Here is a 72,089-nt window from a genome sequence, read left to right on the forward strand (position 1 = left end):
CATGGAAGAGTCTTCAGAGTATAATTGACCCATTATGTGTGGCTGGTGACGAGAAAGAAGGAACCGGCGCTAATTCAGGACTGTCAAGTTTTAGTGATTAGAGGGAAAGTAATGTATTGATGTAGACAAGAAACATTAAAGGAAGAGCACATTTCTGGAGGAGAATAGTGAGTTCAATTTGAGAAGTGTTCAAATAGGGTTTAGGAAGCATTCAAATAGTATCAAGCTCCTTTGGCTCTCATATTGAAAAGAATAATCATTCCTCAGATTCAGTCGGCTCCCATCCACTGATCACAATCGCTTCCTTGAAAACACTAAGAATTTCAAGAATTGCTAAAAACTGTTCATTCTTGTGAGATTTCAGCACAAAATCAATTATCGGCAAGAATTAGTAACCATAGAATTGTAAACAGGATTCTTTTAAAAGAATTTGCTCATTGTTACTTTCCTGTACGTTTTTATTCTAGTCTCTCGCATATAGGTTCTACCATCACGGGCGGCAAATCTATTGGAGGGAAATGGTGCTTGCTATGGACAATTTTGTTTAAAAAAATCAACTTGGAAACCTTGGTTTTAGTTCAGCATTACTTTTCCTAATAGGTACACAATCAAGTTTCTGGGAATTTGTGTTATTTAATGATCAATAATGTACATTTAGCCCATCAATGCTACTTAGCTCAATCTATTCTGCAAAAACCCTGGAATGATATGAACTAAAACATGTATTAGGGTCAGTGGAAAATAAGTAGGTAATATCTTAGAATGAATATATATAGATATAGATATTGATACATATGTAGAAAGATAATATACTTTTATTTATTTGGTAAACATTTATATTTATCCCACATGAAAGACATAGTATTTGCTAGTGCTGAGAAACTCAAAGGGAAAAGAGTTTTTGGCTAGAAGCAATCACAGTCTGATGACAGATATATCGCTATTTATAATATGAAGCAAAAAAAAAAATGCCAAAAGAGAAGGACTCCCAAAATTCTAAAGTTGATGAATGAGAAATGAAGGTCTTGCTAATAAAGTGTGGTTCTCCACTATCTTTCTGCTCTGCTAAGAATATTCCTTGATGCCTTGTGAACCTAAATCCACAAGATTTCTCTGAATCTCCAAACTTTAACGCAGTTAAAGAAAGAACTCTAGCTTCTGAGCAATAAAACTGAAAGAAGTTGTTCTAAAATTAATTTTGAAACAATATCAAGGACTATCCTATGGAACAGTATCACCATTCTCTAAGGTAAATATGTTGAAATGTTTATTTTTTCCAGATTTTTAATTTCAGGAGCAGTCTGCTAAAGCTTGTCCTAAAACCATGTGTCTCCTAATTGATGCAAGAGAGTTCTAACACTCACAGATGACAATAGGATGCCTTTCCTTCTTGTATTTTAAACTGCTCTATATATGGCCAAACTAAATTAATATTCAGCCAGGACTACTTCAGTCTTCTTTTATAGCCATATCATTTATAGAACTCAGTGTATATGAAGGCTCTCCAGGAGCTCATGTCCTTTGTGACTTTCTCTTCTTTTACTGAGACCCTATCTGGGAAGACATGAACTGAGAAGACAGTACAGCACTGGGATGACAGGAAGTGTCAGCAGTAGGGTGGGGTCCTGTAACTTGATCTTGCCTTTGGCTGCACGCAGGATGCTCACTCTGTAGAGCACATATTCAGGAGTTGACATTGGGCTAATAAAATGGGGAAATGGGATGTTTTGCTCCCATTAGGGTAATAAATATTTTTTATAGATAAGAACACAAGGGTCATTTAGGTGATTCTCCCAAGGTCACAGTTAATGAATAAAGGACTTCAATTCAGATGTCATGGATCTTGACTCAAAGTCTAGTGATCTTTTCTTAATCTTTTCTTTGAATATTTTATTAAATATATAAATATCAACCTATTTAAGCCTCACAAAAACTCTGTAATAGAATCAAATTCCATCGTGATTGCATGAGGATAGCTCCACTAACCTCTCCAGTGAAGCCGGTGAAAATTATTTTTAATTTTAATGATACTGTGGGGCGCCTGGGTGGCTCAGATGGTTAAGCGTCTGCCTTCGGCTCGGGTCATGATCCCAGGGTCCTGGGATCGAGTCCCGCGTCGGGCTCCCTGCTCCTTGGGAGCCTGCTTCTCCCTCTGCCTCTCTCTCTCTCTGTCTTTCATGAATAAATAAACAAAAATCTAAAAAAAAAAATTTAATGATACTGTGATGCCAGTATCATTATTATTATTATTATTCCTTTTTTTACAAATGAGGAACTGAGGCACAGAGAAGCTAAGTAACTCACCCAAGGTCATGTGTAAAAGCTTGGATTTGAAGCCAGTTAATTGGTTCCAGAGCACACCCTTGGGGTGGGAGGGGAATTGTGATGGAAAACATAGTTTAAATTATTTTATTCTAAAAAATGATATAAAGGAGATATCATTTATCTCAGACTTAGTAGTCACTTAGATGGGGGTGTCCTATCTTTGCTTTCCTACTCATTAGAAATATTACCCTGCTCAAATAACATACTCTGAGTCTTGGTTTACTCATTAGGGAAAAACAATGAGGGGGTGATAAAGACTCCTTCTCTGAGTGGTTGGAACAGCTGAAGAAGATATGTAAGAAATGGGAATGTACTTAACACCCGAGACATAGCAAGTGTTCAGTCAGTGCTAATTTCTCTATCCGTTTGATCTCTTCTCTCATTGCTCCTTCCAAAGGATAAAATGTATTTTTACAAAGTTGAGAAAGCTCACAAAATGGAGACTGTATGTATAGGATAAGGATGTGGAATTGAAGAGTTGGTGTCTCTGACAACTTAGCATGCCAACCTCAGTATGACAGATATTGGTCACCAAAATAAAATGCAAGAGCAAGACTCAGATGTTCAAAATATTCTCCTAATAACTTGCCTCAGATTTCTTGAGATCCTCACACCCAAGATGGATATAAAAGGGGAAGAGTTTGGACATGCAGAGGACTTGTGTAAGAGTTTTATTTGTTTATTTGTTTGTTTGTTTGTTTTTTGAGGAAAGAGAGATGCTGCTTTATTGAAAGTTTACTTGTCTTCCTGGAGGGGTTCTTCCTTCTTCTGCTCATCCTAGGGAGAGGGGAGTCTGACACATTCCTTGGAGAGTTGCAGATCTCTTAGAGTGGGAGTACAGTGGACAGTTGTCTGGCCCCCATCCTAGAAATCAAGGAGACAAAGAAGGCAGGCAAAGGGGAAGTGGCTGCAGGAAGCAGGGATGAACCTATACTCCAAGAGTTTGTCAAAGTAATGGATGCACGAGTACTGCCTTTGAACCAGATGTGGGAGAGAGAGCTTCACGGACCTGTTTTTATTTCTGCCCTAGAAGAATCTTCAGAGATTGAATCTTCTCCAACAGGGAGAGGTCCATATGGAATAGAGCTCTAGGAAACCACTGGCTAAATAAAGTGAGAAATCACAAATATCCATGAACTGAGTGTTGGAAGAACTTCACGAAACACAAACGAGTGTCGATTTTAACATCTTGCATAGGGCAAGGCACAGAAAGTCATAATAAGACCTCATTTGAAAGCAAAACATTCTTTTTCCCTTCTTACTCTCCTCTCGACTCCCTCTGAACCTGAGAGTATGGGAGAGAGTAATAGAAAAGCAGAGGCAGTGGCAACTGATGGCAGAAGGGAAGATGATTTCCTTTAAGATGAAAACTAAAGAAATTATTCATATCTACAATTGTACATTTTAAAGTACGTAACTTTTAGTTTGGTGGTTTTGTTTCATTTTGGTTTTGTTTTCGTATTTATGTTAAAGTAACCATGCAGCTATTTATTTCTAAGAGTGAATATCGGAAAAGTAATCTCATCTCCTGATTTTTGTTCTATGGATATCAATAAGTAAATTGTATTAAAATATGTATTTTTTAAGGATTTATGTATTATTTATTTATTTATTTAAGAGAGAGACAGAGGAGGGAGGGACAGACAGAGGGAGAGGGAGAGAATCCTCAAACAGACTCCCTGCTGAGCAGGGACCCCCCCCCCACCCCCCGCACGCCAGCTCAGGGCTCTGTCTCATGACCCTGAGATCATGACCTGAGCCGAAACCAAGAGTCAGATGCTTAACCGACTGAGCCACCCAGGGGTCCTAGTATTGAAATATATTTTAATGGCACAGAGTGAAACAAATATACAATTACATTTTGATCAAACCTCAAAAATCATGGTAGTTCAATATGTCAGGTTGATATGTCCGTATATGAATATACATGTTCTATTCCTTATAATTAATAACTTTGATAAGATAAATGACAGAAATATTCAATAATAAAAGATCAGTTTTCTTCTCTTTTGCTACCAAATATATAGTTTTAAATTAGCAGATAGAGTTTAATTTTCCTTTTATTTTATTTTTAAAAGTTTTTTTTTTTTTTAATCTATTTTTTGACAGAGAGAGAGAGACAGTGAGAGAGGGAACACAAGCAGGGGGAGTGGGAGAGGGAGAAGCAGGCTTCCCACCCAGCAGGGAGCCCCATGCGGGGCTGGATCCCAGGACCCTGGGATCATGACCTGAGCCAAAGGCAGAAGCTTAAGGACTGAGCCACCCAGGCGGCCTTACAGTTTAGTTTTCTGAGAACATTTTTTATTTGTCTCAATATCGATAATGCAAATACATCACTACAAATGTGGTGTAGTTCACAAACTAGTAGGTTATATTAGTTTCAGATTCATCCCACCGTGCCTGATTGCTTAGTGTTTAATATGTGGAGAACAATCTCAAACCAATTCATACCTTATATTGTAATAATTATTATCATATAGTAAGTATAAACATATAACAAATGAGAAACATGGTATCTTGGTAAGAGAATAGACTATAAGTAATAAGATTAAGTTCTCACTTCTGACCAGTCAGTATGTACTTTTGTGACCCTGGATCAATATAAACATTCCTATGTCTCGGTTTTCCCGTGTGTAAGTTAAAAGTGATAGCAATCTAACTTCCTCAAAGTTGTTTTTTTTTTTTTTAAGAAAATTAGCTTTATTGATGACCAAGAGATATACTCTGGAAAAACACAAAAATGTGTCAAATGGAAAATGAAGTTAGTCTCCTTTATATGTTTTTCATTTGGGTTAACATGAGGGACAGACCAGGTTTTTCTGGAAATGTGGATCAAGATATCATGTAAATATAATGGTCAATTTGGAAAAATGTTTTACATTTATTTAGTAGTATCCAGAGGTACCAGTTAAAAGACTCAATAACAGCAAAAATGCAGATAACCTCTTTTACATCTTGATGGCAAAATATTCAAAGTAATCAGAGTGAATTTTCTCAGTAAAAAGGCTTTTGTAGATAATGTTCCTCCTAGAACTATTATGTTGTATAAATAACATAACATAACATAATAATTATATTTATATATATCTATAATAGAAATATTTTATAACATAATAAGATTGTCTTAGGAAACTTATCCTATCCTGACATCCTGGATCTGGTTAAAATGTAGATTCTGACACAGGAGATCTGGGATGCAACTCACATTTATCCAAGTACCCAGGTGATAAGGATATTGTTGATCTGTGAACCATTCTCTGAGTAACCTTAAGTTACTGACAAGTGCACCGAGTAATCTTTTTTTTTTTTAGATTTTATTTATTTATTTGACAGAGAGAGACACAGCGAGAGAGGGAACACAAGCAGGGGGAGTGGCAGAGGGAGAAGCAGGCTTCCTGCGGAGCAGAGAGCCCGATGTGGGGCTCGATCCCAGGACCCCGGGATCATGACCTGAGCCAAAGGCAGACGCTTAATGACTGAGCCACCCAGGCGCCCCAAGCACTGAATAATCTTAGGATTCAGCATTTTCACAGTTAAGAACATACCTGAGTAAAACTCTTGCATGTGGACACCAGGAAACAGGTATGCAAATATTCCTAGCAACATGGTACAAATAAAATGTGGAAATAAAATAAATGTCAATCACCAAAATAATAGACTAATAAACTTTCTGGTATATTCACACACTAGAATAATATTCAGAGGTGAAAATTAATGTTATGGTGATAACAACATCAATGTACTTCAGAAACATCGCATAAAGCAAAATAAACAATACAGAAGTCTGCATGAAGAATAAAACTTTTATAAAGCATAAATACTAATAGAAATAGACAGATTATTATGTTCAAGGCATAAATAGATAATAAAACTGGTTTTACGTAACTAAGAAGTAAGAAATATGGAATTCAGTTCGTGGTATACAGTATATTTGGTGGATCCTAGGGAAGCATGAAATGAAAGCATGCTACAGGAGTAGCTTAAATGTTTTCTGTAAAGTTCTATCACTTGAATTGGGATGTGAGTTCGTCATTGTGTATTTAATTACTCTGCTTCATGTCTTACCTCTGCATTGCCTATGTTACTTTATATATATCGTGTAGTAGACGTAATTTAACAAAAGGTCAGGAAAGAAGCAATCTAAAGTGGGAAAGAACAGTAGAGAGGGGAACAGGTGAACAGGTGGAAAAAGAAGTGCTACTTTTCACTTCATGTATCTTTGAAGAATTAGATTACTTTCATCAAATATGTTTGTGATGTAGTCAAAAGTGGGAGCAAGGTAGGAACGCGCAGATGTGCACTCTAAGTGTGGTGGTCAGCTGCACTCCTTTTACATGAAAAGCTTCCAATTAGAATCCTATGGATCACATCATGCATGCAGATATCTTTGATTCCTCGCATCATGCTTATTTGTTTGTTGGTTTTTTTGTTTTCATTTTTAATTAGAAGAAACTTTTTCTTAAAGACATTATTTATCTGACAGAGAGAGAGAGACAGCTAGAGAAGGAACACAAGCAGGGGGAGTGGGAGAGGGAGAAGCAGGCTTCCCGCTGAGCAGGGAGCCCGATGCGGGGCTCCATCCCAGGACCCTGGGATCATGACCTGAGCCGAAGGCAGACGCTTAACGACTGAGCCACCCAGGTGCCCCTAGAAGCAACTTTTCTAATGGGAAAACTGACACACAAAATATTTGGGTTTCTCGCTGTCTTGAGGAATCAGAAACTCTGGCAAATACCAAGGCTCTCTCCACAAGCACATGTTGGCTCTCGGCTGGACCAGGAGGGCATCTGCACAGGTTTGATAGGTGTGCTTTCCACGCTGCCACATTCTCTCCCTATCTCTATCACATTACCTGGATGATCTCTGTCAGCCTTTAATTTCATGTCTTGCCCCGCATCATAGTGCTGCTTAAACAAATCACTCTTGGGGGGCTCTGAGGTCAGATTGGCTGGCTGGAATCCTAGGTCAGCCTCTTGCTCATCATGTGACCTTAGGCAATCTATACCCTAACTTGCACAATTTCACCTACAAAACTCACTTTTCTCATCTGTAAGATGAAGGGCTAATAGTACATGCCAGAGAATTCTGCCAGGTAAAATGCTTTGCAGAGGGACTGGCATATAGTAAGCTCTCAATAAATATTGGCAAGCCCTCAATAAATATTAGCTCTGCTGTTATTGTGCCTTTTATAATCTTTGTGATGCAAGGGGACATGTCTATGCAAATTCCTAAAAGCACATCATAATAAGACGGAGATGTACACAACTAAAATATTCTAAGTCCCAGAACTTATTGGATATGGAAAATTGTTCAGGGGCAATTTGAGAGAGAAGGCAGTAAAAAAAATTAGCTTCAGCAAGAGGAAGGGAATATTAAACAAGACTAATTTCAAGTTGTAGTAGTGAAAGAAGAAAGAAAAAGGAAAGCAGATGAAATATCTAGTGATGATGAAGAGGTACAGAAAGAAAGGGGAGTGTTTCCGTAGAGGGAAGGAGAATGCACACATTAAACACCTAAAAGTGTGAAAGTTTACTGAGAAAGGAAAGAAAGGGAATAAGAGAGAGAACAAACTTATGGCTAAATAAACAAAAGGAAGGATGACCAAAGACACCAAAAAAGTCCATAATAAGTGAAACCCAAGTCTGAAAAAAGAAAAAAAGGGGGAAATTATGGAGAAATGTTATGCTTCATGAATGTGAGGAGTCTGTTGTTTCTGAGGATTCATGGAAAGGGGAGAAGAGGTTTGGTATAAAATCCTGAAGGACAGGTAGGACACATGAGTTTATCAGCTAAAACGAAGACCACAAGAGCAGGTATTTGAAACAGGAGCCTGAATTAAACCTTTGGAGCCCAACGTAAATGAACTTGTTTTTCTGTTGACTCTAAGAATTAGGAAATAGATGCAACAATAAAGTAACAATAAAACAAAAGAGTAACAATATTTGGAGCCATGTCATTAGCTGGACAGGGCATGAAGACCTGTGAGAGGTACATGAACTCCATCTCAGATGATTGTGGATGTAAGTTGTGGTTTACGTAAGAGAGAGTCAACTTCATAGCATATGCAGCAGCTGCCTGCTTGCCCCTGCCGATGGTACCAAGGAATACAAATGGATAGATTACTTAAAGATACGTATCCTTTTCTTAAAGAAGGAAAAGGTTTTCACTTGGAGGGAATATAAGATTCATTTAGTAAAAAAAAAAAAAAAGATGAGAAATAACTAAAACTAAAGAAAGGATGAAAACATATCAAATTAGTCTGAAACGGATACAGAATTTAAAATGTTTGCATGTACTCACGTGCATAAAGCCTGGAAAAATACTTATAAAGCATGAGTCAGCGATGTTTAGGTTTATGTATAAGAAAAATAGAAAAGTTTGCCTTTTCAAATCATTACTCCAATAGCTTCCCTAAAAGCTGGATAAACTAGGGCACCTGGGTGGCTCAGTGGGTTGAGCGACTGCCTTCGGCTCAGGTCATGATCCTGGAGTCCTGGGATCGAGTCCCGCATCAGGCTCCCTGCTCAGCGGGGAGTCTGCGTCTCCCTCTGACCCTCCCCCCTCTCATGTTCTCTCTCTCTCTCAAAAAAATAAGTAAAATCTTAAAAAAAAATAAAATAAAAGCTGGATAAACTAGAAAAGGTACTTGAAAGATGAAGGCTTTCCTGTAGAACAGGAAGATGGTTCAAATACAAGAGGAAATATCACGGTGAGAAAAAATCCCATCCTTTGTCAGGACATCAGAGTCTAGTGGAGTGTTAAAGAATGGTCCGGAGGAAGTGCCCAAGAAGGAGTGAAACTCAAAAAGGACTGGTAGTAGCGAAGACATTTCCAGTTTCAAATCCATTTAATGAGAGCAGCAGGAAGAAAACAAAGATGAGATGAGAGCACAAATCCAAAAGCAAAATGAAGGTCATTTTGTCTTGATAGGTTCAAAGAGAAAGAAAGAAGGAAAGAAGGTCAAGTCAAAAATACAGACTTATTACACTTACACACACATCTTACCATGTTCATAAAGAGAGGGTGCTGGGTTCAGAGATTGAAGTGGAGGGCAAAAAAAGATGTAGAAAAAGAAATTGGATAATCAAGCTGCTTCCAATTTAAAGAAAGATGTTTACAGAAATGTATGTGGATTCCCACCGGGAAAGTCAAACATGACGAACTCATTGATTCAATGTGAGATCTCACAATCTGGAGACTGGGAACTCGGTGAGCTGGAAAAGAGAGGAGTCCCCAGGCTCAGTGGTCTGATCTTAACCGGGACCCCTTAGTTCAGTTAAAAAATGCTTTGAGTAAAAATGAAACAGCTAACACACAAAAAGAAGAGTCTTCTGATGATATTTTTAAAGGATGCTTGAGAAGATATCAGAAACTAGGATTGGCAACCATCGCTGTGCTGATTACAGTGGTTTTGCTGGAAAAGATACTAGTGTAACAAAAGGTGTCATGAAGCCCACACAGTCCTGGGTCATAAGGTATTTGGTGGGTTGTATTCTGGTATCATGACAAAGGCGAGCATCGCTGACGTGATTTTACACAATGTAGGTCAAGGAAAGCTTGCAGGAAGGTGATGTGTCAGTTAAATTGGGGATGCAGAGGAATACGTTCTTTATCAGGTCTCTATCATCATGGAAAAGTGGAATAGAAATTAAATGGATGAGGGACTGAAGTGAAGTTGTGTTTTATACACTTCTACGTGAAATCTTCAGAATTTTTCCAAAGAGAAAACATGTTAGATTTGAGAGAAAATAAATGTAAAGATGAAGAAAAGGCAATGCTAAGCTGGATTGGCCTCATCATATATGTTATGCAGCTGAGATCATTCTGAAAATAATGAAAGCAAAAGAATAAGAAAATTTAAAATATATGACAAGTTCACAACAAAACCTGGAGAAAGTACAGCACAATAAAAGGAGAGAAAAGAAAGTTTTATTAGGCCTGCATGGGGTGACAGATGATCTTTGTGCCTTCTACTATTCAAATTTCACAACTAAACTATAAAAAGTATCATCATCACCATATTATGCGTTAGAAACTCGAGAATTAGGTAGGTTAAATAACTCGTCCAAGGTCACACAGCAAGCAAAGGTAGAGCTGAAATTCAATTCACTGTCTATCTTACTCCTCGGCTTTTATCTACACACCATTGCCTTTCAAAACAAAGACATAAAAGTGAGAAATAAAGGGAAATACAATTACATCGAAGCTGTATAGTTGAAGGATGGGTGTATTGTCTGTAGAGCAGGAGACTGCAACAAATAAAAAAAAAGGAAAAGTAAAAAATGTTGTCATGATTTCCACGTATCACTTAAAAGAGAAATCCTGCACAATATCACACAGAGGTGTGTCTGAGCTGAGCTGGGTGACAGACACTTAAGCTAAAAGCACAGGGCTACAATTCAGAGCCAGAGTTCTTGTTCGGGAAATAATTATTTCTGAATAATACATAATTAAATTAGATTATTACCTGACTTCTCTTTTGCTACTATTCAAATATATCACGCCGATCTGTTGAATTAAAGAAGTTGTCCTTAAACTATGACATTGGGCAGCTCTCAGACCTACTCACTGTCCTGACACAGTCACTCTGAGAATGATATACCTGCAATGTTTTCATTCCTCGAGGGGTCCTGGAAGGTCACGTTAGAGGATTTACCTATGGCACCATCCTTTCCTTTCCCCCCTGAGAAAACTGTGCCTATACTTTGACTGTAAAGGCTTACTATTCTTTTAACTTTCATATGATGTAATTGAACAGTAATGATGACAAAATAAAACTAAGGTAGAATGAATTTTAAAATATATTTTAGTAGAAAGAAATTAACAAATAATATAGGCATGATGCTACTTTTGTACAGTGCCACTTTTGTAAAATTTTCATGCATACAATAAAATGAAATTTTTGCATGGAACATATTAAGGAGTTGCGTGATGATATTATAGGAAATATTTTTTTCTTTTTATAGTTTTTTTATTTTCTATGGTGAAAATGCATGAAATATATAAATATAAGTAAATATTTATTAATACATGTTAATAAATTTATATTAATTTAACAGCTTGGATTCAAAAATAAATACTAATTTCAAATCACTCTTACAGACAGAAATTAGACTAATTGAAGTTGACTTTAAGTGATTTTTATAATATAGAATGTTTTTGTATGTAATCAATCCAGAACTTATGGAAATTTAGACAACAGCTAATACCTCAAGAAAAAGACTATTGTAAAAAAATTAAGAATGTAGTTACATGAACAAAACTTTAAAAATTATATAAAGTATTAATCTTATTAATATATTATGATCATATTAATATTTATAATTATATTAATTATCAATAATAATCATCACTAATATTTACTGACTTTATTATATAAAGTGTATTATATCACTTAACTTTTTGAGTATTATGTGATGTAGATGCTATAATTGTCCAATTTTCTCCAAGAGGCTTAGGCAATGCTGTGTTTTGATAACATCCATGTAAATTAACAATAAGTTCCTAAAAGCAATGCCTTATGAGCACATTGAATAAATTAGACAAGATTAATGTTTCCTAAGCCTTATTGTTCATGAATAACTAATCCTGATGATGTTGAAAATAATTTTTCGGTTGTTGTGCATCTAAAGAAAATGATTATTTCTCCTCTCACTATTGAAATACAATAGAGAGCTCATTGCTCCCAGTCAGCATACTACAAAATATATTCACCTGATCAGAGTTCTCTGGAGTTGGAGAACCTAAATTCCAGAGGTGGAGTGAAAAGCGTGCATTGTTAAAATGTTTCTCAGGGATTTTGACAACTATGAAGATATGGCCCTTGTCTTAGATCAGGCTGCTATGACTACACACCATAAACAAGTGGCTTATCAGCAACAGAAATTTACTTCTCACAGTTCTGGAGGCTAGAAGTTCAAGATCAAGGGGCCAGCCTGGTAGAGACCTGGTGAAGACCCCCTTCTAGGTTGCAGGCCGGTAACTTCTTCGAGGCACACTCAGTGGCAAAGAGAGCTACCTCTCTGACCTTGTAGAAGGGCACCAATCCCATATGAGGACTCCACCCACAGGACCTAATTATCTCCCAAAGCCTCCATCTCCTCATATAAATCACATCGGGGGTTAGGATTTCAGCATAAGAATTTCAGGGGGACACAAACATTTAGTCCATAGTAACTCCTGAGTTTGTATGGCAAATCACAAATAAAAAGACAATGGATTCCAGATCTTCGTTTTCCAGTTTAAACCAGTTGCTTTCCTATGTGCCCGTGGAAGGGAGAGGTTTATGTCTGATTTTTGTTTTTTGACTCCACATATTCTCAGTATCTCCCCCGGAATTCCAATGCAATAACATTTCTTTTCCTACTTTTTCCTTAGTCTCTCCTCCTGCATCCTCGCAATTCCTGAGAGAATTGTGACCAAGGCAGGAAGTACTTTTGCCACCTTAGACCTCATACTGAAGTGTTTAGGTTTAATTTATATTGCCACGCCCAAGGTCCAGTGGCCATCTCTATGGCAGTGGAATCAAATATTCTCACACGAAGTGGATTAGTTTGTTCTTTCAAAGGATCAAAGAGTACAGAGGGGAAAAAAAAGAGACTACCTCCCATTTTCCATGGAGCCAACATTCTATTGATACAGGCAAAAATAAAGAAATAAACAAATGGGAAAATAAATGAATATAATAAAAGATCAGAGAGTGATAAGAACTATGTAGTAAAAATTTAGAAGGGTAAGATTACAAAATGCCAAAGTGGGGTAAGAATGCTAAATTAGAGAACAAAAGTCCTCCCCAGGGAATTGATATTTGAGCTGAAATATGAGGTAGGAAAGTACATCATCTGCAAATCTTGGGAAGAGTGTTTCAGACAGCAAAAACAGAAACTGGGAGGGAGGGGGGCATCCATGAGGATCGGGGTTTCTTGACAAGTGGCATGAGCCAGACTCTTGGGATGAGGAGCCTCTTGTACCTGGGACATTTAGTGTTTCACATCCCAAGACTCCCTGGCCAGTTCAGTAGAAGTTCTGAGATCCCAAGAGACCTGGCTTCCTTTGAGAAGAGTGGTCCAGACAGCAGAGGATATGGTCATTCTCTGAGCTTCTCCTAATGCCCCAGGCATCCCAGTCCATCTTCTTCCTTCCCCTCCAACTGGATCCGTACTTACTTCCCCCCACCCACCCAATGCCAAAATGCTGTGGCTTCCACCTGTGCCCTGTTGGACTTCCTGGGAAACCCTAAACTGCACCCAGCCAGCCCAAGGCAGCAATGGGGTTGATTTACTTTCAGAAAGCATGAAGGTCAGTGTGCATACAGCAATGTGATAAGATGGGGGAAGGAAGGAGTTGAGCAACAAGAAAAAGACAACGGTTTGCTCATGTAGGTATTGATGGCACACAGTGCTTAGATTTCATTTTGAGTGAGATGGAGACCATTGGCAAATTTTGAGTAAGAGAGTGAATTTATCTAATTTGTATTATCATATGTCACTTTCACTGGTATTTGGGGAACTAACTGGAGGTATGGAAATCTGTCAGTAGCATATTTCAGTCCAGGTTAGAGAAGTCTATGGCTTAGTCCCGGTGTTAGCAGAGTAGATGTTCTGACATGGTCAGATTCCTTGTGTACATGTTTCTACTGTGAAAATGGTGTCCATCGGAGTCATGAATAGATTAAATGAGGAATTAGGAAGAGATAAAAAGGAGTCAAAGATCCCTCCAAGATTTGGGAACTGAGTATTAAATGCTGTGTCTGTGGACTGAGATGGGAAAGACAGGATGCCAGTGGACTCAGGAGTATCACTTTGGACATGCTGAATTTGAGGTGCCAGTCAGACAGGCAAGGAGAAGAAGCAGGGGGCTCTGTGTGTGGGAGGCAGATCAGGGTGGAGAGCCACACGAGGAGTCATGTCCACACGACTCTGGATGAGATCATCGGGGAGGAGTGTACACATAAATACAAGTAGAAAACTCGCTCAAGCCTTTGTGCTATGACAAAAGATGTGATTCTTTACCTGAAAGTTACAGACAACTATGGTCTGACAACGGGGCCATGATTTGTAGAATGTAACATATATGTTACTGTAAAGAAATGAGAATATTAATGTTAGCTGTAGTTATCATACAACCTCCCTGAAAGGCAGTGATTTTTTTCTTTCCAATACAAATTTAAGTGTCGCTATCTTAATGCCCTACAGGACATGAGTCACTTTCAGCAGTGAACTTCAGTTAATCCTGAGAGGCTGGCAAATTCACTTATAAAAACTGGTGGCACAATTGGGAAGAAAAACTGCCCTTTTGAGTAAATGCTTTATAAAGGCAATTAAAGCAGAAAGATGTGTTTGTGGGCTTTCACCCTTCAAAATGGCTATAGATCAAGTTTATTAAAAATGTAATTTGGAAGAGAAGCTGGCAATACAGTAATAAAAATAAAAATGAAACTAATTTATCTTAAAAGTCTATGTTGCTTTTAGCCCTAACCGACCCAAAGAGTTTGTTGGTCAAACACAAGTTGGAATTGAAGACTGCCTTTTAATCCCAAAGCATTTTGAACAAGAATGTGGCTGTTGTGTATAGGGTCACAGGACAGATGAATTCAAGACAGAAAATATAGGTATAATTTACATATAGCTAAAACTTAATAAGGATAATGTTTAGGGGCTATTTTTTTTTTAAATCAACTTCAACAGGATTTGGGAAGAAAAACAAATGCTCTATTCACATTTATATGCATCCAAGTAGTTAAAAGAAGCAGTTTTTTTCCTATATGTTTAAAATCAACATTTTTACCTGTTTGCACTCTCTCTTTTTTTTAATTAATTGTTTTTGAAAAAAAATAAGGGAATACCTTTTAGGTTTAACAGGACATTTAAGATATCAAATACTGTGAGAAATCAAATACTATTCTTTCTCCTAAAAACATACTTTTTGTAAGATTCATCCTATTTCTTTTTAAATGTGTGACCTGTTTTCAGTTCAAGAATAATGTCCAAACGGATTGTTTCATATGCCAGAATATATCTCTTCTGAACGCATTCCAGCTATTTTGATATCCTATGATAAAATGAATTAAATGAGTCTGTCTATTGGACAGAATCCTTCACCAGTAAGGACCTGGCAGCTTGCAGACAAGCGTCAGTTTCACCATATTCAAATAAACATTGTTCTGAAGTGTTTGTGGGTACAGAAAGGAGAGACTTGGCCCCCAAATGGGATTAGCTGAACAGACAGTCTGGAGCGGGGGATGGTTCTAACTTAGGATGGCGGCCCACTTCCCAGTGCCTTCCTTCCTTTGCTTTGGCTTCTGTCTCCCTGGGATTGGGAACTGTTCTGAAATGTAAATCCCCCCATTTCCTTTTATGCCTCCCAACATTCCTGAAAGATTACACTTAACTTTCAGACCTAAAGAGTTGATCTTTATCTTCGATTCATTCAACACAGAAAAATGATTATTAATAGCACACAGAGCAAATAGTGATTTCAGAATCCTTATTATCATATAAGCCTACCTGCAAGGTGATCTCAGAATAAGAAATGAAAGGTATTTATTTTAGCAGAATTTAACATGCCTTTTAAAGTCTGTAACACTGTTGCATTTAAAATCATTTAAATCAATTTAATATCAGTCCATACCACACATAAATTAAATTAGGAAATATTTCTCTAATAGATTATTCCCCAAATAGCACTTACCAGGCACATACAGCAAGAACCCAATACATCCATTCTGTGTAATTTTCCCAGTTCAGAAAGTAATCACGACCATGAAACAAACAAGAGTGGTCCTCTATGCATAAATATTTGCTATTTTGCTATTAGAATTAGTGGAAGGACATTTTAAAAGAAACAAATACCCGGGTCTCCAGGCCACTCTATATTTTCAGCTATAAAAATATAAAATAAAATCAGAAGGTTTTTAGGTGATCGAATGATTTTCCATCTCTGGGCAAAGGAAAGGAATAACTGATTTGCTTTGTGAATATATTTCACCAATGTCTATATAGAATATGACAGTTACCTACTGCACAAACTGTATCCTTTTAGAAATGTAGTAAATTTAAAGCTTTTTATGAGCCTGTGTGAGCCTGTGTGATAGCTAGAAAAAAAATGGCACACTGAAAAGGAGTTTATTTAAACTTCAGAGTCTGGCTAAAGGTGCAAACCACATCTTTGCCTGGAAGCCGTAGATCTACCTGAACAAAGATGGGCTAGGAATGTGTTCACAAGGCAACACAATGGAGTCTCCTGTCTGCTAATATATATGCCACTTTTAGTTGAAGTGTGAATTAGGACAAGAATAGCAATTGCTCTAAATTTCATTCTCCATATTCATATAAATATGTCCAAACACATTTTAGATTAAATGGCAGTTTCAAATTTTTTTTTTATTAAATGGTCAAACCCTCTCTCTCTTTTCTCTTTTTCTCCTATAGATATAAAGACATAGCTATCAAAAGACACACCATAAATAGAGATATAAATGAATCATAGATAGATCATAGATGTATAGGTGTAGATAGCTAGATCTGTGATGGTTAGAACATAGATACACAGATCACAGTTATTAGGACAGATTATTGATGGAGAGATTATAGATTTAGATAATCTAGGAGAGTTCATAGCTCTATGACAGATCATAGATAAGTATAGATAAATCTATGATAGATCTACACATATATGATCTATTTGTAACTATGTATGTATAGGAAAAAGTGAGATATCAGGGTTGACCTACCTTTTCTGTGAAGGGCCAGGTAGTTCACATTTTAGGCTTTACTGGCCATATGGCCTCTGTTGTAATTACTCAACTATTTTGTGTGTAGCACCAAAGTTGTAAACAATATGTACATAAATGAGCACAACTGTGTTCCAATAAAATGTTATTTATGGACGCTGAAAATTGAATTTCATGGAATTTTTATGTCTCATGAAATATTATTTGTCTTGGGAGGGCGCCTGGGTGGCTCAGTTGGTTAAGCGACTGCCTTCAGCTCAGGTCATGATCCTGGAGTCCTGGGATCGAGTCCCGCATCAGGCTCCCTGCTCAGCAGGGAGTCTGCTTCTCCCTCTGACCCTCTTCCCTCTCGTGCTATCTCTCATTTCCTCTCTCTCTCAAATAAATAAATAAAAAATCTTAAAAAAAAAAAAAAGAAATATTATTTGTCTTTTGTCAATCACTTAAAACTGTAGAATCTAGTCTTAGCTTGAGGGCTATCAGAAAGAGTCCTCAGGGCATAATAGCCCATGGGGCTGTAGTTTGTAACTTTTAAAATATATATATAAACCATTTTTTTAATTTCAAAGAATTTTACAGCCCATTGTGGCCCATGTCATCTTATTATGATTTGCAACCATCTCTGCAGTAAATATGAACTCTAAAGAAGAAAATGAAAGTTTCAAAGCCGAAGACTTTTTAAAAGAAAATGTAATTTTATTGCACAAATTGGACCACAGCCAAGATAGAAAAACTCACACCTCTACTTTAAAAGAAAGTGCACAGCAAGAGTATGTCTCAGCTAAATGTTTCATTATATGTAAGTTAAGATGTATAATTAGTCAAAATAGAATTCCAGTATTTTCACAGTGTTGCAAACACAGTACAATATTAATTTTCACATTATATTTTACATGCAAACAAATTGGGTTTGTCTAAAAAAATGTGTTGCTTTCCTCAGAAAAGCTGTCTTTGATAATAAATAAGAATTCCACTGAAAAATGAAACTTTCCATATGTGAGAAATTTCAAAAATATGAATTGAAGAGAAATGAAGCCTTCTCTCTGAAATACATGATTTTACAGATGGAGCTTCTTAAATTAATGCTCAAAAATCTGAATGCCCCAATCTATCAGTTTATACAAAGAATGAATGGATAAATAAACAAATGTTTTTTGTTTGTTTGTTTTTAAAGTTTCATTTAGCATCCAGGTCATTGGTAGAGTAGACAATGGATGCATTTCTCTCTTCAATTCAGTAAAAATTCCAAATTAGAAAGTGAATGTGTCAGGTGATGATTTCATGAAAGTACTATCAATTTGGTTTCTATCCAATCTTGATAATTCAAAATGTTACCCATGTTTGTTTGTTTGTTCACTTGCTTGTTTGTTTTTGGTAGACTTAAAAAGTTGGGAACTGAGGACTGGGCCCTCATTCAAGACATTTCTCTCATTTTTCTTTGCCTTTAGGAGATAGAAATGGGCCAATTAAATGTACAACCCCCTTCAGGAACCTAGTTGCCCTGCTAGGATCATAGACGCATATCAAACATTTCTGTTCCTTTCATGACCAAGGGCACCAGAGGAGTTTCAGAGCAACAAAAACAGAACAAAACATCGTGGGAACCATATTTCATCTTTTCCTTTACTCTCCTGCTACAAAAACAATCAAGCAGAAACAACAATTTCTCATTGGATGATGAAATTACCATCATTTTGTAACAAATCTATAAAAGAACAGAAAGTGAAATTCTGCTTAAAAACTAGTGTGAAACCATATGTACAGCCTGTGTTTTAAAAATAAATGGACCGGGTGGTTAGAACAACCACTTTTGTTCATGCTGAAAAGTGTAATCCATTTTTTGAATTTATTCGCCCGGTATTCATCTTTAAAAGGTAAGAAAATATAGTTCACAGACGACGAGCCTTGTTTTCTCATGAGCATCTTTGGAAACCTAAGTTCGCCATAATAAGCTCTTGGATCAACTGTTTCTTTCTAAACAATGATCTGGCATGGCTTATGAAAAATGCATATTTAACAATATAAATATGAAAGAGATGAAAAACAAGACCAAGGGAAACTGAAGTGGAATATATGGGTAAGTATCTAACACCAATTTCGTCTGTTAGCAGTCAGATTAAAATTTTCCAGTAAAATCAGCAACTTCATGGGGAAGTTCCTGCACATTCTGATGCTCCGGGACCATCTCTTCATACTGATTTTCATAAAATTTCTGGGCGGATGCATTGTCTTGTTTGCTCTGTGACATTCCTAACAGTCTTAAATACCACCTCCAGACTGACTACAATTTGACACAGAAAATGACCTTAGAAAAAGGCTCTGGCCAGGAAACTTCATCACAGCATCACAGAAATTTCGAAAGAGCCCATTGAGACGTAAGTGCTGCTTATAACACACCTATAAATATCCTTACCAGTATCACAGAGTCCAAATATATACTTCCTGATAAATTTCCAGATAAATTCAGATAAAGCAACCCCAGCTCGGCCTAAGAAGCATATCCAGGCTCTCTAGAATAAAAGTTGTATAGTGTGATTCTGCAAAAAAGGTCATAGTAATAGTAAACAACAACAACAATAATAACTCATTCCACAAATATGTATTTTTCAACAACCGGTATTTTTCATCAAAATGAATCATAAGACTTACAAAGACTCCATTATCATTGATGAATTTTGAAGAGTGCTATGCGAATGCTACTTTGCTTGCTGGGCGTTGGCCATGATTAAATGCCTTCCACAGTATTTTACCACAGACTTGTTACTATAACTCTTGAACCACCCATGAATTGTTTAAGAGGTGATGACGATGACATTGCTATTGATGTTACTGGAAGCCCTGTTGGGAACATGCAATGTGCTTTCTCTACAGCAGATGGAAACAAGGCTGTCAAAGACCTACATGTCTTTGGGTCTTACCAGGTCAGCACCTGCAGAGCCAGTTTCCAACTGCCAGTCTTTGTCTCTTGTCTGGCCCACTCTGCCTGTGGCAGGCAGCAGCACCAGGAGAGGAAAAATCCCTGGAACAGCTCTCATCCAGGGACTGACAGGAGTTGGTATAAAATGTTCTGGCTGCCTCACTCCTCAATTGGGATGACTCAGAGCCCCACGTGATACACTGACTCCCAGAGAATCCTGTCAGGACGAAATTGTAACTCATCTCATCGGAAACTGGCTTTGTAACACACGTTTTCTTGGCTTTCCATGACCTTGCCCATTCTACTTCCTCACTTCAGTATTCACCATTTCCAGGACCACATCCCAAATAAACAACTTGCATTTGAATTCTTGTTTTCTCGATCTGTTTTGCAACTTGGTGTGACCAGATAGCAGATTTCTCAAAATATTTTCTGAGAGCTATGAGGACATGGTATTCCTCTTTTATCTACCAGTAATACCTGTTTGTTTGCTTTTTTTAAAACTCTTGAGATGTACTTTTTGTGTCTCTAACATAATAAAATGGAAAAGGTGCTTGAGTATCTAACCAGTTTCCTTAAATCAGATATGCACATCTCTGTAATAATAATGGGAGGTGAGAAACTGGGGAGACTAGAATGAGTTCTGCCAAGACACTTATAAGGTACCGAAATCTAGTCAACCATCCTGCTGTTAGCTAATGCTTTGCTATTTTGATAAAGAAAGGTCTTTGTCAATATTAATCTTGATTAAATTTTCTGACAGCCATCGATTAAAGGTTGTTTGACATTATAGAGCAACATGGAACTAGGATCATTGTTTAAATTAGAGTCTGTGCTCCCTAGCCCTAAATATTTTTCCACCTTACTGCTATACTTGAAAACCATTTCGTAGGTCTCAAATGAGAATTTTGATGCCTTCTACCACTCAAAAGACATGCTATCTATTAAAACATATGACCTATATTAAATCCTTAAGTTATTCTTCACTTGGATCACCAAATAATTATCATTGCTCTAGCAACATTCTGAGGATTTCTATTATTTCTTTAATTTTCCAAGATTTAGGGATCCCTTGATTTCTGGAATTCCACATGTGACCCTAGTCATTGACATGCTGATTCTGGCACTAATAGAATTTGAGCTCAGAGAGTCAGAAAGTCCCAAAACATGTGGATAGGCAAAGTGCTTGAGTGAATGAGAAAAATGTGAAATATAAAAATATATGTATGCTAACTTATTCTACAGCATACATCTTCCCAGCATTCACCTCATCCTAGAGGAGATAAGAATGCAGCTGCCAAGTGTAAGACACCAGCTTCATGGAGGCACTCAATTTCAACTACAATCAGCCTGAAGCTCAAACCTGACACTAGGATCATCAACTACTGAAAAAAAAAAAAAAAAAAACAAGCAAAAAATATCAAACAACAATGACAACAAGAGACTCCAAAGTTGGAAGGGGTGATATCTAAAATATCAAATAAGGTAATCTTTTCCAAATCGGGAGTGATGCATGTGTTCAGTTATATTGAAGACATTTTAATTATCACTTTTATTTTTCTTTAACATATTTTATTTATGCTTATTAACAGAATCAGAAAACAGGGTAAAAAGTTCTGAAGGGCCTTTTCCTCACACGTCATGTATAATAATATTCATGAACAGTGAACAAAAAGAGAAATTATTGACACAGAAAATGATTGCTGTTATCGCAAGTCATTGTATTCCACAAAACCTTCCTATATGGGTCCTTCTAAAATAGTTTTTATTTATCTTGTATTAATATTTATTAATTACAAGCTTTGTTGGGATTTTACTTTCTAAGAAAAAGGATACAACCTTAACTAAGAAACTACGGAAGCAGATATGTAACCCTGAAGTCCTTTTGCCTGCCTTCAAACACCAGGTTGTATATATCCATTTGTTCATCGAACATTCATAAAGTGAGCCCTAACTTTTGACTAGTCATGTTTATATTTTCTGGTATGTCCTACTGCCTGGAATGTGACATGTAAAATTGTTTAAATGCAGTAATGATGCTCAGTTCAAAGTATAAGAAGACAGTAAATGTGGCCAGAAGGAAAGAGTGATCAATTCTTCCTGAATAATGGTACACTTCACAGAAGAGGTCACACTTGTGCTCAGACTGGAAGCAAATGGAAATGACATATTCATTAGATGTGGAAGAGCCAAGAGGCCATCCCAGTCGGAGGAAAAAGTACGAACAAAGGGATGAAACAACCACCACTGTAGTTGTAGTAGATTGTAGTTTTTTTGTTTTTTTGTTTTTTTTTAGTTTAAATGTTTATTTTACTGTCCAATTATTTCCTTAAAAGAATTAATTTTTGATAAAATAAAACAAACTTTTAGTACCATAGAAACCTTTCAACACATACAAGGACATATTATTACTATGTATAACTTTGAAAACAAATATTTCCAGCTCCAAGTACAGTGATGTTGAACACCCTGACTATACCCAAGCTGTAGGAAATTTCCTGGATGGCCAATGTTTTCCTTGGCTTGGAAAAAAATTTTACACAGTTAAAAAATATAAATAAGGCCTTCAATGAGTTGAAAATCATAAAAATGCTTTCTGAAGCTCGGTCATCTGGATCTTGGGGAATATGGAGTAGTTGTAAGAGTTCAACAAGCAAGGTGAAACCCTGTAGATATTCAAACGTGAGTATTCCAGGAGAGGTCCTGACAACATTCAGGAACAAGATATTCTTTAGGAATCAATTGAACACCGAATGGAAATGTTTGGATTGGAATAAACCAGGAGGTAGAAGCCTAAGTATCTGGGATTTTATCTTATAGTCAAAGGAGAGTTAGGGAAGATACTGGGGAAGGAGTGGGAACAGTGGAATAACAATATAGCATCTACTTTAAAAAAATTATTTATTTGATAGTGAGAGAGAGAAAGAGCTAGAAAGAGAGACAGAGAGAGTGTCAGTGGGGGGAGGGGCAGAAGGAGAGGGGGAGAAAGAATCCCAAGCAGACTCCTGGAAGAACATAGAGTCCAACATGGGGCTCCATCTCATGACCCTGAGATCATGACCTGAGCTGAAATCAAGAGTGGGACATACAACCAACTGAGCCACCCAGGCGCCCCACATCTATTTTTGAGAAGGGTTTCTTCAAGACCAAGGGGAAACCTGAAAATACATATATTTTTCAACGTGGGATTGATAGGTAATGTGTTACAGTCATGAGGGGTGGAGAATAGAAAGCACATCTGCCACATACTTTCCATCCTTCATAAATATGCAAAGTTCAAGCATACATATTTCTATTATTACTTAGAAGTGAAGGTTGGAGGTGAGTGAGGGTGACAGCAGGGAACAGAAGTTCCACAGAGGAAGAGAAAGAAAGAATGCTGTTTCACATGTGCTCGGGTTTGGCCAACATTTGTCTCCCTTGTCCCTTTGCCAGCTCTTTAGCCACCACTGACTTCTCTTACTTCACACCTCCATCCCTAACCCAGAAATACATTTAAAAAATTCTTTTGGTCTGTACAGGAATAACCATCCATAGGAAAGATGAGGACATTTTTTAAAAATGCTGAAATCCAATTAGAGGTATAAAGATGACAGTGTTGTTTTCATAAGACGCTGTAGAGTTAGGGGCAGTGTGTGTGTGTGTGTGTGTGTGTGTGTGTGTGTGTGTGTATTTAATTTCTGGATGTCAAACACTTCAATAATTGGGCCTTTGCACCACTTGTATGCCCATTGCTTCCACTATGATTGGACTGGAGGGATGAAAGATCTTTACATTCCCAAGCTCTGCATCTGTCACTAATAATTTTTAAACAACATAAATGACATTAGAATATGTATTATGCTTTCAACCTGGTTTTACATCTGAAATGCTTCTTACATAAACTCCCACATAGTTCAAGGATCAGCAACTATAGCAAATCAGATTCAGTACCAAATATTTTCCCTTTTTTGATGGCAGAAGGAAATGTCTTCCCCACCCTGAACATCAAATACATCCATAAGGGACTGCCTGAAATAATGTCATTAAAAGTGTATGCATCTCAGCAGGAACAGCACAAAATGAATTTTAGTCCATGGTATTGCTTTGAGATAAACCTGTGAAGGAAATAAAAACTGTATTTCAGTTGCTGTAAATGAGAATATGGAAGAGATATTTACACCCAGCCTCTGTTTCTCCTTATCCTTCGTCATCTCTCTTACTGCCAGTTTAATTGTCAGCCTGTCTCTTGAGTTTCATACCTTTCCCAAATGTGTTTCCCCCCTCTGCCTTATCTCTTCAAAGCCATCAGTCACACAGCAGATTTGTAATGAACTTGCTCTCTGCCAAGGCAAGAAAAAAAGTGACATCATTTTCAAAAAGGGGAGATCAGCAATTTAATCTCAGTGAGATAGAAAATAGAACAAAGGGAACGTCTGGCGGGGCTAAAAGGGGGAAAGTATGGGGATGGAGCACACGCTTTCTTTCCCTCTCCATGCTTTGTACACTATGCTTTAGAAATTTGGAATCCATTTGTTTTCTCTTCTCATTGTATCCTGCTGGCCATGTAAGGTCTCGTCTGGACATAATTACTGAGAAAAGGGTGTGGCTTTCTCTCTCCCCGCTTTTGTGAATTTGGTGGGATGGGGTGAGGGTGAAATGTTTACAGGCTTATTACAGAGTGTCAACGTTGATGAAGCGTTTTAAAATTTTGATGTGAGGTAGCTAGCTCGTGAACCTGATTGGGCAGGTGTATTCTAGTTGTAGCTAAAACTGAATCAGAATGAGAAGAGATGGCCAGAGAAGAAAGAAAGGGCACACACTTTCTTTAATCACAGAGGATCCCCTCAGACTAAATTGTAGACATGTAGATCAAAGGTAATGTGGGAATCGGCACTGAAGGCTCAGAGGCTAAGATATTAAAACAGCTGTTTACAATAACTTGTGTAATCAGAATTAGTTTAGAAAAAGTATGATCCTCTGAAAATGATCAGGCTGAAAAGAAATGCAGGTTCTCTCTAGTTACTATGCTTTTAGTTATGGTGGGACCATGTGCAGGAGATTATCAAACATGTACCATTTCTCAGAGAAATGTGATGAATCACCCTTGATAAAAGATAACAAATGCTTTCTTTTTAAAGTGAAGCTGGTTTAGAATTAGACATGTGTGTTGGGCATGAACCTCCCAAGCCACAATTTCAGGTGTGCCAAGAACAAAACTATTTAAAATTTTTACTATTAATTTCTGTCTGCAAGCTTCACTTCTCCTGTTATCAAAAATCCCAACTTTAAGGCAGTTCTTGGTAAACCCAGTTCAGTACAAAGTTTGCCTTTGCTCTGACTTCTCTGTGTTGATCCAAATTTCTTGGATTTCGCTCAGCATCCAGCTCCTTTTCCCAGTCCTACCTACAAAACCCAGTATCTACTAAGGCTCACATCACTCCATACAGTTTCCAGCCTGAGTTCCTCTCATCTGTTGCAAGGCATCTGATTTCCCATGGTATTACTGGTTGTCATTTCAGAAACAATTTTGTGTCACTGGCATCGCTACCATAAAGGATCTTTAGCACCTTCAGCCATTTCTCAGCCACTTTCATATCTCTCAGCATAGTGGGAGATCACAAGAAACCCCTAGAAGCTCTCCTGCTCTATCTGGTAAATGGCAACTTGGGGGCCATTACAGAACTCTGCCTAGATTGAGCAGGCTGCATTTTCTATCTTATTGGTGCCCCATAACTCTGGGATGGCAGGAGTTAGGGGAAGTGATGTCTAACCAGCTTCTGCCTCCCACATTCCACCCAGGAAAGGAAGGCACTGATCTGTAGATGATCTGTTGGCTCTAGGTCCTCACCAGCTCTCTGGGTTGTGGTCCAGACAGGGAGGATGTAGCCAGATTCAGAGCCCTTCCTCAGATATCCACACAACAAACTCATTTTACTACTTTTCCTCACTGACTCTTTTTTTCCTTTCCCAAATCACACAGATTTTGTCTCTTCTGTGACGACAAAAACAGAGAGAAAACATTTGCCTCCAATGTAATTGCTTAAAACACAAGTCAGTTGTGCTCATGATTTTTAATATTAAAAAGCTTGAAACTTGCAAACAAAAACAAAAATTATCTTCCCTATTATCTCTACAATAAGTTGTTAAAGTTGATTTTGATGATAAAAAACGAGTTTTGATCTTCTTTGTTCTTTTGGTTTTTCTGCTAAACATATATACCAAAAATGAAAATGTATCAGAAAATTTCAAAGAAATAGCATATATTAGTATTTCAAAATACTATTAATTCTATGTTTCTTCCCCCTACAAATCTTTGCCTACCAAAAAAAAATGTGATTCTTACTTACTTGTCCTGCTCACCTCAAGAAAGTCTTTTACCTTTAATCCATTTCTCCAAAACAATAAATTCCACACATAGCAAAAATGAGTATATGTCCAAAGTACAGGACTCTATATTGAGGTCCTCCAAGACTCCTTAAGTAAATCTTCATGATGAGGTAAAAATATGTAGCCAAGAGAATCCATCCATTGGCTGAACAGCCTCCTGTGGACCAATACCAATGTAGAAAGGCCTTTGTCCGGATGGAGTCCAACTGAGGCTGTCAGAGCTTCTCAGGGACATGTACTAAAAGATAGCAGAGGTAATCTGTAGTTATTGTTAGACACTTGACTTAAAAGGTCATATGGGCCAAATGGACACAAGTTTTGTTTATAGAAGGACACACGGACAAGGTTGGGATTAAGAGGAAGGAGTATGGAGAGAGAAACGAAGATATAGAGCAAGGGAAAACAAATGCTAAGAGTCAAAGAAATTATGACACAAATGTAAAGATGACAGACTGATATCTATTCACAACTGCATCTCTGAGCTCTCTAGCTCCCTTCCTTGTCTTATTTTTCTCCTTTGAATCTAGGTGACCACCATACTTTATGTTATACATATTTATTTATTTATTTACTATTTATACACACACACATACACACATACACACACACACACACACACACACACACAAGATTTAGATTCCATGAGAGGTGAGTTTTGTGTTTTGTTCACTGGTATATCCTCAGTTCCTAGGGCAGTGGCAAGGATTTTAACAAATATGTTGCAGGAAAGAAGGAAACAAAGGAAGAAGAAAGGAGGAAAGGAGTGTAAAAGGAAAGGGAGTAGAGAACTAGAAGGAGAAGAGCAAGAGGCAAACTTCTTGCTTGGTCATTCTCTGGACTCGGACTCCTGGCTACACTTCCTGCTCTTGCATGCCGTAATGCCCCCATTTTCTTTCTACAAGCTCTGTTTTCTGGACCTGAGCTCATTTGAATGTGTTTCTTTTCCCTGTAACCAAATGAACCCTGACAACATCAGCTGTGGGGAGTTATCCTAGTCAGTTTGCAGACCCTTTTTCTTTATTTCAGGTGAGTAGCTAACTTTCTCATCTTTAAATGATCTTTGAGCCTGGTATAAAAACTGACCACATGATACCATGAGCTTGTTGGAAGATCATGACTAAGGGCGCTGATTCAAATCACAGGGGGAGATGGTACAAAGGTAAAAGGGGAAGGATGACATACAGCTCTCACCCCCACGGTGGCAGAAGATCTGGGAGCTGAGGAAGCAAGTGATCTTTCCTTATTTGCTATAATGGCTTTAAGGGCAGTAAACAATTCAGTAGTGGTCCCCAAATTTTATTGAACATATTACTAGAGTGCTTGCTAAAATGGAGGTTACAAAGTCCGAATCCCCCAAATTCAGATTCTACCAATATATATTGTGGGCCAGGCATCTGAATTATTAGTCAAAACACCAGATGGTACCTACTACCAGATGATCTGAATGTTTGTATCCCTCCAAAATCCACATGTTGAAATCCCACTCCCCAAAGATGGTGGTATTAGGAGATGGGGCATTTCGGGCGCCTGGGTGGCTCAGTTGGTTAAGCGACTGCCTTCGGCTCAGGTCATGATCCTGGAGTCCCGGGATCGAGTCCCACATTAGGCTCCCTGCTCGGCGAGGAGCCAGCTTCGCCCTCTGACCCTCCCCCCTCTCATGTACTCTCTCTCTCTCATTCTCACTCTCTGAAATAAATAAATCTTAAAAAAAAAAAAAAAGGAGATGGGGCATTTGGAAGGTGCTTCAGTTGCCTAAAAAAGTGACCATGCTGATGACTTGATCTTGGACTTGAATATGAGAAAGAGATTTCTGCTGTTTATAAGCTACCCAGTCTTTGGTATTTTGTTATGGCAGCCCAAACAGACTAATACGAAAGCAAGTGGTTATCTAAATATATACTGAAGATAAAAAAAGCTCTAATTTGATTTGTAACATTTAGAGTGTCATGTTCCCAAAACGTTAACAGTGGTTCCCCACTTCTGAATACCATCTACCTCTGCGTGCCCTTAGACATCCAGAAATTAAAAGACAAGAGCGTAAGCGTGGATGAGATGGAAAAGATGAGGGTTCATTGTGGTGGTGGTGGTGGTGGTGATGTTTTAATTAGTTAGGCTTTGTGTTGAATTTCTTGTATAAAATATTCTACCTTTAGAGCTGCATGGGTAAGGACATAGCCAATTAATTAACAAGTTATCAAAACCTGGGATGTCAAAGTAGCAATGTCCTGAGCCACACTCTTTTCTGTCAGGTTCCCACAAAAATTGTATTATCTTACTGCCTTCCCCTCTAACATCAATTAGAGCTTTGGTACATTTTCTAATTAACCTCACGTTCTCAGAAATGGAACACCTTTCCTGGGGTATATTAGACTCTTTCAGAGGCTGCTGGGCACTCTTGAGAACAGGACAATGCAGTAATGAATTGGTAATGTGGTATAAACATTGGGCGTCCATGACTGTTTTGCTTCAGGGTAGCAGAGCTGGTCATAATATGAAAGCTGGAAATGAATTCGGACTAAGGTAAACCTTTAAACTCCAACCAAAAAGCTCCCCTGAATCTGGTGGCTGGATCTAAGAATGATGTGTAGAGTTATATAAGTTGCTGGTTAGGTCACATCTTAGGTCTCTAGCCTCAGACACACTCCAATCCCAAGTCTTTCCAGCTGATTGCTGATTCATTCTCCTAAAATAAGACCTGCTGAAAGGAAAGAGTTAAATCTGTCTTCAGAAGGTTCTGCCTGACTCTGAAGAGGTCATCCTTCATAGCCACCTGCCTACTTGAATGAAAAGTAGCATATTAAGCTTCTAGACAGAGTTATGAGAGAGAGATCAAATAAAGAAAGAAGTACCTCCCACTCATAGACTTATAAAATATATAGCCTTTTGCAAAATGTACAAAGGAGGATTCATAGACTGAGGAGCTGTTTGGTGTTCCCAAAATACAGTGTCTCATGTAAGAACTTGAGAAGATAGAAGACCCAGTTAAGGCAAAGCCATAAAAACAGAAGGCAAAGTGAATTCATTTTGTAATTTGCTTTATTATCTCAGGATTTATAAAAGCAGTTCTACCTATTGCACAAATCTTTTTTTAGTTTTGTTCCCTTCCTTTTATCCCCCCTCTGTTTTAAACTTTCAATGATAGGTGGTCTCAGAAAGTGCTGAATTAAGACTTAGCAAAGTCAAGTCCTATATATCTGGCTAGTGCTATAGTTCTAAAACAGTCTCACAAGCCAGTGCCTCACATTTGTCTGAGAGACTTAAGACCAAAAGAGTAAGCAACACATAAACACTCACAAGCACAGGTGCCCACACACGGAGACACGGACAAACATACTCAAGGTTACGTTTTGTACTTTATTGTGATTTAGTTTGGGAAAGCACTGCTTACACCTTAACACATTCTTTCTTGGATCGCAATGTTCATATACCCTAGCAGATTTCAAAACCAAAGTAGGATTTATTTTATAAGAAAGGGTAGGAATTCTCTATCTTGCTTCAGTAGCACTCAATAATGGATTCTCAATATCATAGTATATTAGGAGATACTAATATTTGTATAGATTTTTTAGAATTTACAATGTAGTTTTACAACCATTATTTATTCATTCAGTAACTATTTGTCAAAACACCCGCTATGTGCCAGGCATTGTTCTAGGCTCTTGTGATAGAATGTGGGCAAAGATCTCTGTGCTCATGGAGATTACATTCTAAAGAATCATCTCATTTGAGACCCCCAGTAATTCTGTACTTTCTCTTGAGGGAAACATGACTCGAACCCAAATTGTAATCCAAAAACTCTGTACTTTTACTAGACTTTGCTATTTTTCTTACAAAATCCAATCAATAAAAATAGGGTAATTATGAGAACCACAGTAAATGTCCTAATCTATACAAGGAAACATGCAAGTATAGTAATCAGTTTAGTAAATGGGTAAATTATTTTGAAGGCCAAATCATTAATCCAACTAGCAAACTCAAGCATTCCATGAAGGTACTCAGAAAGGACCCAAGGAATAATAATTCTTTATAGTATCTATAGAGAGTACAGAATATGACTTTGCTTACTCTGCCAAGTAGTTGTAATTAATTTTGTTTGACTCTACTCTAAATTAAAACTGGGATATCACATGAGAAAGAATTTCTGTTTCCCATTACAAGCGTACTTTAGTTGGTTCCCACCTAAGTGCAAATATATTTTATTTTTTAAACAAAGTAATTGATATCACAGCTCTCATTTCCTTTTAAAAAAACATTGGTATTTTCCACTAGATTTAGTTTTAAATATTTTTTCAAATATTTATCACATTATATTTACATCTCAAACCGATCAACTTAAGTGAAAGTCTCCAGCCTATCCCTAATTTACTTTTATCCATGACACATGAAGAGTCCATTTCCATCTTATAGTTGGCTCAGCCTGAGAGATTTGTTTTTTTCTGACTAATTCTGTACATCAGCTCTTCAAATATGAACTAACGAGTGCACTGCATAGCGTAATCTTAAACCCTTATGTTTTAAGGTTTTATTTGAATTTTATGAGAAGAGAAGCCAATTTGATTATGTTGAGACCAGTCATTCTCAACATGGTAGATTTTGGCTCATTTTCTCTTCCCTAATGTTTTCCAACATTTGCTATGCTTTTATTGTAATGCTGAATTCATTACTTTTGTTAGAGTTGCCCAATTAGCATTCAGTCTTTAGTTTCTAACAACACAAGGACCCACAGCAGGTATGTGTTTAAGAAGAAGAAGAAAAAAATTGTGACTACAGATTAAATGGGGAGAGAGGTGGTGGAGTGAGGAGAAAGAAAAGTTCCAAACAATGTGCAAATATAGCAGATATTACCCCAAGTCACTAACAGTGCACAAATTCATTGAGAAATCACATAATAAAATTTAGGTGGAATTTTTTTTAGAAAAAAATCACATCAGTTTTATTTTCTTGACAAATGTTAAGTTAGATCACATAGCTTCCCCCTACCCAAAGAGTATTCTTGGGTAATATAAACCCAAAAGAACTTTTTTTTTTTTTTTTTATTGCACTGTACTAGGTGGTAGAGAATTACCAGGTCTTAAGTTGAGAACTTCACCATTCTGAGAAAAATAGATCTAATGTTAAAATACTCTGACATTCTGTAAACTTAGAGAGCATTATTTGGAATTGGCTTTCATATAGTAAAAGACTTTACCAGCTAACACAATGTTTTCTTTCAGGGCATGATGCCCTGGGCGGGACATGGGATAGTTTATCAGTCAGAAGCAATCACTAGTTATTTTAACACAAAGATTCAATTTAAATAATTCTCAACCAGGTATCACAGCCATAAGAGACAAAAGAGAGACACTGTGGACTTATAAAAGCAATTACTGGGGGGAGAAACGATCACTTCTGGGGTTCAGGGAACGAATGGAAGAGGATGTTGTTATTAAAATCTAGAAGCTTAGAAGAGGGGCCTGTGGAGTTTGCACCCAGAGCTCTGCAGGGGGACCCTGGCTGCGTGGTGCTGGTACATCAGAAATTAGGAGGAAGGACCACCTAAGAGTCAGGATCTAGATTAGCTAGTTCTGATATAGCTGAGAAGGCACTAAGAAATTGTTTCTAGGATGCGCAAAATCTGCAAAACAGGAACAATTGCAGCTATTGGGACCTACTGTCAATGCCAATGGAAAGAGGGACTTCAAGGGTGACCCTCATAAAAACAACAGATTATGGGCATGTCCCTTTTTCCTCCTCCTTTCCAGTCTCCCTCTTGGGACCCCTGTTGGCAAAGCCTAACAGAAGCCAGCTGGCAAAGAAATGTCCCCAAAATCACAAAGCAAAATATAGAGGGATTGATTTGAAACTTAGAGAGACTGTAGCTTCTTAACTGCTACATAAGGAAAACAACTTGTATTAATGTGTCCATCACATATCATTTGAGTTTACAAAGCATAGAGAAAACAATATTAGTAATTGCTAGCATATAATAGCATCTACTGTATACTAGGTTCTATGCTAAATGCTACACATGTGTTGTCTTATTTAATTGTCCAAACATCAAATGAGAGAGTGATCTTCATGAACCATGAACAGTTATCTAAACTGAATGAAGATGTGGATTTCAAGATAGAAGTCCTGTAAGCCATCATTTGGTCCAGCCCTTTCTCTATATGCATATCATCTTTTTTTTTTTTTTCCTGTAGAAGAAAGAGTTGAGTTTATTGGTTACTCTAGATCAGGGCTTTTCATACTTTTAAAAAGTATTTATTTATTTATTTATTTATTTATTTATTTATTTATTTATTTATTTATTTTAGAGAGAGAGCACAGAAGCAAGGGGAAGGGTAGAAGGAGAGGGAGAAAGAATCTCAAGCAGACTCTCCACTGAGTAAGGAGCCCAGTGCTGGACTCCATCTCAGGACCCAGGATTGCGACCTAAGCCAAAACAAATAGTCAGATGCTCAACTGACTGACCCACCCAGGCACCCCTGCATATACTTTTAAAACAAATTCATTTTGAAAAATAATTTGTTTCGAATCCAGTATAGTTAATATATAGTGTTATATTAGTTTCAGGTGCACAATATTGTGATTCCGCAATTCTATACATTACTCAGTGTTCATCAGGATAAATGTATTCTTAACCTCCTTCACCTAAGTCACCAATCCCCCTTTACCATCAGTTTGTTTTCTGTAATTAAAGTCTGTTTCTTGGTTTGTCTCTCTCTCTCTCTTTTTTCCTTTGTTTGCTTTGTTTCTTAAATTCCACATGAGAATTAAATCATATGGTATCTTTCTTTGACTTATTTCTTTTAGCATTATATTCTCTAGTTCCACCCATGTTGTTGTAAATGACAAAATTTCATTCTTTTTTATGGCTGAATAATATTCCTGTGTGTGTGTGTGTGTGTGTGTGTGTGTGTGTGTGTGTGTGTGTCATGTCATCTTTGTCAATTCGTTTACTGATGGACACTTGGGCTGTTTCTATTTTTTGGTTATTGTAAATAATGCTGCAATAAATATAATGGTGCATGTATGTCTTTGAATTACTATTTTTGTATTCTTTGGGTAAATACCAAGTAGTATAAACACATTATCTTAAAATGAAACCTAGCTAACCAGTGTTTCTCTAAGTCAGCTATAGCAACCAGGAAAATTAGAAGGGTTAAAGGATTCCTTTACCAGAACTATAAGCCACAGCTTTATATAAAGAGCATAGCCTTTTCTCTTAGCCATAACTTGAGGAAAAAAATTAGTAATATTTAAGGGGAACTAGTAGCATGTTAGCAACATGAATTGGTTGACCCTAGAAGCACTTTGATTAAAATATATTTATTTTTCAATTCAAATAATGACAATACAGTTGATAAATTCTCTTAGCTGAAAATGAAGGAAGAAAAATCATTTAACTCCTAGAGGGGTCATTAAGAGCTGAAGCATACAAGTCTGAGATTGGAAAGTCAAAATCAGGCAATAAACTAGTAGTTAGTAAGGTAATGATAACTACTAATATCTAATAGAAAGCCATTGTATTATTATTATTACATATGTGTTACTTAGATAATGGTATATAATATATATTTTTATATATATTACGTATGTATATATATTAGCTATAACTAGTGTTTACTGTTTCATCTCTGTGCCAAGCATTTTGTTTGATAAATACACAAACACAAACTTATATAACTCCCCTTGATGACACTATGAAATAGTTTTGTAGATAAGGAAGCAAAGAGCTATAAGATGGTAGAATGCAATTTAAACTTTGCTTTATTGAATTCTAAACATTTAATTTGTCCTACCTCCCACATGACCAAATGTTCATGGATGACATGCCAGATGCCACGAAAAGAACCAATTTGGTTTTTCTTCTTAATTCCCGTTCCCTTTTGCCCAACCTTGCACAGGTACTCATGGTAGCCTGTGAGGAAGAGAATGGAGAAAAACTCACTTGTCCCATGCCATATTCCTATGTCTAATTCCATTCTGTCTCCCATCTCAGTCATGATTAAGGTGTTCTCTATCTTCTTTCAATTCTAAGATAGCCCTGGTCTTCAAGTTCTAGCAATAACATATGAAAATATATAACAACCAATCATCACAGAAACTATTGGTTTGATGTACAAATAATATAAAAATGCTTATAAGTGGTACAATGGTCATAATTGAGAGGAGAGCAAAGAGTTAAGTCACTCCAGCCATGCTCAAATCCTGGCTGAACTCTACTTACTAGCTCATTGGTATTGGGCCAGTGTTTTCACTACTCCAAGTCACAGGTTCACCACTTCAAGTCACACACACACACACACACACACACACACACACACACACACACTCATATGTGTATATAATAAGAGTCCTGTCTCACCCGGGTGTGAGGCTCTAATAGCATAATACATGGAAAGCACTTAGCACAGTGTTTGGCAAATTGTAAGTGCTTAACAAATTTTAGCTTTTGTTAGTGGTAATAGATGGGTTTACATACAGTGTCACAACTTATTTTGTGTTATATGAAAATTCTTTGTGGGGGAAGTCTAATATTTATGAGTCAATGCTGGTGTCCTTGGAAACAGATGTCTACAAACTCTTCCTGATACAGAAAATGCAATAGGATTTAGTCTTGCATCACTTCTTTCAGAGTGGGAAATTAGAAACTCAAGGCAGTCATGTCATAGGATGTCCTCCTAGGTACGACTGGAGTTACATATTCTCACTGACAGAATCCGCAGCCTATAACACCTCCACCATGGAGCCTTTATCACACTGTTTTACAGTGCCTCTACTGGACATCATGTTATAAAGTAAACAATTTTATAATGAGTCCCATAGCATATCTGGTATAAATTGTTTACATTTATTGTGTAAATCCAAAACAGAGGGTCCTCACACCTGGGTCCTACTGTTTGGAATCTGTTCAGCATGCATAGGTTTATTTTTGGAAGTCTTATTTAAACTTTCATTTTGTCTTCTCTTATCATGATGCCATCTTTACTCTTTTAGTCTAGCAGTTAGGAATTTTTTGTTACAAATAAGAGAATCCCAAGCTACTGATTTCAGTAAACAATAAGGACATGTATATGTCATGCATAACAGGAGACTGGCAGTCACTTTTGTCAGGATTGGTTCAAGGTTCAGTGCTGTTCCCAAAGACCCAACCAGCTTCTGTTCCTCTTCCTTGGTATTCACAGCATGTGTTAATCTGTCTCAGACACTAGAGATGTACCAGTGGCTCCTAAAACATGCAAGGTGACCAATGTTTTTAAATATTACTAAATAATCTACAGTCAAAATGAAGGAACAAAGGCTAAGTAATGAAGATTAGTATCATCTGTAGCATAAAATAACAGTATGACTTGGAAAAAGCCATTTAACCTTCTAGAATTCTACTCGCTCATCTCCGAAATGAGTATAAGTGTTCTTAAATCATCCTTAAATGCCTCACTCTGCATCTGTCACATTTCAGACATTGAATAAATAAGTAAATAAACAAGCAAACACATAATGAATGTATAAAGAAATACATAGTTAAACGAAGTGCATTTTAGTTATTTAACCTTATAATCTTGAAAATAATTGGACAGTCTTTGGTTTCCATGGGAAGTTTAAATTCGTGGCATTTAAAATGGGAAAAAGGAGGATTTGCCTGACTCAACCATAGATACTTGCCCTTCCTGTGTACTGATGTTACTTGGCTTATCCAGGCATGCCGATATGTGAATAAGCCTTAGTGTTGATCTGTCTCCAGTTTACCTAAACCTGTCTGAAAGGTAGAGCCAGACAGCTGAGTCATTCTCTAACAATTGCCAACTGGCGATGACTTCTCAAAGGCAGACAATCCCCCTCCGTGGTCATTCTTCTCTTTCTTTTTTTTTTCCCAGGGATCATAAAGCAGATGCATTATTTTCCATCTATTGTGTCATAAAACAGTGATTCCAAAAGCTGGGAAGGTGAGTGATTTCTTGGAAGCGAGAATTGTAAGGCAGAGACTGGAACAAAGACCTAATTATGGGTAGAGGTGATAAAAGGCACAGGAGACCAGGAAGCACACTACCAATAATCAAAGAAGTTCACCCTGACTGCTGGGTTTGTTGTTGTGAGTGAAAAAGAACAACAAAAGGACTCCACAGTGAGATACCAAACTACACTTGCCCATATTCATGCTAGCACTTGCTTGAATTTTCTCACACACAATTCCTTCCCCCATGGCCCTACTCATCTTTTCTTGGAGACAAATGTAGGTTCAGTTTCCCCAGGCTTCAGTCAGACAATTCAGCTGCCAGAAATGTGCTGGCTGATGATCTTTCTGGAACTACATCTCTGCTACTTACTTGGGTCTGTCAAATCTGGGAAAGGAAGGAAGAACAGAGGACCGATGTTGTAAAAAGCCAGGCTGTAAGCTCTGTGAAAAATGAGCAATTAATGATAATGCTCAAGTACTGTGTTAGCATTAATTAGATTTCTATGCTGTAACACTTGTCCATTATTAACTATAGTTTTACTTTGTCTATCTTTACTTTGTTTTTATAAAATTGACCAAAAAATATTATTTCAATGAAGTTCTTTTTCAATATTTATGAAAATGTGGCCCACCAGGGACTTTCTATAAATAGCAAAAACATAATGTTTTGTCTAATTTACCTGCAGAACTAGTGGTAAGATACTATTAAGGCCAATAAATTACTTAGTTTATCTAGACGATAACAGTAGGTAAAAAAAATAGAATCTCTAACCATATTAAAGAAGATAAAATGATAGTTTCATGTGAGGTTTACACAAATACATGGAGATAATGAAGTTATTTTGAATATTGGCAGACTTGCAAAAGGAAATGGAAATTTTTGAAAGTGAATTACTATAAGTTGTTAACCATAATTCAATATTTACTTGCAGACTTTCAGAAAAGTAGTTCACTGTTCGTTTTATGTGATGAGTTGTTAATATTACATGAAATAACAAATTGGCATCATAACTAAACAGAGTCTCTGGGCAGTTATCATAAAAAGAACGATGGGAAGCTAAGCATGGGAGTTGGGTTTTTTACTGACAAATGGATTATTCTGCACAATGTGAAGTTTGTCATTCCTGCTTTCTGATCAGAGACTCTTCAGTCTCAATTTTAAATGTCTTCATTACACAAATCGTATTTACTATAATTGTGGGTGAGATTAAGCTTGTTAGAATGAGAGCCTATTACATCATTCTGTTATTTTTAAAACCTTGGGAATGTCACACTTACCCAAATGAAGGACTGATATGTGGTCCTACAACCATTCCACTTATGGCAGAGCCATTCCAACAACATTCTTGACAAGCTGGAAGCTGACGGCATGCCCAGACAAATGTTGCCCTGTTCCCTATTCCCTTCAGTTTCTGGTGTTAAGTACTAATCAAGCCCCCGATCACTCTGAAAAAAATGAAATAAAATAAGATAAAATACAGCAAAATCCACAGAAAATACCATGGAAGTTTCTATTGATGCAGTGCTGGAAACAGAAAGGCATATTACTGAGTAGTACTCTGAATGGGAGCTGAAGTCATTTATTTAAAATGGCAATGAGATGACCTCCTAAAAAGCTCCAGTGGGGTGGGCAGAGGGTAATTTGGCCGAGACCTCATACAAAGGGCTTCAAACTTAGACTTTTATTTTTATTTCCAAATGATGGTCTACCTTGTTATGAATTGAACTGTATCTCCCCAAAAATTCACATGTAGAAGTTCTAAGCCTTTAATGTGATTGTATTTCGAGATAGGGCCTCTAGGGAGGTAATTAAAGTTAAGTTAGGTCATGAGGATGGGATCCTAATCCCAGGAATATGATGTCCTTAGAAAAAACGGACAGCAGGAGTATGTGCTCATACAGGAAAGACCATGTGAGGACACAGCAAAAAGGTGGCCAATCAGGAAGGAGGTCACACCAGAAACCAACGCTGACGGCATCTTGATCTTGGACTTCCAGGCTCCAGAACTGTGAGAAAATAAATTTCTGTTGTTTAAGGCCCCTTGTAGTATCCTGTTAAGACGTCCCAGGCAGACGAACACATACCTATAATCACAAAGGTTAATCTGACATATTAAAAGAAGATGTTTGTCGTTCTTCCAATGCTTACCCATTTATAAAACCACCTTGCCTGAAGCCAATAATAACAGCAAAATCTATTGAACTTTTTTTCTTGGTAGGTGTTGTTTTACACATTTTCATTTCATAGAGTAATTCATATTATTACCTGTTTTACAGATAAGAAAAGGAGTAAAAGACAGTATAAGTAACTGATTCAAAGTCAAATAACATACTCAGAATATTGTAAATAGTAAAGTGAGCTGCAGAATAGCTTGTTTATTTATAAATCCTGTTATTATCTGGGGGAAAAGCACAGGTGTATCACTGTGCATTTGTATGTTTAAAGACATTTCTTTAACACATGTGAAAAATTTAAAATTTCCACAATTAAAGAAAGCTTCTTGGTCATAAATTTTATAATGTATTGGGAGTCTCAAAAAAAGAAGATAAAAGGACATTTCAGGGAAAATCACTACAGAGGTATACTGAATTATCTCCATTAAATACAATTATCTAAACATGGGGCAAATTGCTTGTGTTTGAAAACAACTGTGAATTTTATATATCTGTTTTAAAGTTGAATGCCAAAATTTCCTTTTGAATCCCACAATGCGTTTAGAAGCCAACATATTTCCAGGAGGTAGGGAAGCTACTATAAGCTTATTTTTAACTGGTCAGCAAGTAAAATTCTAACTAATGTTGATCTTTCTCTGACAGCACTTGCTTGGAAGGTTCCATAGTTTTGATTAATATTTAAACACTAGGGCTTTCAAAGCAAATTTACAAGCTGAAATTACTAAAGCTACAATAAATACAGAAACACGTTACTGCTTTATTTTCTACATGAGCTAAAAAGAGCAGCCATTAGGAATAAGCAAGTACAGGAAGGAGGAACTTTGTTTTCAGTTTGTTTTTTCTTTGTTTTCATGTGTTTTTCCATTAGAGATGTACACTGTGATCTCACTGATATGAGGAATTCTTAATCTCAGGAAACAAACTGAGGGTTGCTGGAGTGGTGGGGGTGGGAGGGTTGGGGTGGCTGGGTGATAGACATTGGGGAGGGTATGTGCTTTCGTGAGTGCTGTGAATTATGTAAGACTGTTGAATCACAGACCTGTATCTCTGAAACAAATAATACATTATATGTTAAAAAAAAAAAAAGAAGAAGATAGTAGGAAGGGAAAAATGAAGGGAGGGAAATCGGAGGGGGAGACGAACCATGAGAGGCTGTGGACTCTGAGAAACAAACCAAGGGTTCTAGAGGGGAGGGGGTTGGGGGGATGGGTTAGCCTGGTGATGGGTATTAAAGAGGGCACGTTCTGCATGGAGCACTGGGTGTTATATGGAAACAATGAATCATGGAACACTACATCAATAACTAATGATGTAATGTATGGTGATTAACATAACATAATAAAAGAAAATAAAAAGGAAAGAAATATATACTGTGAGGAGGAAACTTGGTGGTTTTGTTTACTAGATCTGGAGCTAGACTGGATGTGAGTGCTGGCTCTGCAACTTCCCGGCGGTGTGCTATTAGGCAAGTTATTTATTCTTTCTGTCCTTTAGTTTCCTCATCTGTGAAATGGGGCAGTAACAGTGTCTTTTCCGTAGGAATTTTATACACCTTAAACGAGTTACAACAGACAAACTGCAAAGAACAGTGACTAGCATATAGCAGATATTCCATATGTGCTAGTGATTAATTATTCCTATAAAAATAGTATTTAAATAAAGTCAGGATTCTATGATATTCAGCCTTAATTCAATAAATATTCATTCATTCAATAAATATTTATTAAGTCCATACCATGGCCAAGAGCTGGCTGTAAAGAGTTGAATAATTCAAGGGACCTCTTGTCTAAGGTCTAGCATTATAGTGGGAAGAACAGACACATATATTCCTGGTGGGTGCTGTCTACTGAGCTATCTATTAGAACATGGACCTGGGAACTCATAAGGAGTTCTGGGAAGAGCATTCTGGAAGGAGTATTGCTGGAGCTGAGTTTTGCAACTTTATGACTCACTTAGTTAGAAGAGGATATGGAGACAGCTATTCTTTTTTTTTTATAGGAAAAATTGTAATGTTTCATTTTATTTTTCGTGTGTGTTTCTATTTTTTATGTTATGTTAATCAGCTATTCTTAACAGAGGAAGCAGAAAAGCAAAGACATAATGGCCTGAGGAGTTTGGGAAACTAATGGGAGGTGTGAAGAGCTTATGAAGCATACATAAAGGGGCTGTGAGGAAATCAAGCTGAGAATTAAACACTGATCCCATAACTTCTCCCAGTTTCTACTTTTCGACAGCAACATGATGGTCCCTTTTGTTGAGGACCAATAACTCAGTTCTGACTACGTGTGGGGAAGAAAAAAATGCATGATGACACTCCTTACTTCATTGTCCAAATTGGGTCAACAGTCCAATAAATAACCGGTCAAAATCATCTCAGTCTAAGGGATATGATTAATTGGACATGTTCCAAAATACACTAATATTGGAGTGCACTAATCTCACCTGCAGATGAAAATATTTTAATATGCAGCTCAAAGATGGCTAGACAAGTGTTAGTCCAGAGAGCACTATAATATATTTAAAATTAAAGCTCAATATTAAGTAGTCCCATGAAGTGTAATAAAATTTCACATCTGGTTACAGAGTACACATTGTCTAAATTATAGAGATGAAAAATTGCAAACTAAGTGTGAAAGCAGCTTCAATTAATGATGGCTATTTATGACCCAGCCTGTTCTTTTGATGCATACAAAATTATTGAGCTTGTGGCACACAAAAGCCTGAATAACTGCAGAAATATTGGGGATGGGAGAAATATTTAATCATGCCTGTTTTATCGCAGGTCAGCAAAGCCATATCTTTAGGTGGGCCTAAATCAACAATATTAAAATGAATAACTTACCCTGTTCCGACTTGAAGCCGACTGACTGTTTTATGCCTAGGGAAGAAAAACACTGGGCTTTGTAACTCTTCACCCTGATTGCTTGTAATGCTCATCGATCTGAAACAAACAGTGCATAAATCTGTTCTTTAGCAACAGACGCAACTAAGGTGTCGATTAAAAATGACCAAGCAGAAACTGGAACATGATTACCAAATCCATAGTACCCAACACCATTCACTGACTCATACACAGCTACTTCATTGAGAAGAATGAACTAAATAAAATACCCTTTCAAAAAACTGAATTGTAAGGGACATTTTATGAGATACTCATGAGACATTTTTTTTTTTTTCTGAGACAAAAAGATGAGTTTCTGATTGCGCTGAGAATTCAACCTACGTCCCTTCGAATTTTTCTTTCTTCCCTTAATGAACGAAGATCATGGCCAAATTTCATTTGCCAGTTTTGTTGACATTTTGGACAATAAACTATTTTCACCTAATGTTCCTTTAATGTTACAGAAGCTCAATTCAAGAGAGGAAGCTTATGTTCTTAAAGGGGAAATAAGTTACTTTCATGTTACTCTTTAGGACCAAAGGATAATAGCAAATGAGATGAGTTCTATAGTCAATGGCTGCTTACCAGAAGCCTTTGGAGAATAATGGTTCTTTCTCTCCTGTGGAACAGGAAGCTAAGACATGGAGCAGCTTAGCAGCTAAGCCATTACCCAGACTAAGATATATCATTAGTGAGTGCCAAAGCCCCCAATCAAATCTCAGTCTGAAGGGCTCTGTGGTTGTTACTAGTGCAATTTACCAAATATTTATTGCCCTCTACCTTCTGGGCACATGGTAGGTAGGTACTTCCTTGCTCATTTGTGGTTGGATGGGATCATGGGTCTAGTAGTAGCTAATCAGTTGCAAGCACAGAGACACATACCTTCTCCTGAATAAAGTATGTAAGTGCTGGCCCAAGACTCTCCAGAGTTCTCTTTCCCTTGGCCCTGGCAACTGGCAAGGTTCTAGCCAGGGGCTTCGCTATCAACCAGAGTCCCAGAGAGTCCCCTGCTAATCTTCAGAGCAGCACTGGAACAAAACACATTTCTCTTGTTTATAGTTTCTGGGATTTGGGGGTTTGTTGGTTCCCACAACCAACTTCACCTATCCTGATGTATGGAGACCACAAAGCCTATTCTCCATAAAGGAACCCATAAACTAGAGATAGCATCATAAAACCAAGTCACAAGGAACAGAGATAAAGCTTCATGATGAAAGGAGGATGAGATCAGGGCCATAAAGAAAGAGAAAACCAACCCGAGAAGAGCAATTTGGAATCTCAAGCATAAACCAAGTGTAGAGACTACATTTACTTGGCAGTTTTGGAAGACCACAAAGAAACTTCCCAAAGAATTCAAAGTGAATATCAGAAACAATTGGAACTTAGGAAATAGTGAGCTTCAGAGTGACAATTATAAAATGGGAACTTACTCAAAATATCTCTTCTCAATATAAAAGAGCCCAGTTATAGGTAACTGTACACTTTTATGACCATAACATCATTGTTGGAAATACTATACAAGGCTAGTACCCCCACAACCCTCGGGATGAGGAGATATTATTGCACTCTTTTCTCATTCTTTGCACATATTTCTAAAACAGTATTTTTGATAAACCAAACACAAGTGCTGTCTTAGCAGCCCTCATTGGGCTATAAATCCCCTGGAGGAATAGTTGGATGTTAAAATGCTAGCTTAAAAAAATTCATCTCATTCCAACATGTGTCCAACAATGGCTTTCAAAAAGTGATTTGGGAAACCTCGGATAGCATTTGTGTTGGACATTGCATACCCATTCAGGGGCCTGAGTGTCTTTGCATTGACTATTGGGAACTAATGAAGAACCATATACCTGGGATAATGATCAGTGGAAAGACAGTTTTGGGGAAAGTACACAGGGCCTTCTGCAATTCCAGACTGAATTTGATCAAGCTTTTAGATGTTATAGGAATAGGTCTGGAGAATATGGCTAGAGGGAGAAAAAAAATAAGAACTAGAGTTGGCTTCCCCAACTTGCCTTATCAAAGGAGTATATTAGCAAAGGGGAAAGATTATATATTGCTCTTCTAGTAACCAATTCTATCTTGCTTTCACTACTGTTTTCCTGATACTTATTCTGACACTATCTGGAGGCTTCCCCTCTACTGTGAATTCTTCCCTTGAAGCTCTAGGTTGGTTTATGTTCCCTTACCTGGGACTCTCATTAACTCCATACATTGCACTATCAGTCTATCTGGCATATTGCATTGTAATCCCTAAGTACGCCTGTGTCTGACTCTTCCACAAGATTGAAAGACTTCTGAGAAAATGGACCTTTTAATGTTCACTGTTGTGTCCCTAGTACTCAGGATAGAGGCAGACACAGAGTAGCTCAAAGCCAGTTTATTAAATAAAAAAAAAAAACAAAGAATGAATAAGTAAACTTGAAACTAAATAACTGTTAAGAAGGTAACATATTTACTTCATTGTTTTACAAATAAACTTCATTCAAAGTTCCATCTTCTTACATCATCAGATTGTTGCAAATGCTTTACTATGTAGTGGCACATTCTAATCTTTGTACCTGTTACTTGTCCCCAAATCGTCTCATTTAACAACAATTATTGTCTTAGTTTTTTAGATGAAAAACTAAAGCTTAGAGTGATTAGGTGCTATAAGAGAAATAGTCCCTTTAGGAGACAAGGACATACTTTCTAATCAGATGACCTTATTATAATAATAGTAAACCTGATGATTCTGAAGTGTGAGTAATATTTCTCTACTGCTTGAAGTTCTAAATAATTCAGTAATAACTGAAAAATAATTCTAAATAATTCAATAAATAAGAGAGTTAAACATATGCTCATGAAGGAGATACCTTAAATGGAATTTTGTAACTAAGTTGTAGTATTATCTCTAAGAGCAAAGATTTGGAAAGTAAACTACATGGGTTCAAATCCTAGCTCTACATAACCTATGGCAAGACTCATATCTATGTCTCAATTTCCTCATTTGCGATATGGTTGTAGATGATTGTTGGAGGCCTAAGTTATCGAATAGCTACAAAGTACTTATCACAAAGCCAATGCTTAATAGATATTATTTGTACTCTCACTGGAACTACTTGAGTCAACTGTTAGACCATTATCATCAATGTTACTAAAAATAGAATAGAAAAATTCTATTTTTCTACATATTACTATAGGATTAGAAATTGTGGCTTTAGCATGGAAGGCCCTTCATGGTCTACAAGACCATGCATGACTTGGGACTTCCTTGCCTGGTCTCTGAGCTCTCCACACCTTGAACATGCTCTTCAGCTGTGTTGCAGTGTCTGCACGTCCTACAAAGATGAATGCCTCTAGGCATTTCCAGCTTTTGCACAGCTGCTCATTCTGCATAGAATAATGTAGTCTCCTCTTCTCTTGTTGTTCTTTTGCCTGAAATACTCCTTCCACGACTTTAGGATTCAAGTAAAACTCATCTACTCTAAAAAGGCTCCCATGCACCCCTTGCAGCCGAACCTGGCTAAGAGCTCCTTCTAATTGCTCCAACAGACCCGGCACCTATCCATGTGATCATGCTCATTGATCCGAGTTTGCCCTGTGCTTGCCTGCCTTGCAAGAACAGACAGAAAACTAGCCAGGGGCAGGAGCTGAGTCCTTTCACCTTTTATTTGTCATATCTGACATCACATCGGGAATATCAGAACCCTTAACACATAGGTGTTGAATGAATAAACAGGTGAGAGATAGCTTTCAAGTGGAGTAGAGTATTTCTGCTCAATTGCTTAGAAGAGTACTTCCCAAGCATTTTCAAATCAGGACGTACAGCTAGCTCCATAGAAAAAAGAATGGGCAGTTTGTCCACTTGAGGTAGACCACTGAAGGAGCACCCATCCACCACACCCAAGCATGGAGGGGCATCCCCCCTCCCCAAAATAAGAAGCTCTGGCTCAAAGCACAGAGTATGACAGGTCATCCTTCTACTTGTTCAGTCATCTTCACTCTGTCTTCCTCAGACAAGCCTCATGATTTAAAGGTGATATTCTGCTTTAATAACTGTGAAGCTGGCATGTTTGGTATCATTGGTTGGAGCAATCAGAAGATACAGGGTCTAGCACCCTCTCTGCTATCCAGAGATGAACACTGACATACCCTTGTCAAGTAACAAGGTTTGTTTGTTGGTTTCCCTGATAAAAATGAGCTGTTAAGACCTTCCCTAGCTGCACTGTGGGGGTATTTCTGGGATAATATAATTTGCTACCAACAAACTCAATGTGAGATAAATAAAATTCTATAGGAATATAGTAAGAATTGCAAATATATACTCCTAGTATGTGAAATGATGTTATCCATTATAAGTAGGTGGACTTTAAAATTTATCTTATACACCAGGACATAAATGAGAGTGAAATAAGATACTATTAAGAAACACAACAAGATGACAGTCAGTCATTAATAGGCAATCATCAGGACTTTATCAGGAATGCGATCACCCAGATTACAATGAATATTCTAGAAGATGCTAGAATTTGAAATGTTTCTTTTAGTGGCATCAATATTTTTGTCTGTGTACTACTGCAACCCTCTGTTTATATTTGGGGCATTCATCACCTTTTGAAGGGAGCAAAACAGAGCTCTGTTTTGATCCCTTCTTCCCCCCACCCCACTGCAGTTGAGACATAGGCATGGCAACTCAGCCCTCTCAGTCAGACCTTCTCAACCCAGACCAGGAGCACAGAAGCAGAGGATGCTCCATATCCTTGCAGACAAGTCTAGTGGCAGCCGTAATGGCCACATTCAGTTTCCAGAGGAGAAATGACAGTGGTTTTAGCAGTGAGCTCTGATTGGTTCAGTGGTGCAAGATGGTAAAGTCCATGCCCAAAGATTGTGGAATGCTGTCTTCAAGGGGCCAGCCCCTGAGCCTGCCCCCCCCCCAGCACTGCCATTGTTGTTTCTTCTTCCTTAACTTCCAAGACCAGGTCCATGGCCATCCCCAAGGATCTGGGATCCACCTTTAACCCCAAACTTTCAATGCATTTATTTTCTGCTTACATTAGCCAGAGATGGTTTCTGCTCAAATCTAGATGCACCCTAATAAACTAAAATTTACTACACATGGAGCAACCAAGGAACTGGAAGTCATATAGCTTGCTTACAACCGCATCACTAGAAAGTGAATCAGAGCTAGAGGCCAGATCTACCGCACCCAGTCTAGAGAGCTTTGTAACTCCACACACTGAAGATACCCAATAAACATTAGTTTAATTTGCTATCTTGTGTGTTCTGTTATATAATTTTAAAGCACGCTTTCTATAAGGCCACAGTTTGAAATGGGTGATCGATGCAAGTGCTCTTGCATGGGTTTATGCAGTTATTCAACAACAATTAAGGAAATTTTGTACAGTGGTTAAAAAGCTAAGAAGAGGCAAAAACCTGGGAAACATTTTTTATAACCTTTGTTTTTCAGAAATGACAAAATACATTTCATCTTAGAAAATAAGAGCTAAAATGAAGCAATGTCCTGAAAAGAGAATTGTACGGACATTAAATGGGCAAGCATCCAATTCTCTATATGGGGTCTCAGAAACCCAACATTTTATGATGATGTGGTTTGATTAATGAAAATTAACAAGCAATGAGTACTTACTTCTTTGGAAAGAAACACCACTGGAATGGATATTCTTTCCTGTCTGTGTTTGAAAAATATGCCTTTGCTGTGATGTTTTTATTTATTTAAGATTTTATTTATTTATTTGAGAGGGAGAGAATGAGAGATAGAGAGCACGAGAGGGAAGAGGGTCAGAGGGGGAAGCAGACTCCCTGCTGAGCAGGGAGCCCGATGTGGGACTCGATCCTGGGACTCCAGGATGAGCCGAAGGCAGTTGCTTAACCAACTGAGCTACCCAGGCTCCCTGTAGACAATTTACTATGGGTGAATCTGTTTCTCTTAACTCAATCTGCCAAGCTTGCATGTCATTCCAATGGGATGTCCATTTGTTGTTGTCTATAACACTACATCTTCATTTCTTTTTTCTCTTTTCCTTCCTAGGTATCAAATATGCTTGCTATTTCACAAACTGTTGCCAAAATAATCCTAACAGCCCAGAGCAGTTAGTATATGGAAATGAATTTATTGGTGCGGCTTCCCTCGTTTCACCTGGCTTAGCTTTGCAGAGACCCTTAAACGATCTGAATCAGCTTTTAAAACCAAGAAGGCAACTCTACGTCCAGCACATCTGCCCCATCTCCATTTCCCATTTTGGCCCTGGGCTCCAGGAAGTACTTGAGTCCACAGAGCTGCCAGGACATATTTTCACACACTTGGAACTTGAGTTACCATGGAACAGCTTCCATGGAAGTCTCCTTAGATTTCTAAAATCCTCCAGTATCAGCAAAATGGAGAACACATAGCCATTAAACAAATTAGTCTGAAATCTGTTTAGAGACCAAAAGTGGTTGTCACGCATCTGGAAAAAGAGTGCATGGTGGGCTGGCTAGGGAGGGGGAGCCTAGAAAAAGGAAAATATTAATGAGTAGATCAAGAAAAAAAGGAGAATAGAAAAATATCAAGCTGAATGTGGACACAAAGTCATTAGCGGATATTGCTTTGTTTGCAGAAATGGAGAGCACAGGCTCATGCCAGAGAAGACCCGTTCCAAGACACAGCTGTTGCGAGTGTGCTTGCCTAGTTCCTACCCATTTCCTGCTTCCTTCTCACTCCCACCAAAACACTGAACTTGACACCAACATGTCTGCTTGTGTTACCGGTGGTGCAGCCAGGTTGAAATAGCCTTAGCAATGCACAAGGACACCTCTTCCTGGTCTGCTTCTTCTGAGTCCCAGAACCTCAGCTATTGCTAATCGCTTGGCTCCAACTTAGACAATGTTTTCCTTTTGCTTAGCCAGGCTTCATAACTTAGCGTACACTGATGAGTAGAATAGAGCAGTCAGCGACCATGTAGAATTTAGAGTGAGACTAAGTTTGAACCCAAGTTCCATCCTTTATGTGTTTTTTTTAATTTATCTATCTGGGCCTCAGTTTCCTAACCTGAGAAATGGGAATGGTAGTGGTAAAGTGATACATTCTCATAAGATTATTGTGTATATTACATAAGGAAACCTACATTAGTGGTTAGAATGGTACCTGGTACAGTATTAGCACTATGTGAATATTTGTTCTCATTACCTTCTGTGTGTTCCACAAAGTCTTAGTCTGCATGATAACTTATGAATTCAAAGGAATTCTCCATCACAATACCTCCCATTGCTCCAAGTTCATTGTAAATTCACTATTCAAGCATTCATTCTGCCATCATACAGCCCTCAAAATGGTGCCGCCTGACTTACCAGGAACACATTCTTTTTTTCCCTTAGCCTCCTGCTGCATGGGGTTAGTTCATGACAAATAAGCTGTAGGGAATTTTGGAAGATTATGGAAATGTTTTAAAAGTGGATTGTGGTGATAGTTTCACACTCTTTAAATTTATTAAAAATCAATGTATTCTGCTCTTACAATGTGTGAATTTCGTGGTATGTAAATTATACCTCAAGAAAGAGGCAAAATGAAAAAAAATAATGATTGCTTTAAAAAACTTCTCCCCTTATTTTTTAGGGAAAAAGAGGCATAAAACTATAAAGAGCCGGTATGGAAATGGAATGGAAGCAAGTACTACATCGCTCTAATTCTTTCAGAGTTTTGTTCTTTTCTTTTTCTTCTTCTTCTTCCTTTTTTTTTTTTTTTTGATGGCTCAATTATTTACTTTAGAAATAGTAATACATTCCTTGGCTACCAAACATCTAGGGCTTAAGAAATCAGGCAGTACTTCATATCAGGATATTTTCCAGATTGAAGAACAGGGTGAGTAGGGAGGGAACTTGGGGCTTGTTTTGAGAAATCTGGAACTTGCCACCATTTCGCTGAGTAGAAGTGCCAAGAGAAAGCTGTAGGTGTGTCAAAAAGAAGTTGAAGGTCTTTTGCATTTTAACAAGACAGACTAGGGTCGTAGGTAATCCTCTAACTGCTATGAGTTCCATTCAATGAAAAGAACCTTAATAAAGGAAACTGTTATTACTAGAAGCAAGGTTGATTTTAGCAAAACCTTAACCTCTTTGAATAGCAGAATTAACTTTAATCCAAATGGAGATGATCCATATGAAAAATATATATATAGAAGAAGAAAAGGAGGAGGAGGAAATTCAAATTGCATCATTTAGCAAATGACTAATCAGAGCAGTAACAAGCTTCCAGTTTTAATTGTGCCAAGAATTTTACTTCAAAACCAGTCTCAAGGAAATATTTCAGCAAATCCTCTTTGTATTTGATATTTCTATTGGCATTTTGGCAAATTCTTTATTCATTTAAAAGATGGCTAATTCTGTCTGCTGAAACTTGCACTAGCGGGGTAGGTAGCTGCTTGTTACCATGAGTGATAGATGCTGACAACAAGTCTGAGATTTGAATTATGACAATAACAGCAGTGTATCTGACTCTGCTGATGCAGTAACTATGGAAAACCTTTGCAGTTTTCATTTTGTTTTTAAAAATATCAAAAAAAAAAGACATTTAGGGTGTGTTTTAAGAAACCAATGATTTCATTCATGTTTTTACTCTTATCTTTGAGACTTTATTGAATAATAAAATATCGTTCCGTTTAGCCCCCTGTAAATTGCCACATTAGTGGCAATCAAGAAATATACTACATGACTTTCTCCAGGGTTAGAAATTTTATTTCAAGAGTTGAAAGTTGATCCTAAGTACCTGGGGTCCCAGAGGTCTCAGGGGGAGGACAGGGTCAACTCAGTGGTCTGGTCAGGACAGGAGGTGGCACAGATAACTTTCCACTGAAAATGTGCCAGGCAGTTCAGGTGGCTGCTTTCACTTTATTCAGAGCACTGATAAAAACAGATCTTGTCTTCGCTAGAAGCAGATTGGCCTCTTCAGAACCGTAGACATGAAAGTACCAAGATACTGGATTTACTCTGAGTTAATGTTTACCTGAATTATTGATTGCCACATGGGTTACAAAACAGCTGGTGACTCAGTTTGTGATGCTTTTTCTTTGAATTACAAAGCCTGAGCTATAAATCCAAACCTGAGAGGATTTCTTTCATCTTTTCTACTTGTGAAATGTACCTCTTCAACAGAACCGACCCTAGGTCATTTTAAATCAATTACTAATAAATCAGTGGCACTTTCTCTTTCTTCATTGCAAGCGAAAGTAACACTTTAGGAATTAATTTTGTCTCTGGCTTACCTTTGTCTAAGCTGTTTAGTTGTGACTTTCCTTATTTATTTCACAAAATGATAGGGTATTAATTGGATTTTAAGATGCCTTGAGGTATTGGAGGTTAAACTACACAGTGGGTTAAAATATTTCAAAAACCCAGGCAGATGTTAACAACCAAATTGAACACCCCTGTATGGCAAAATGAAGTGTTTAGGACACTGTAACTTTAGTTCATCAATTGCCTTGTAACTTTTCTCAATATAAAATAGTTTAGAGATGATATGCAATAAAAGGCATATTCAATAATACAATTCTTATTAAAGAGATTAAAGTCATAAATTAAAAAGAGATGCAAATAATTCAACCACTAGGGAAGACCGCAGTAATACTATCATCCAGTTGACTTTTGAATTGGAGCCTCCTGGCAGCTGGGGAAACAAAGGAAATATAATAAATTATATACATTTTTATCTCATAGAAGTTAATATAGCATTTATTTAAAAGAAATATTTTCTACTGTCTTATTCTGAAACAGAAGCTCAACCTGAGTATGTATCTTAAGCATAATGTATAAGAAAAAAAGTAACGTATATTCAAACTATACATGTGTATTGATAATGCCAATACCATTATGTTGAAGCACAAAAGAGGGAATTAGGGCCTATGCCAATAAAGTCCATTGTATAATTTTCTATTTATTTAATTTCATGCAAGGATATCATGAGAATATTTAGAAGGCTAAGTAAATAGAATGATCCCAAGATTATCTATAATAAATATAATTTCTAATGTAAGAATGTTTTATAACATACAATGCAAAGATATTTATTTCAATTGCACTTAAGGTAGTATCCATAAGTTTTAAGGAACAGGTGAGCAGAGAGAGCTAAACATTTGTTTTGAAATTTGAGAACCAAGACCAATATTCTCTGTAAATTGGTACAGCCACTATGGAAAACAATATGAAGTTTCCACAAAACGCAAAAATGGAACTACCCTATGACCCAGCATTCTCACTTCTGGGTATATGTCTGAAGGAGATGAAATCACTATCCTGAAGAGATATTTGCACCCCTATGTTCATTGTAGCATTATTCACAATGGCCAAGACATGGAAACAACCTGTGTCCCCTGACAGCTGAATGGATTAAAAAAAATGTGATATATATAATGGGTAAAGTTGGTCAAAAGGTAAAAACTTCTAGTCATAAGACAAACATGTCCTGGGGATATTATGTACAGTACAGTGACCATAGTTAACAATACTGTATTTATACTTGAAAGTTGCTAAGAGAGTAAGAAGTTCTCATCACACACACAAAAATTTTAACTATGAGGTGATGGATGTGCTAACTAACCTTATTGTGGCAATCATTTTGTAATATATACATTTATAAAATCATCATGTTGTACACCTTAAACTTACACAATGTTAATGTCAATTATATGTCCATAAAGAACCAATATTCCCATTTGCATAAAGGCTTCCTTGTAGCCACTTGGAGGGGAAACCCCTAAACATTATAACAGGCAAAATATAGCCCTTTTTACATTTGTATCACTTGTAATAAAATATTTAATGTCCATTTTCTTTTATAAACTATAATATCCCTGAAGGCAGAGAGCTTGTCTGTTTTTTCTACTTTGAATTTCTGGTACCTAACAAAGGATATAGCCATGCTAGACATCTAACAGGCATTTTGTTGAATTGAGTTTAACTATATTTAAAGCAACTTTTAGTTTCTTTAACCATCTGCAATATCAAAGAATGGAAAAAAACATCTTGGACAGAATTTTTAAAAGGAAAGCTCAATCCCTTCACAGTTCTAAATGGGATAACTTCCTGATATACTCACTAATGCAGCTAAGATGCAAAATCTACCCTCAAATAATGGATTAAGTTAATTTTCTGAATAGAATGCTGAAATGTTTTCTCTTTTGAAAATGCAGTATCTCCAGATCATAATAATTTTAACTATGATTTTATTGGTATTAAATTGTTGTCACAGATAATACTCAAATGTTCATGAGGCCATCCATGGTCCTTAATAGCCCACCAACTTTTGAGCTTTTAATCTAGATACTCAATCTCCTCTTCTTAATTACTACAGCTCAAGAAAGTATCATTTATGAAAGAAAAGTACCATGTTATTATGTTCAGTGTTAAAAAGCATAAAAATATGTACAGGCCTTAAACATATCTACAAACATAAATAACTGCAAAACTACCCTGAATTACCACTAGCTTTGTTGATTAATGTGTGATGTAATTACAGAAATTACAAAGGAACAAAGCATCTCCTCTAGTAGCATCTTCTGTGTAGTACTTTATCTCATTTGATCAGAGCAACAAACCTATAAGGTAAGGTCTCAGTAGCGGCAATTTGCAGACAAGGAATCAGAGGCCCATGTTCAAGAGTTTGACCAACCACAGGGGACCAAGAAATCTATTAGTATCATCTATGTGTCTGAGAGATAATACACTGCTGTCCCATTTCCCAGTTCTCTGCTTCTCCCAGACCTTTACTATTTCTAAGACTTAAAGCAGTATCTAACCAGACAATGCAGAGGAACTCTTGGATAAATGTGGCTGTGTGCACTTTTTTTTTTTTTTTTTTTTGGACCTCCTTGTGGTTCTACAAAGGCCTTTACTGGATTGGATTGTTCCTTTCAGGGCAGAAGACCCATAACCATAGGTGGTGGATGGGCATGCTCCATGTTATCCACACCTCATTGGGATGAACTCTGGGCAAGACACTGACTGACTCTGGTGAGCACAGTCGGTGGGCAGGCTCCAACTCAGTCATTTCTCCAGAGGCGCATAGTTGAGCAGCTTCTGGATCAGGTCCATGTGTTCCAGCAACATGCGGCTGCAGTAGCAGCACTTCAGGCCAAGCTCATCCAGTGACTGCGTGCATTCTTGAAAAGACAGTTTGACTGTAGAGGTTAAGGGTGAGACCACTACAGTCAGACCGTGGCTTCCATGTACAAGTGTGTAGTTTGTGCACTGCACAAGAGCTCCAAACCCAGTCAGACAACCTACCTCCTTAGCTTCCCAGTTGTTTTAATTTAAATCTGATATTTTAACCTTCCTAAATCTCCTTTTGCCCACTGTTAATGTTAGTATAGAAATAATACATCATTCAGAGTCTTTTTGGGAAGACTAAATTAGATAAGGAATGCCAGGTACTTTTCACAGTGCAGTCTACAGTAAACACTTAATAAAATTAGTTTTTAGCGTTATTTTTTTTAAGATTTTATTTATTTATTTGAGAGAGAGAGAGAGAGAGAGCATGAGCATGAGCAGGGGGAGGGGCAGAGGGAGAAACAGACTCCCCACTGAGCAAGGAGACTGATGCGGGACTCGATCCCAGGACTCTGGGATCATGACCTGAGCTGAAGGCAGATGCTTAACTGACTAAGCCACTCAGGCATCCCTATTTCTTAGCATTATTAAAAATATTATTATTCTTTCTTCATCATTAGCAGATAAATAATTATGTGAACTTTTGATCATTTACTGAGGATAAGCTGTTGGAAGTGGAATAATTGGGCCAAAGTTAATGAACCTTTTGAAGACTCTTGACCTGCATTTGCCTTTGGGGATGGCCACACAATGTGCCCTCCTACCAACAGTGAATGAGGCAGCCTATATCAGTATACCTCAACCATCACTGTGATCTCAGATTTCCTCTCTGCCAGCCTCCCATTATAATCCAAATTCTTCCTTAGAGTTATTAAAGCTTCTATTTTCTGAAGACAAATATTTTATTTGAAGGAATAGGTTGGCAGCCTTCATGTATTCCCCAGTGCATGAAGATAACAAGAGTAGTTATCAAGTCAGTAACACACAGCTAAATATGTGTGTGAATAAAACATCACCATATTATTTGTGGTGGCACAGAGAACTATGGGAATTTCCAGAAAAAGAAGGGGCACAGACAAGGAAAGGATTAATTAAAGACTTTGGCAAGTAGGAAAAGCCTGGAGATTTAGGTACAACATAGCAAGGGGCATGACAGATAGTCTGCCTCCTTTAGGTGTTGCCTGAGGGTCTATTGGAAACTGGAAAAGAATAAAATTGTAAACCTACACAGAATCTTTGCAGTCTATGGACACTGACACCCACAGAAGATGAAGAAGACCCTCTGCACAGTGCTGCCTCCTTCTGTTTACATTTATTTATTTATTTGTTTGTTTGTTTAAACATTTTATTTATTTATTTGAGAGAGAGAAAGCACACAAACAGGGGGAGGGGCAGAGGGAGAGGGAGAAGCAGACTCCCCACTGAACAGGGAGCCCAATGCGGGGCTCAATCCTAGGACCTTGGGATCATGACCTGAGCCAAAGGCAGATGCTTAACCAACTGAGTCACCCAGGTGCCCCTCCTTATGTTTACAATTAACTGTATTTGTTGGTTATCCATTCTGAAAGTTTTGACCCAAACAACTCTGTAGTTGAAGTCAACTATCTGTACAAAAGCACGCACTGAAACTAACTCCAGGGATCCACAGTAAGGTGTTGATGTTTTTCTTGGAGGAAAAATAATCTAAGGGAGCCAGTGGTAGCCTGACAGAGGAGGTTATTTTCAGGGTGATTTGATGAAATATTTTCTACTTTTGCAAGCAGAGCACCTGCTGGATCAGGTGGGCTATGAAAGGATAGCAGCACAGAAGAAAGGCATTCATGTATTTTGGAAGCCTATGCTTGAATCTGTTCAAAGTTATTATCTTTTCTCCTCAATTCCCTCTGTTGAAGAAAGATTCCTGGTGCCCTTTTCCCCTACTGTAAAAGTAAAACTTTCATTTTAACCTTTGAGGAAGCAAACTCAAGTGCAAATGTTCCTTCAGGTCACAAGTCTAAGCCTACTCTATTTAAACAGCTGTATATCAAATGATAGAAGAACCAAGACTCTTGCCTTGTTAACACTGAGCCTTCTTAAGAGCAGGCCCCAAATGTCATAACATTTCATACTTAATCTCTACACTGGTGAAAAAAAAAAAAAAAAAAGTTGGGAAGTTACCTGTCTTCCAGTGTTTTTAAAATGTTTCTCTGTTGTTCTGTGTTGTGTTAAACAACCATAATCACTCAGATAAGAACTACCTGAGATCCCCACACTTTTCCTACTATGAATATGTTATTCTAGAATATTCTATTGCTAGTAATACCTTCTCCTAACACACACCTACATGGAAATATTTCAAGGATTAAGACTCTAAAGAGTCTTTCCCTGAGTCAGATTTTCAAATTTTATACTTTCATGGAGAATGGGCTCTAAAATTAAACCTGCTTCTCTGTTTGGATTCTGAGATATTAAGTACACTTATTAGCCCATCTGCTTCTGAAAATGGCATTCCATGAGCCCCAAAGCATTAAGTCTATGCCTTGAGGCATGAACGTAAGGGGACTGAAGATATCAGACCCAGAGAAACTATATGTCACATAGTTGAGTGCGCTGATAGTCCATGAATATTAGTTTATGTTGGCCAAGCACTGTTGAGTTTTTAAAATCTCTTCTGGCTAGTTGCAAATCTGAAAAGTCAAGAGACAGTGACTAGAACATGGAAGGTCAAAGAGTCAAAGAAAAAGAAACTTCCAAAAGCTTTGCAAATCCAACAACAAAGGTCTCTATGGTTGTAGAGGAAAGCAAATCCAGAAAGGTAGAAGAATTGGAGATGTTGAATAAGCTTTTAACACTTTTCTACATCAAAGAAGTGATTAAATATGAAATCATTCTGGCCAGGATCTGCCTTGGATGGCATAAAAGCAAGCTCTCAACAGGGAAATTGAGACCGAGAGTTAGAAGTTCTACCCTGAGGATCAATATCTAGAAGTGTCGGTTTTCCTTATGGAAATGTCTGTGAGGCCCCAAACTTTGAAAGTCCTTTTTTATCTACTTCCTCTCTTCTCCCTCCCTATTCCTCCTTCCCTTACTTCACCTTCTCCTTCTTCTCCTTCTCCTGGTGTTCCTCCCTCTCCCCTTGCCCCTTATCTTCTTCTCCTTCCTCTTCTTCTTTTACTAAGAAATGGAGTGTGCTATTGAAAACAAAACTTTACTGCTTGGAAACCCCCATTTTGGCTTCCAGTAAAGTTAACAACAGGAAACAAATAATGGGGATCTTGTTCATGACTCTCTTCTCCATACTTCACCTATGGAAATTTGCCAAACACTAAACATGTGGCTCCTGACTGGAGAGTGAAAAACACACCAAAAGTCTATCTATGAGTCTACACCCATGGAAAAGTAAGCATTTCAATAAGAAAAGACATTTGGGTTTTATATGAAATATGGACACCCCCATGCACCTACGCAATCCCTGACTGTCATATGGAATAAAGCTTTTTTTTCTTTTCTTTTAAGTAGATTTTGCTACTTTGTTGAAATAAATATATCTTTAAAATATTTCTTGCTGACTTGTTTTCTGATCACCATGACCATTTGAATCTACTGAAGTATATAGAAGATTTTATTTGTCTTTTTCTTTTTTTTTCCCCCTACCTCTTAGCAATACATCTGTCTTAAGGTCCAAGGATGGAATATAGTGATTTTTAAAGAGGTTGCTTGGCTGTGCTATTTAGAAATCACTGTGCTCTCATATTTTACTCAATAACTTTTCCAGTGTGAAATGGCCACAGCAAGTCCTTCCCCTAATTTCTGGGTAAGATGTTATGGTATTTGCCTATAAAACCTTTTGGGGTTCATCGTCCCCTCCTAAGTGAATCTTTTACATACCAACCCAGCTGGCAGTGGTCCTGTTTTTCTGAGGCCTAAGAGTCTCTCTTGACACTTATCATGTTCTTGTTATATAATTTATGTTCACATTTTATTTTCTTAAATATATTGTTAGTTTTCAAAGCCAATGGGTAATTATTTTTTAAGGTTTATTTATTTATTTCAGAGAGAGAGAGAGCTGGGGGTGGGGCAGAAGGGGGGAGAGAGAGAGAATCTCAAGCAGACTCTGCACTGAGTGCATGGCTGGGTCCCATGACCCTGAGATCATGACCTGAGCCAAAACCAAGAGTCAGCCGCTTAATGGACTGAGCCACCCAGGCACCCCAATTAGTATTTATATTTATTTATATTTGTTTATATTTATGTATTTTTTATCCAGCATCCAGTAGATTTTTAATTTTCAAGAACTTAAAATCACAAATGAATAGGCCAAGGCAATAAATTCTCAAAAGCATTTCCTCAGCATCCATTAACTTTAATATTAGCATTAGTAAACTTTTTATTAGTTGGCTCAGTGATTGTTTTAAAATTGGGTCAAAATCTAGTATTAACAATCATTTAAAGTGCTCTAATATAATAACAAAATATTCTAATGTAATTATAAGTGATTACATAGTTCCTTCAAAAAATGTGTTAAAGAAAAAGAAGTCTTACTTGCCTACAGGAACAAAGCCAGGATTTACAGGACTCTGGTGTGTTTCCCTTGTGTAAAAGCCATGCTATGGAAAAATTGGATTTTCCTGCATGAGGCAGCAAAGAATACTATAGCTTTTGCTTATGGATAGTGTCTTTTCTGTCAGGATATTCTCATGACATGTCACGTAAATCAGGAACAACAACAACAAAAACCCAAGGAAATGAAAAAGCTTGTATCTAAGCATGCTTGATTAAGTGAGTTGCCATTGCTTTTTGGTAAATCCATTAAAAAAATGATGACTGTGGCCTTGTCTTTGTCTAAAGCCAGAAAGTCATGTGACTCTCATGTCGTTAATAGAGGGTCAGGACTCACAAAGGACAGCTCAAGCCTGAACTAAAGATCTAAATATCAGGTTCTAAGAGCCTGGAGTCAACAGCAAATTGGAAACATCAGGCCTAGAAAGAACAGGGATCGAGATAAGAGGGGTGAACTTTGAGATCAACTGTGTTCAGAGAGTACTTGAAGATTTCTTACACTAGCTAGACTATATTTTTCAAACTTTTATGTGAACAGATAAGAATCTTTTGGGGAGGGCGCCTGGGTGGCTCAGTTAGTTAAGCGACTGCCTTCAGCTCAGGTCATGATCCTGGAGTCCCAGGATCGAGTCCCGCATCGGGCTCCCTGCTCAGCGAGGAGCCTGCTTCTCCCTCTAACCCTCCCCCCCTCTCATGTACTCTCTCTCTCTCATTCTCATTCTCTCAAATAAATAAATAAATCTTTAAAAAAAAAAAAAAGAATCTTTTGGGGATCTTCTTAAAGTGCAGAGACAATAGACCTAGCGCAGGGTCCTAAAATCTGCATTTCTAGTGAGCTTCTGGTCTGCAGGTCCAGAGATCACACTATTCTACACAAGGTTCTAGTGTGGATGCTTTGAACCTGTGGTGGGTGGCATCTGAAAATTCCAGAATATGGGTTATACCCCCAACTCCAGTTTGGTATTTGATCCCCGGGAAATCCAAGGAAAAATATGTTAGCAGATTACCCCCATTACCAAGAAAATATCACAAAACATTGACTAACAAGGAAAGCAAATAGTTATTATCAACCTGATTAGCAATGGAGAATTCATTAGTAAAAGCAACACAAGCATTGTGATGTCATAGGAAAAGGTTAAGGGTTTTTTGATAAACAGCGATACCTTGAACTGGATTTAGATCTTAGTAAAGTTTCAATAATGAGCAACATTTGCCCAGATGTCTTGACCATTCTCTTTATGCATACCATAAAGTGCAGAGGATCATAGGACTATAATATGTGGTGATAAACTTGTTTGATTACACATCCCAGGTGCTGCTGGGTCCAATTATCTTGGTGCTAAAATATCTTCTAATTGGGTGTGAAACACACATCAGAGTTAATTACACTGTACACTACTACACAGGCTTGAAATAATTAAGACTGTTTTCATTTCTCAACTGGACTAGGGAAAAAAAAAGTACATTCATTTTAAGTTTCAATCCTTGGAGATTTCACAGAATCCCATGAGATCAGCTAGATAGGAATTTATGCAAATTTCTAACCCTAGAATCTTATTTAGACCATAAGCTTCTTATCATAACCTAGATACTTTGATCTACAGAGGTTTATCTATCTTTTTCTTATGAGTGGCATGTGCCCTTGAAAACTGAGAAATCAAAACATTATGGGATGGGAAGTTCGATTATATTAAAAAATTATATTAGTCACTTAAGTACTAATTTGGGGAGTTCATCTTCACAACTTGGTAATCTTGGATTACCAAGGCCAACTGTCTACAGAATATTGATTACATAATACATGAACAATATTGAGAGAATTGGAATATTAAAACTAAAATGATCCCCACTTCTACAAATCATGGAAATACATTAGAGTTGGAATTATCTACCACAAGAAGATCTAGCATTTTATCTTTAGGGCAAAATTGAAAGACATACTCTTGACTAAACTCCCCTGTGTCATTTAACCTAAAATATTATATCTATATCATCTATCTATCTATCTATCTATCTATCTATATATCATCTATCTCTATTTATATCAAATAGCAAATTTGAAATTAATATGGGTTACTAATCTTCTGAAAGGTCAAACAGATGCCAAAAGGTGATAATGAGTTAGAGTGTCAGCAACTTGTTCCCAAAACCCACTGTTCCAAAAGTTTGTGGTCACATTTACCCTTCTCCTTTTGGATCATCTCCTGGCCTTGGTGGACTGACTCATGATATCGGCTAGGTTTTTCCTGACCTGACTATCTCTCTGGTCACTAGCTGACTCATCCATGCTGTCATTGGTTTCTTCCACTATACTTTACTTCCCAGGCTTCATACATCACCTGCTGCTCTCCTTCTACCTTACTGTACCAATAGTTCATGTTCCTTTGAGCCAATACTTTCTGCCATTACTCATCCTATGTGTGGCAATTCTTCGCAATTAAATGTTAAATCGTGATAACTCATCTCAAAATATGGTACACTCTACAGCTGCTATAAAATAAAGATCACAAAGTATCTTAGATTTTTCTGCCTGGTAAATCATTTCAGAGTCAGGATTTTTGGATGAGGATTTCTTTAACTTATCTTCTCTCTCCTGAACAATTTGATTGATCCTAAATCTTTGGTGACACACTTTTTACCCACCAGCATGGAACTTGATTTTCCTCATTTTTCCTATATCATTTCAATGCTCACTAACCTGAGCAAAAAAAAATCCGAAAGTAACCAATGGTTATGGTTTTCAAACTTTTATTTGTCTTTTGCTCCATTGTCACTTTGGGAACATAGAGTATTTACAGAAGGCCTGTCATTTTTGATAAATAGATTATTGACTCAATAGCTCTACAACATAAACCATTAGCAAGAATTAATGTGCTTGTATTTTGCCCAGTTTGTAGGTAAAGTTTAAAGTATTTAGAATACTGCAGACTTTTAATTTGTTATTCTTGAAAACTCAGTCCAAATTCAAATTTGGATTTCACTTGGCTCCTTTAAGAAGATAAATAGAGGGCAAAAGGGGAATGTGCTTATTAATCTTAAAAGGCAGATAATTAAACATTTATGATGAAAAGAATAAGTACCATTGCTTAAATTGATTTTAAACTCGTTAATTTATCAGAAGTGGAATATTGTTTTGTTGTCACAAATAAAGCCACCTTTCCACTTTTTTATTTCATTTTGTATTGTATTCAAAACTCTTGAAATTTCTAAGTTTTGGTTAATTCACATAACACTTTATGTACTTAGAGAAGTCAGTAGAAGTATGACTTATAATTCCTTTTTTTTTTCCTATTAGTGCTACCAGAACATACATTCTCTCATTAATTCCACAACCAGGTATTATTGACACAAACATCACGGGTATTCAAGACCTGAGCCATGAGAACTCTACCCTACTGGGCGAAAGAAAAAAAATTGTTGAATAATCTCATTAATACCTTATTACAAACTATGAACAAGAGAGGAATACCAGCTTTAGTCTGAGGATCAGGAGCACCTTCCTGGCCTTTGAGAACTGAAAAGGAGAACTCTTTAACCAGGTTAAAGGAAAGGTTTGCTTTGCGGACAAAATGGAGCATGACTAGGATTCCAGCGCAGAAGGAAGCCTGTCACCCTGAGGAACACTGAGAAAGCCGGAGTGGCCGGAGCCAAGAAGGTTGAGGAAGGTGGTGCTGTCATGGCATTCATTCTGTATTGTCCAAGCCTCTATTCCATCTGCCTGACTTCTACCCCACTCCCTAAAAGAGGCAGCTGTTCTGAAAAGGTGGGGACCTGGTATCCCACATAGAGCTAAGGCTGGGCCCTGATCTCTGACAGTCTGGTCTAGCTGGTTCAGCTTCAGGCATGAAAACTGCTGTCCATCCACGTTGATGCCCTGTCCTCACCCAGACTCACTTCCTCAATATCTTTGGGTCTTTATTACACTCAGAGTAGAGCTGATAGCGCAGGATTTCATATCAGGGCCTGTTCTGGAAAGATAACTCTGAATGGAAATCTGAGGGCCAAAACAGGTCTGATTATTCCAAATTCTATGCTAAAGCAGATTGTATTGTATAACTTGTCTTTGATGTGTTCTTAGAATCTAATAATAACTTAAAAATGAAGACAAGCATCTGTCTAGAAGAACTTTTAAAGGGTCTTATTTAAAATGCTTTGCACGGGAAATTACCAGAGTTCTGATTTAAATTGTCTTCTTTCATTTTTTACTATGGGGATGAATAGTAAGGCTCAGAAAACACATTCATTTATATCTTGGCAGAAACCTGCATGTTATAATCCTTGTAAGTGTGTGATCAGAGGACATGGGGCTGGTAGAAGCATGTTCCACATGGGTGGTAGAATAGCATGCCCTTTACAAAAATAAATTAAACATAATAGATTTTAGATAGAAGTGATAAACACTAGATTATAAGCCCTTTACGGCCTAGATCATATCTTATTAGCACAATAAATGTCACAGCTTGGGGAAAAGTAAATTTGCTAAGTAGAAACAATAATGAATAATTGAATGAATGACTGGATACCACTGAGAGTATACTCAGCACCCTAAAATTTTAATCTGGAGTGAACTGCAGTGTGAACTATGGACTTTGGGTGATAATGGTGTGTCATTGCAGGTTCATCAATTGCAACAAACGTGCCACTCTGGTGGGTGATGTTGCAGTGGCAGGAGTTACATGGGAGATCTCTGTACCTTCCACTCAGTTTTGCTGTGATCTAAAACTGCTCCTGGGCACCTGGGTGGCTCAGTGGGTTAAGTGTCTGCCTAAGGTAGGTACACTTTATGAAACTAGATTCAAAGATAACCAGAAAGGTTAAAAAATAAAATAAAATAAAGATAATCAGAAATGCTAATGCCAGATGGAACCATTAGATCCTGAAGGAAGCTCAAACTGGGTTGGCAAAGATGCACAGGAATGCAAACGTCAGTGTTTCTGCTGCCGTTGAAAGCCTAGGTAGACTCCACTCTTGGCTATGCTTTCGGGAAAATGCAGTTTTATGTCAGTGTGGGTAGAAGCTAGGCACAGGGAAACACGTGAACAAAGATGTGATTATGCATATTCAGGGCGTAGCAAATTGTTCTTCAAAATAAATCTTTAACTATCAACTTGAAAACTCCTGAGTTTCTACTATGATTAAAATTAGTCACAGGTAGTTCTTTTTTTTTTTTTAAGATTTTATTTACTTATTTATTTGAGAGAGTGAGAATGAGAGAGAGAGCACATGAGACGGGGGAGGGCCAGAGGGAGAGGCAGACTCCGCACTGAGCGGTGAGCCCGATGCAGGACTCAATCCCAGGACTCCAGGATCATGACCTGAGCCGAAGGCAGTCGCCCAACCAACTGAGCCACGCAGGCACCCTATCACAGGTAGTTCTAAGGAAAATCCCCTTCATGAGTTTCTGACTCTGTGGCTGAATGCAATGGCATCAGGACAAAAGAGAGGTTGTATCAGTATCCTCCAGAAGTTTACAATCAAAAGAGAAGAAAGAAAGATTAAATCAGGCCAACGCAAACCCAGAAAAACAAATGTTTTGAACATCTAGGTCAGTTTGTGGACCATGGCAAAATGCGGCATTTATAGGAGAATCTCAGGACAAAAAGCAAACCACAATAATTTATCTTTCCCACTTCCTAGGGCATCTGGGCCAAGTTTCATACTTGATCAAAAGAAGCCCAATTCTATAATTTCTGCTCATAGGAGAATAGACCAAGAAGTAGGTAGAAAAAAAAAAAAAAAAAAAAAAGCCAAGAAATTCTTCTTCATCGTCTTCCTTTTGGTAGCCAGAAATAAAGAGGATTTAATCCCATCTGGGAACTGTAGTCATTTTTCAAAATCAACTTTTCGAGACACTGTTGTCTTATGTTTACCTTCTAGGTGTCTACTTTCTCAAGGTAACAAAAAAGGTTCACAAGGATTCTTATCTCCAAGTGATAAACAGATGCAAACAGAGCCCGGCCTATCTGGGCTACCACAAGGCCTGTTTGACTAATTGCCCTGATAGATCATTCTCCTGATGCCTGATGTTGTTATTGTACCCAGCATAGCTGAGATAGCACATGTTTAACCCCTGACCTCCCAGCTGCCTGGACCACATTGCTCTGGAACGAACCGTTCTCCATCATCACTTCCTCCCCATGGCAGCCCGGGAAAGAGATCTGTTTCTATGCAACTAGCAAAGGCTCTGACCCCGTCATGAGTCACCAGTCTGTCTACCCACTTCCAAGATTCCCCCTTTATATATTTATTCAGCTTGTCAGAGTTCCTGGCAAAGAGGATAATGATATTTGAGGTAAATAGGACTCTTGCTAACACTGGGAAGGGTGATCCCATAAATCCGAGATGCCTGAAGTGAACTCTATGGGCTTCCTATGAACCAATCCATTCCATCGTACTCCCTTTCCAGGTACCTTTCACTTTAACACAAAAGATAAAATAGCAAAAGCCACAGAAGGAACAACAACAACAAATATTCCAGGGCCATTTATTACAATGTAGGGAAATACCTGATTATTCTGTGCCTTAGGGTACTAGTTAAAATCTCTGTAAGACGGGCTAAATACTACTACTCGCAGCAGAAGTGAGAAGCAAATGTATTTTATTGTAGATAGGTCAGCGTTCTTTTATTGCATGCTTCACACATCTTATTCACAGAACTTACACTCATCAGGTTTTAACAGATTCTGCCAACACTCGGTGATTCAGCTGCTGACAGGCTGGCCGAGGAGTGTTGTGCAAAATTTCACGTTATGCAACGATATAGAAACATTACATGGGAATAACACAACGGCAAGTGGTGGTTTTTATGACCATTTGTGTTAATTAATGAATTATGTTGTCTTTACAGAGAAGCAGAGAATATACGGAGAAAAAGAAAAACGTAATCATTATGGAGTGTATTTGCATTTCTGTTCATCTTCTTTAAACATCCCAAACTTAAATGGACATGAAATATTAGAGGCTATCACATTGGGGGAAAAAAGATCCATTTTGGTAGATAGTGTATTTCAGCTTTCACTGAACCATTTAACGTAGACTCAAAGCATCATGGCTTAATTATAAAATAGCTCAATCTTTCCAACACTTTGTTCAGCCATGTCTTTAGACGTTTGGTAACATTTCAACCAAAAACAAAAAGAGCATATTTGTTTTGTGAAACTAATTACTGAATACTAATGTTATCAATCATTATTATCTTTCTCACGTAGTAAATCTGATATTTTCCTCTGCCCATTAAGAAAGCAAGATGGCAACATGTAAAATATTGAGTGGGTTGACAAGATATTGAAAATGCCTGAGGGAAAACCAGACAAATAATCAAAGTTACGCGTGTCTATGGGTTTGCACTGAAGGAGAGCGTGACACAGATGGGGCACTCATTGCCAGATGAGCTAGATTTAGCTTCATCTAGGGAGCTTCGAGTTCATTCTGAATCTCAGTTTTCTCTTACATGACGTTAATGAAGCCTTTCTAACCAGCTTCCCATGAAGTTTAAATGATATAAGTTTAAATGATACAGTGGCCGGAATTAAAGAAGAACAAATAATTGATTGATCCCAAGTCCCTTCCTGCACTCTCTTGTACAACTGCCAGAGATTCCAATTCAGTCAAATTTACCTTCAAGCTACTTAGAGAATAATTTCACTGACCGCGCCCAAGTTTTGGAAATTTTAACCCACAATGAGATACCTTGTCTTCTGAAAAGGAGGAAAACTAATGTTAAACATGAACAAGTCTTGTCCCATTGAAAGAGAGAAAGAAACGAAGGTGAGTTTCTATGAGCAACAACAAAAGTTAGATCCCTTTTGTTTATCAGAAAATTTAGGGGGACTTGCCAAACAGCAGGATTGTGTGGGGATGAAGCTCAGAGGCCAAGGATGTTACAGGATAAAAATTAACTGAGGCTCTGATGAGAAGCAATTCTGGCTTTTATCGCAACTTAAGGCTAATTTATAGAAACTTCAGACCTGGTTCCTTCATCTGTAAAATGGATAACCGTATTTGTTTCACAGAATTATACTAGGATTAAATGATATAATGTGAGTAAATCACTTATCCTAGCAGAGAAGACAAACTTAACAAATGCTACTTTATTTTTTTTAAATATTCTATTTATTTATTTTGACAGAGAGAGAGCGAGACAGTGAGAGAGGGAACACAAGCAGCAGGAGAGGGAAAAGCAGACTTCCCGCCGAGCAGGGAGCCCGATGCGGGGCTCGATCCCAAGACCCTGGGATCATGACCTGAGCCGAAGGCAGACGCTTAACGACTGAGCCACCCAGGCGCCCCAACAAATGTTACTTTAAAGTTTATAGTATTAATGTGAACAACATGAAATGATTTGAAAGCAATTGAGAATACCTTGATTCTTTTTAGAGTGTTAGGGTTCTTACTTTCTCACAGATTTGTCTCTTCCTCATCATCTCTTAAATATTAATTCATGTTGAAAGTCTTTGCCAATTTCCCCTTTCTTGTGTCTTATCTAAATCTCCAACCAGTGGCACCCGTTCAAGTTAATGTCAATATAGCATCCCATGTTAGGATGAGATCCAGAACGCAGGATGAACAGGAAAATACTCCTTTCACATATTTTTTTTTTATAATTTATACATGCAAAGCCTAAAATTAATCACATCTCCAAACATTTGGATCCAATAATGCAGAGCATTGGGCAAATAATTTACCAGATTTTCAATGACTCCAAATAAAGATGGACAAATATAGGAAAATCTAAACCAATAATTTTTCTACACCTGGTGTCAGTCTATCTGTCTGAATATCTATCTATCTATCTATCTATCTATCTATTATCTATCATCTATCTATCTATTTAATCTGGTGTAGCATTTTAAAACGATAGGTTCACAAGTGAAAAGTTTGTTGTTTATAGTGTCCAGTTTTCCTTGCAATAAAAAGAAGTTAATATGTTCTGTAGTGCATTTAACTAACTGATACCCATTACCTTGCCAATTTCTATACAAATACATTGTAGGAAAACTACTTTTTGATGTACTAATAACCGATAGACATCACATTGCTCAAGGATGACTGTAGTGTTGGGTTTATGGATTTAACATCCCAGTAATGATATTTTTAAACCACAGCTCTCTTTTAAATAAATGTAAGTAATTGGATTTTCTTCTGTATAAAAAACTGTGTCAGATAAATGTTATAAATCTGAAAGCCGAAAAGTAGAGAAGAAATAGTAATTTATAAGTCACAATGGAGTGTTTCACAATTTTTGTTTAACAAAACATATTTTACTCTGCTTACACCTTGATCTATAGGACCCCACTGATTACAAGGCTGTAAATTGTGTGAAGAGCTCTGCAGAAAATCATAAAAGGGCAGCGAGGGGGCCTTATATCATGGAGTCACTCGGTCCCTAAGACTCAACCAGGACTTTGATATTCAGTTTAAACACAACCATATATTTTTTATTCATAATGAATAGAACCACTTGTTTCAATTTCATAAGCCCAATGCACCAAAGCTGGTGAGATTTCTATTACCCATGACCTGGATATTAATCCTTTGATTTAAAAAATTCTCAATTTTTCAAATATTAACTTAATACTGAAACAATGAGAAACAACTTTCCCAGCAATTTTGGCACATTGAACAGGGAAATAAGAGTGGCCATTCTTTGTTCACGAGGAGAGCTATTAAAAATGCTTTTGGTACAGGAAATACTTTTTTTCTCCACAGATATTAGAGGATATCTTCAGGAAACTCAGCAGATTAATCATATGAGCCCTGGCTCCGCTTTATTTAGAAGTAAAGGATAAGATTTAACACTCATCTTAAAATGTAAAATCCCTCTTTCAGTATTTCATGATGCTGATATTCCTTGTTTGAGTGTTTTTCTGTTGGCTCAGAAACTGATAGCAAAGAGTTTTCCCTTACTTTTTTTAAATTTTTATTTTTTTTTTTAGTAGTGGGCCAGGGGAAAGATAAAAGGAGAATGTTGATTAAGTTTGCTTGGATTTTTAACATGAAACCACAAGATTAAAAACAGTAATGTATTTTTTTTAATTCACAAAGTAATAGGCCTAAGCATAGAAGTTTCTAAAACTTCCAATTTGTGTTGACATAATGATTATGTACAAGTTGTTTTTCAAAAGGTTTCTGAACAAGAAAATTTTATGGAAAGAAACAAGTGCTCCTTCATTCTTTGTTGGATGCAGAGTATTCTGCTTTTGGTAGAATTTTTCAAAACAGCCCAGAACTGCCTTTTCTAAAAGACACTCTAAGACATGTGTTTCCTTACACTTCCTCAGGAGAAGATATAACTTATATCGATTTTGCTAAAACTCAAGGAAATTCCCTTTGAGACTTAGAATAATCACATGGACAAAAGTACATATTTCACAGTCACTACTCTAAGCCCAGGACCAAACACTGCAGGGAATGGTTGGAGAAGAAAGCGGGATGGACGTGGGACATCTCAACTCTGCTTTTAAGGAAACTATTGGCTGACTGGGAAACTAGAAATGACATAAACTAAATTCAAAACCCATTTCTGAAGCCACATTTCAAGTGCAGCTTGAGGCTATGCTCCAAACAAGGATGTAGATGATGTAGAGAGAGGTTTGAGACTGTGAGACAAGGACGTCTCCTGGAGGATGCTAGGTTGGGACAAGGCTCGAAGATAGTGTGGAAGATGACCTGGCTATCTTGGAGCGTCTGGGGGGCAGGCAGAGCCATGTGAGCAGCGAGGTTGAGTGTTGAGGGCACTGAGGCCAGATTTCTCTAGATTTCCCCCATTCCCCATGCCCTTGGCAGCATTCAGGAAGACACATGGAACCACATACTGCATGTGTAGATTTGTCCTTAACCATGCAAGTTCTTCAGACCCTCAACTCGAGCACGAAAGTCAAAAGTATATATTTTAAAATTGCTTCTTGTCTATCTCCTGGGTGGGGAGTACCATGATAGTTACTTCTCCGAACTTCAGTTTCCTTATCTGTGAAGTGGAGACATTCATAATGGAATTGTGAGGACTGATTTGTTTAATGTGTGCACAAAATTGAGTCAAGTGCCTGGTACCAAAAAAGCACTCAATACATGCACCCTGTCAGTATTATAATTATGGACTTTATTCCCAAGAATAAAGATGTCTTGAGCAGCCTACATGATGGTTTGCAGGATTTCACCTTCAACTATCAGCAGTGTGAACAGAGTGAGTGGAAAAGATGGATGAAGCCTTTACGACAAAAAAAAAGGTATTAACTTGGAGACGTTCACGTGGTTTGGGGTGTGCTATCTGGGGACTGAAATTCCATATTTTACTCACTATCCGCCTTCTCCTTGGGTTACAATTACCATGCTAAGTTATAACAAGAGCACAAAGTCCTATTTAGGTACTTGATAGGTGACTATTTTTTAACTGAGAACCTATGAGAGGGTGTAAGAGTCTGAACTCAAGATCCTCAAAGATCACTTAAAACAAATCTCTCAAAGAACACACAGATACAAGGGGTAGCCATGAAATATTTTACCAGCTAAGGCAGTTTGCTTTGTAACAAGGAGTAAATGTGATATACAAATGATAACGTACATGAGAATGTACCTGATTGCTTTGTATATTGGCCTTTGTTTTATTTTAGATGAAAAACTAGAAACTTTACATGGGCTGAGGCATTTTTAAGAGAATTCACCACAAATTTTGAGATCCTGTGGTAGTGTTTTAAAGGAACTAGATCTGAGAGTAATAAAATCATTTTTTTTTTTTTTTATGTTCAAACATCCCAGGGTGTTGGCCTGTATATCCATTTCTCAGGGTCTCCTGTAAGCACCAGCTTAAGGAGAGAAACTTGAAAGGCAACATTTCAAATTAAATGCCCTCAATATGTTTATCTCCATGGGTAATTTGTAACAAATCTGGAATAGCAATTTTCCACCAAATGAAATACTGCAAAAGATGACTTTTATTTTTTCCTCCTTTTTAAAGTACAGGTCCTGGTCAAGAGACTATAAAGAGGTTCTTCTAGTCAAAAGAAATTACCTGCAGTCCTTTGGGCCCTATAACGCCTGAAAGATCATGTGTTGTGTCCCTAAGAAAGTTGGATGGTGCAGGGGAAGTGGCAACCCACTGAGAAAACCTAGGATAAGGGAACTTTCAAAGCCCTCAGCTAAGTTTTAGCAGCAAGATTAGCCATTAGCTTGGCCAGCTTGTTTAGACACCAAATTTACATTCCCCTAGAGGAAAGAAAAACAAATTTGGAACACCAGGGTCCCTGGTCCCCAGAAAATAAACCTGCTTTTAAGTAGAAAGAGTAAGAACTGATTAGGTGGTTCTTTTATTTTTCTAAGCCAGGTAAGTTCATTTTTCAAAAAAAACCCATATTTATGAGAGGAAAGATAACCCAGAAAAGCAATTGTAGGTGCTGGAAAAGATTAGACTGCAGAGGGGAATTTTTAATGACACCTTTAGTGTCAAATATGTTTTTTACTAGTTAATTAAAGTAATCACAAATCCCACTGCATTTTTTTTCACTTGGATCAGCAAGCGGATGAAAAGCGGATGAAAATGGCCACTCTAAATGCTACTTCGGTTTCAATTTAGAGGGCTGGAATTGAGTTATGTTGTGAATGGAGAGAATATACAGTGTTTCTTATGTGTAGCTTGACAGTTTGCTTATGTTCCATGGCTAAATTTTAAGCCATCCCTAGTGAAAATGAGAATAATAAAAACAATGTCCAGAAAGCCAAGTGAATTTAATTTAAAGAATTATCATTATGTATTTCCTGCCTTTTTTGGTGTAAAAATGTCCCCTTTTTAGGAAACACTGGTGATGGTGAAAGTTCCTTGTGTTCTTTCCCAGGGTGTCTAATGCATACACTGTGAAGTTAGCTATATGTTAATTTTAAATCTATCTTTTTACTTATTTATGAAATTAAATTATCAAGAAACTTCCCATGTATACTCTCATTTAGAATGCTTAATTCACAAGAAAATGTGCTTTATTTCACCTGCATTTGGGATGAAAATGTAGCAAGGACATCTAGATAACATCGTCCATCATGTGTTTTGGTAGGCAGAAATCATTATCTGTGTATGTCCAAGCATGGCATCATGCTGTGACATTTTGACCTTCAAAAGCTTTGAAAATTTGAGATGCCCCTAATGACCACTGAATCCAAGGACAATTTTCTCCTGAGATCTCCCTTTCTCCAAGGATGGTTCGGCAGTCGCTCTTTCTTGAAGAGGCTTTCCTAGAGCTGTTAGTTTTCCAGCATCACAAAAACAAAGAAACTAGCAAAGTGAGACGGTGGTTCACAAACCCAAAAGAAAAAAGAGCCATGCTTTCACAAAGAACTAAAAAGGGCTTCCAGGAAACTGATGCTCAGTCAATAGATGAGTCAATAGTATCTGCAGCCTGGCACCCAGGAGTGGGGAAGAGCTGGTAAAAGGGCAGTAGATTGGAAATAAATGTTGTGGGCTGACAGGCTGGAAATCTGATGCCTGGTATTCCTGTCACAATACATAATAATGTGAAAATGAACAAAGCCTGGGAAAAGTGTAAGTCTAGTTACTGTGAGTAGATGCAAATGCAGGGGGCCGAATGATAGAAGCTGACAGCTTCAAAGGCATCCTATTCCTTTGCCGTCGGCCAAATTGTTTGATGAGAAAACGTTTGTAGTACTTAGCCTGGCTGTATGGCTTCTTGCCCCTTCCTGCTAGCTTGTGGACTTTCTATCAGGATTGTGGATAAGACAGAAGAAGACTGTATAGATGAAATTTAGAACGTGATGACTTCAAGTCCCCAGAGGTGCCAAGAGAAGAGTCTGACAATTAGGTTAGCACCATGCAGCATCTGGTAGGAGTTAGGGTACTGTCACTCATTTATCATGACTTCCATCTCCAATGATGGAGAACACCCTGGATTCTGTGTTTCGAGTTCTTGGAACTGCATAAATCTTTTGGCACCCACAGATAAGTGAGGATGTTTCCCCTAACTGTCTTACAGTTATGGACAGTTCCCAGAGACATAAAGGTAATATAAATAATGTGCCTTATGACCAGCATATTAGGAATTTTGCATCAAAGTCATATGCAAGTCTCTCTGCTAATCATCTAAAACATTATATTGAAAATCTGTAAGCTCCTGTGGTCTGAAAAATGTCAAGACCT

Source organism: Callorhinus ursinus, unplaced genomic scaffold, assembly GCF_003265705.2.
Source record: "Callorhinus ursinus isolate GAN/ISIS: 27379988/994484 unplaced genomic scaffold, GSC_fseal_2.0 scaffold8, whole genome shotgun sequence".
In the NCBI taxonomy this organism is placed as follows: Eukaryota; Metazoa; Chordata; class Mammalia; order Carnivora; family Otariidae; genus Callorhinus; species Callorhinus ursinus.